The sequence below is a fragment of the Hordeum vulgare genome, chromosome 2H, assembly GCF_904849725.1.
Source record: "Hordeum vulgare subsp. vulgare chromosome 2H, MorexV3_pseudomolecules_assembly, whole genome shotgun sequence".
Classification (NCBI taxonomy): domain Eukaryota; kingdom Viridiplantae; phylum Streptophyta; class Magnoliopsida; order Poales; family Poaceae; genus Hordeum; species Hordeum vulgare.
Genome location: NC_058519.1, coordinates 33,370,637 through 33,442,124, shown reverse-complemented (window position 1 = coordinate 33,442,124; position 71,488 = coordinate 33,370,637). Strand labels below are relative to the sequence as shown.

Genomic DNA, 71,488 nt, shown 5'->3' with positions numbered 1-71,488 from the left:
AAGGAAAGAAGGGTAATTCAAAGAAGAGCGGCAAGCCTGTTGCCAATCCGACGAAGAAACCCAAAGCTGGACCTAAGCCTGAAAGGGAGTGCTATTATTGCAAGGGTATGGGTCACTGGAAGCACAACTACCCCAAGTATCTGGCTGATAAGAAGGCGGCCAAGGAAAAATCAGGTATATTCGATATACATGTTACTGATGTGTACTTAACCAACTCTCGTAGTAGTGCCTCGGTATTCGATACCGGTTTTGTTGCTCATATTTGCAACTCGAAACAGGAACTGTGGAATAAGCGAAGGCTGGCAAAGGATGAAGTGACGATGCGCGTGGGAAATGGTTCCAAGGTTGATGCAATCGCCGTCGGCACAGTTTCACTTCAGTTACCATCAGGATTAGTTATGAACTTAAATAAATGTTATTTAGTGCCTGCGTTAAGCATGAACATTATATCTGGATCTTGTTTATTGCGATACGGTTACTCGTTTAAGTCAGAGAATAATGGTTGTTCTATTTCTATGAGTAATATATTTTATGGTCATGCACCCAATGTGAGAGTATTTTTCATATTGAATCTTGATAGTGATAATACACATATACATAACATTGAGACCAAAAGAGTTAGAGTTAACAATGATAGCGCCATGTTTTTATGGCACTGTCGCTTAGGTCATATTGGTGTAAAGCGCATGAAGAAACTCCATACCGATGGACTTTTGGAGTCACTTGACTTTGATTCACTTGACACGTGCGAACCATGACTCATGGGCAAGATAACTAAAACTCCGTTCTCCGGAACAATGGAGCATGCAAGTGACTTGGTGGAAATCATACATACCGATGTGTGTGGTCCAATGAGTGTGGAGGCACGCGGCGGATATCGTTATTTTCTCACCTTCACTGACGATTTGAGTAGATATGGTTATGTCTACTTGATGAAGCACAAGTCTGAAACATTTGAAAAGTTCAAACAATTTCAGAGTGAAGTCAAAAATCATCGTAACAAGAAGATCAAGTTCCTATGGTCTGATCGTGGGGGTGAATATCTGAGTTTCGAGTTTGGTGCTCACTTAAGACAATGTGGAATTGTTTCACAGTTGACACCGCCTGGAACACCACAGTGTAATGGTGTGTCCGAACGTCGTAATCGTACTTTATTAGAGATGGCGCGATCTATGATGTCTCTTACCGATTTGCCATTATCGTTTTGGGGTTATGCATCAGAAATAGTTGCATTCACTTTAAATAGGGCACCATCAAAATCCGTTGAGACGACACCATACGAACTATGGTATGGCAAAAGACCAAAGTTGTCGTTTCTTAAAGTTTGGGGATGTGATGCTTATGTCAAAAAGCTTCAGCCTGAAAAGCTGGAACCCAAAGCGGAAAAGTGCGTATTCATAGGTTACCCAAAAGAGACAGTAGGGTATACCTTCTATCTCAAATCCGAGGGCAAAGTGTTTGTTGCTAAGAACGGAGCTTTTCTCGAGAAGGAGTTTCTCTCGAGAGAATTGAGTGGGAGGAAGATAGAACTTGATGAGGTTGTCGAACCTCTCATCCCTCTGGATGGTGGCGTAGGGCAAGGGGAAACCCCTGTCGTTGCGACGCCGGTTGAGGAGGAAGTTAATGATGATGATCATGAAACTCTGGATCAAGTTCCTGTCGAACCTCGCAGGTCGACGAGACCGCGTACTACTCCAAAGTGGTACGGTAATCCCATCTTATCAATTATGTTGTTGGACAACAATGAGCCTGCGAATTATGAAGAAGCAATGGTGGGCCCGGATTCCAACAAATGGCTGGAGGCCATGAAGTCCGAGATAGGATCTATGTATGAAAACAAAGTGTGGACTTTGGAAGTACTACCTGAAGGCTGACTGACACTCTCTGGTAATCGCTAGACGAATGTTGATTCTGTGACAACAAACCTTCCCCGGCAACGGCGCCAGAAAAATGTTGACTGGCACTCTCTGGCAATAGCTAGACGAATGATGATTATGTGACAACAAACCTTCCCCTGCAACGGCACCAGAAGAATGCTGCTAGCACTCCCCGACAATGAAACTAGAAGAATGTTGTTGATGGCCCACCAGCGCGTGGGTTCGCAACAGTTTTCGAGGGTAGAGTATTCGACCCAAATTTGTTGATCGCCAAACAGGAGGTGAGAGAATACTCTCGAGTATTAGCAGCTGAATGTGTCAGATTCAACCACACCTGAAAGATTAGTATCTGCAAGCAAAGTAATAACAGCAAAGTAGCGACTAACAGGAGTGGCAAGGAAGAGCAATAGTGACAGCAGTAGCAAGTAGCAACAAAGCAAGAGAAGTAACAGCAGCAGAGCAAGATAAGTAACAGCAGCAGTAGGACAAACTCGTAGGCAATGGGTCGGTGATTTGTTTGGATGATATTCATCATGCAACAGTTATAACAAGGAGAGATATGTGGCTAGCTCCCGTTCGTCAATGTGATGTAGGCATGCATTCCGTGTGTCGTCATACGTGCTTAGGGAAAAGAACTTGCATGACATCTATTGTCCATCCCTCCCGTGGCAGCGGGGTCCAAAAGGAAACTACGGGATATTAAGGTTCTCCTTTTAATAAAGAACCGGACCAACGCATTAGCACTTGGTGAACACATGAACTTCTCAAACTATGGTCATCACCGGGAGTGGTTCCGGTTATGCTCACTCCGGGGTTGCCGGATCATAACACATAGTAGGTAACTACAACTTGCAAGATCGGATCTAAAACACACATATATTGGTGACAACATAATAATTTCAGATCTGAAATCATGGCACTCGGGCCCTAGTGACAAGCATTAAGCATGGCAAAGTAGTAGCAACATCAATCTCAGAACATAGTGGATACTAGGGATCAATCCCCATCAAAACTAACTCGATTACAAGATAGATCTCATCCTACTCATCACCGCCCAGCGAGCCTACAAATAGATTACTCACGAACGATGAAGAGCTTCATGGAATTGGAGAGGGAAGAAGGTTGATGATGATGATGGCGACGATTTCCCCTCTCCGGAGCCCAAAACGGACTCCAAATCTGCCCTCCAAATGAAGAACACGATGTGGCGGCGCCTCCGTATCACAAACGCGACGAAATCTTATCTTTTTATTTTTTCTGGGACGAAAGTGAACTTATAGAGCTGAGATTGGGGGCGGCAGAGCCGTGTGGGCCCCACAAGCTTGCCCACCGCCACCACGGGGTGGCGGTGGCAGGGCTTGTGGCCCACTGGCCCACCCCCTCACGTGGATCTTTGTGCACGTATTTTTCATATTTTCCAAAAATGTTCCCCGTAAATTTTCAGGACGTTCTGAGAACTTTGATTTCTGCACAAAAATAACACCAAGGCAATTCTACTGAAAACAGCGTCAGTCCAGGTTAGTTCCATTCAAATCATGCAAATTAGAGTCCAAAACTAGGGCAAAAGAGTTTGGAAAAGTAGATACGATGGAGACGTATCAACTCCCCCAAGCTTAAAACCTTGCTTGTCCTCAAGCAACTCAGTTGACAAACTGAGAGAGAAAGAAAAACTTTGACAAACTCTGTTTGATCTTGTTGTTGCAACTATGTCTAACTCATAACCAGAATTTCAGCAAGATCACAAGTTAACCACATAAGCAAGTGACACAAAGGTCTCACGGTAAACTAATATCAATGGCATAATCAGCTAACGAGCAAATAATAATGAGTTTCAAATACCAACACTTCAATCAAAACAAGCATGAAGCAATATGAATAGGTGGTATCTCGCTAGCTCTTTTTGAGACCGCAAAACATAAATGCAGAGCACTTTCAAAGATCAAGGGTTGACTAAACATTGTAATTCATAGCAAAGAAGATCCAGTCATAGTCATACTCAATATCAATCAAAAGCAAAGCATAAAAATGACAGAAGTGCTCTCTAATTGGTGCTTATAGAAGAGGACGATGACTCAACAGGAAAATAAATAGACAGGCCCTACGCATAGGGAAGCATTGATTTGTAGAGGTGCCAGAGCTCAAGCTTTGAAAACAGAGATAAAAATTTTGGGTGGCATGCTTTCATTGTCAACGCAATGACCAAGAGTTCTCAATATCTTCCATGCTACTCTGCTATAGGCGGTTCCCAAACAGAAAAGTAAAGTTTTAACTCCCTCACCACCAATCAATCACACTCCACGGCTAGCCGAATCCTCGGGTACCGTCCATACTAACATCAATCCGGGGGGAGTCTTGTTTTACTGTTATGTTTTCGATTTAAGCGTGGAACTGGGCATTCCAATTACCGGCCCCTTTCTCGTGAATGTCAGTGAATAAACACATGTCGAGGATAACACTCCTAGCATGGAAGATACCAATAGCCCTCTGTTACCACATGAGCGGCTCGGGCATGCAAAACAGATTATTTATTGAAGGTTTAGAGAGTGGCACATGCAAACATACGTGGAACGGCAGGTAGATACCGCAAAATAGGTAGGTATGGTGGACTCTCATGGAAAAACTTTTGGGTTTATGGAAGTGGATGCCCAAGAAGTATTCCGCTTAGTACAAGTGAAGGCTAGCAAAAGACTGGGAAGCGACCAAGTGGAGAGCGACAATAGTCATCAAGATGCAATGAGTTTGACTAACATTAAATGCAAGCATGAATAGGATATAAATCACCATGAACATGAACATCATAGAGGCTATGTTGATTTTGTTTCAACTACATGCATGAACATGCGCCAAGTCAAGCCACTTGAAACATTCAAAGGAGAATACCATCCTATCATACTACATCATAGTCATCTCAAAATCTATGTTGGCATTCAAGACAAACCATTATAAACTCCTAGCTAAATAAGAATGGCATCAGAAACTATGATCTCTAAGTTGTCATTGCAAACATGGTTCTCTCACAACAAAGCTGAATCTGGGTCGATAAGCTAGTCATATTTACAAAAACAAAATAGATAGAGTTCATACCAGCTTTTCAGTCTCAGTCACTTCATCATATATCATCATTATTGCCTTTCATTTGCACGACCAAACGATGTGAACAATAATAAGAGTGCTCGTGCATTGGACTAAGCTGAATCTGCAGGCAAACACAAAGGAGAAGACAAAGTAATATGGCTTTTTCAAAGCTAAACAGGTATGCATGCAAGAGCCACTAAACATTGTAACCAATATCTCCTACCTTGACCCAAAGAAGAATAAAACTATTTACACGGGAAAGCTCCCAACAAGCAAAAGAAGAAAGAAAAATCTTTTGGGGTTTTCTCAAAAGGACACAAAACAAGAAAACAAGAAAACAAAAATAAACTAGCATGGATAATACAGAGGCAAAGTGTGAACACCGGCTAACAAAGTGAAAGCATAAGCATGAATATAAAGTCGGTGAGAACACGTACTCCCCCAAGCTTAGGATTTTGGCCTAGCTTGGTCTACTCCCATGGTGGGAAATCACCAGCTCCAGGATACTCTGGAGCAGACTGTGGATGCCACTACTGTGTGAGCTCCTCTGGCTCCCACTGATAAACTGGCGGCTGGTACTCGACTGGCGGCTCGGGCACGGGCATATGTGGTTGGGCCAAGCCCCAACATGCATAGATGTCCGAGGGCATAATAGTGTACCTGCCTGCATGAAGATCGAACAAAGAAGGAGCAGGCAAAGTAATAGTCTCTCGAGTACCCTGACTAAATACCAGGTTATAAATCATCCGTCTACTAGCATCTCTATCCAGAAAATAATGGCGAACCATGCTCTCATAATCCAGATATTTTTCAGGGAGAAGCATTTCTCCTTCTTCTTCCAGTCTAATGGGTATCTCAAAGTGTCTGGCAAGACGGGTAGCATAGATACCTCCATAGACAACACCCTTGGAATGGTTGGTGTTCAACCGCTGGGCCACTATAGCACCTAGGCTATAAGCCTTATCGTTATAAAGGCCTTCGCGCAAAACCGCAAGGTCTGGAGAACTAAGTGATCCAGCCTCCCCACGGCCAATCAAACATTTTCCCACAAATAGTGAGAAGTACCGGAGCACGGGAAAATGTATGCTAGCAATACTAGCGCGAGACACTCCTTTCTCCTCTCCAACAGCAATAGTACCAATGAAATCCTCCAAGTCCCGTGGAAGAGGGTCACAGATATCCCCAACATAAGGTAATTTGCATACACTGCAAAAATCATGTAGTGTCATGCACTGGGGAACATCGTATATCATGAACTCAACCATGGGAGGATTCTTCCTCGGATAAAAGTTGAAGCTTTGAACGAAAATATTGGTGAGGAGGAGGTATTGTGAGCACTTATCTGCAACGAATGCAGTAAGACCTGCGTTCTCCACCAAGTAATAAAAGTCTTCATAAAGCCGAGCCGCGCGCAAAAATTCATCACTTGGCCACTCGCACGCTCGAACTTCTGTGACTCGAGGGACTACGTACTTGGGGTGGTTCTTCTCATCCTCCTTGGGGTTATGGCTTGAAGAGCCTCTCAAGAACCTCCTCATCTTTTCCTTTTCTAGCTCTGAAAAATTCTGAAATTTTTAGAGACTTCGAAAGAAAAGTGAATAAAGATTAACCCAACTTGTAGCAACTACTCCTACTAGTGCCTAGAGACCGTATCACGCGCTAAAACTACTTGGGACCAGCTAAAATCAACCTTTCAAGCTATAGAACAGGGTCACCAAGGTAGCAAGAATATGCAAAGGATAAAGCACTAGAGCAAAAACTAATTGGACCAATGGAGGAGTCACTTACCAAGGAGTAATTTCCCCAAAACGGTTCGGAGAATGGTGTTTTGAGCAAGGAGATCGAAAATCACAGCCAAATGAGCAAGAACACGGGTTTGAGCTGCGAAACAATTTTTTTCTGGAGGTGGAAGAAGAGGCTAGGAGCTGGAATGAGTGGAGGGGGTCCCTGTAGGCCCCACAAGCTTGCCCTCCGCCACCAGGGGGCGGCGGTGGCAGGGCTTGTGGCCCACTGGTCTGGCCCCCAGGCCCGCTCTCAGGCCCACTAATTTTCAAAAATTCCAGAAAAAATCATACTAAATTTTCAAGACCATCGGAGAACTTTTATTTTCGAGGTATTTTTCTTCGGGACGCTAAAACAGAAAACATGAAAAGCTAAACTAATTCCATCATTTTTCTTCTAAGCAACAGAAAATGAAAGCTCAAAACAGAGGTATGTGACTCTTTGATTCATCCATTTCATGGTCATCGAAAGAAATCCGTCAGTGGGGTTGATCAAGTCCTCATGACAAAACCTTCTCGAATCGCAAGAGAGAACGGAGAATATTCAAATAGCCACTAAGTCACCTCAATGGGGATATGTATCTCCCCAACAAGCAAATCATACTTCATCTTGACACGAGGAATAGGGCATTCAAAGCTCCCAATAAGAATCGATGAAGTCTTTTCGATAGCATTGATGCAATGTACTTGATATCGTTTCTTCGGATGCATTGTGTCCTCATTACCGTTGACATGGAAAGTGACATTGCCTTTGTTGCAATCTATAACAGCCCCTGCAGTGTTTAAAAAGGGTCTTCCGAGGATGACAACCATGGCATCGTCCTCGGGAATATCCAAGATAACAAAGTCTGTTAAGATAGTGGTGTTAGCAACCACAACAGGCACATCCTCACAAATGCCGATAGGGAAAGCAGTTGATTTGTTGACCATTTGCAGAGAAATTTCAGTGGGTGTCAACTTATCCAACTCAAGTCTATGATAAAGAGAGAGCGGCATAACACTAACACCGGCTCCAAGGTCACATAAGGCAGTTCTTACATAGTTTCCTTTAATGGAACAAGGTATAGTGGGCACTCCGGGATCACCAAGTTTCTTAGGAGTTCCACCTTTGAAAGTGTAATTGGCAAGCATGGTGGAGATCTCAAGATCTGGTATTTTCCGTTTATTAGTCACGATATCTTTCATGTACTTGGCATACGGAGACATCTTGAGCATATCAGTTAACCGCATCTGCAGAAAGATGGGTCTTATCATCTCAACAAAGCGCTCAAAATCCTCATCATCCTTTTTCTTGGATGGCTTAGGAGGAAAGGGCATAGGTCTCTGAACCCATGGCTCTCTTTCTTTACCATGCTTCCTAGCAGTAAAGTCATTCTTATCGTATCTCTTAGGTTGTGGGTTATCAGGATTAACCGAAGGTTCAATCTCCACATCCTCATCATTGCTAGGTTGAGCATTATTATGAACATCACTGTCCATATTGTCACCAGGTTCATGTTCATCACCAGATTGTGTTTCTGCATCAGACGCAGAAATATCATTAGGTTCTTCAGGTGTGACAGTATTTGGTGAACTGGCATGTAGGTTTCTATCATCCTTCTTCTTCTCCTTAGGATGACTGGGTGTATCAGCATTGATTCCTTGAGAATCTTGATCAATTCTCTTAGGATGACCTTCAGGATACAAAGGTTCCTGAGTCATTTTGCCTCCTCTAGTAATGACTCTGACAGAGTTGTCTTTTAATTCATTGAGCAGGTCATTCTGAGCTTTAAGTACTTGTTCTGCCTGAGTAGTAATCATAGAGGCATGTTTACTCAGAAGCTTCAGATCATTGACATTTCTGTCTACAGAAGCACTTAAATGGCTAAGCATACGAGTACTTTGTTCCAAATGTCTGCTAACATAATCATTGAAACTCTGTTGTTTGGCAACAAAGTTGTCAAATTCATCAAAGCATAGGCTAGCAGGTTTGTCAAAAGGAATATCACTCCCATCAAACCTACGCAGAGAATTCACTTCTACTACGTGTATCGGGTTATCGAGACCATGGATCTCTTCGATAGGTGGTAGATTTTTGACATCTTCAGATCTAATGCCTTTCTCTTGCATAGATTTCTTGGCTTCTTGCATATCTTCGGGACTGAGGAATAGAATACCTCTTTTCTTAGGAGTTGGCTTAGGAGGTGGTTCGGGAATAGTCCAAGCATTATCGTTGATCAAGATGTTATTCAGTAGAGTCTCAGCTTGTTCTACAGTTTGTTCCCTAAAAACACAACCGGCACAACTATCTAGGTGGTCTCTAGAGGCATCGGTAATTCCGTTATAGAGGATATCAAGTATCTCATTCTTCTTAAGAGGGTGATCAGGCAAAGCATTATATAGCTGGACGAGCCTCCCCAAGCTTGTGGGAGACTCTCTTCTTGGAGTTGAGCAAAGTTGTATATTTCATGCAAGGCAGCTTGCTTCTTATGGGCAGGGAAATATTTCTCACAGAAGTAATAGACCATATCCTGGGGACTACTCACACATCCAGGAGCAAGAGAGGTGAACCAGGCTTTAGCATCATCCTTTAGAGAGAAAGGAAACAGCTTAAGGATATAGTAATGGCGGATCTTCTCCTCATTAGTGAAAAGGGTGGCTATATCGTGTAGTTTGGCAAGATGGGCTACGACCATCTCAGACTCGTAACCGTGGAAAGGATCATATTCGACTAGAGAGATTATGTCAGGATCGACAGAGAATTCATAATCCTTATCGGTGATAAAGATAGGTGAAGTGGCAAACTTTGGGTCGTATTTCATCCTAGCTTTGAGAGATTTTTTCCTTCCACTTGAGAAGTAATTTCTCAGCATCATAGGCATCCTTACACGCAATAAAATCCTCAGCTATCTCTCCCTCCATAACGTAACCCTCGGGTATATCAGGAAATTCATATCTAGGAGAGCTAGATCTAACAGGAGCAAAAGCAGGTTCTATCTCAATAGTATCGGCAGTTTCAGAAACATCACGAGCATTGGCAGTAACTCTAGCAATATGAGCATCAAGGAATACCCCTAGTGGAACATCAGGCAAAGCAGTATCTCTAGCAGTATCAAGCATAGCATCATCAGGCAAAATAACATCTCTAGCATCATCAGGCAAAGCAGTATCAAGCATAGCATCTCTAGCATCATCAAGCATAGCATCTCTAGTAGTATCAGGCATAGCATCTCTAGCAGTATCAGGCATAGTATCAAGCATAGCATCTCTAGCAGTAGCATCATAAGCATCATCAAGCACAGGCGACATATCAAGATTTCTAGCAGGAGGTGATGTCGCAAACTTACTCATAACTGAAGGTGAATCAAGTGCAGAGCTAGATGGCAGTTCCTTACCTCCCCTCGTAGTTGAGGGCAAGACTTTGGTTTTCGGATCCTTCAGATTCTTCATAGTGATCAGCAGATATAAATCCCAAGTGACTCAGAGAATATAGCAATACCTCCCCGGCAACAGCGCCAGAAAAATGCTGACTGGCACTCTCTCGCAATAGCTAGATGAATGCTGATTCTGTGACAACAAACCTTCCCCGGCAACGGCGGCAGAAAAATGCTGACTGGCACTCTCTAGCAATAGCTAGACGAATGTTGATTCTGTGACAACAAACCTTCCCCTGCAATGGCACCAGAAGAATGCTGCTAGCACTCCCCCGCAACGAAACTAGAAGAATGTTGTTGATGTCCCACCAGCGCGTGGGTTCGCAACAGTTTTCGAGGGTAGAGTATTCGACCCAAATTTGTTGATCGCCAAACAGGAGCTGAGAGAATACTCTCGAGTATTAGCAGCTGAATGTGTCAGATTCAACCACACCTGAAAGATTAGTATCTACAAGCAAAGTAGTAACAGCAAAGTAGCGAGTAACAGCAGTGGCAAGGAACAACAATAGTGACAGCAGTAGCAAGTAGCAACAGAGCAAGACAAGTAACAGCAGCAGAGCAAGACAAGTAACAGCAGCAGTAGGACAAACTCGTAGGCAATGGGTCGGTGAATTGTTTGGATGATATTCATCATGCAACAATTATAACAAGGAGAGATATGTGCCTAGCTCCCGTTCATTAATGTGATGTAGGCATGCATTCTGTGTGTCGTCATGCGTGCTTAGGGAAAAGAACTTGCATGACATCTTTTGTCCATCCCTCCCATGGCACCGGGGTCCAAAAGGAAACTACGGGATATTAAGGTTCTCCTTTTAATAAAGAACCGGACCAACTCATTAGCACTTGGTGAACACATGAACTCCTCAAACTATGGTCATCACCGGGAGTGGTCCGGGTTATTGTCACTCCGGGGTTGCCGGATCATAACACATAGTAGGTAACTACAACTTGCAAGATCGGATCTAAAATACACATATATTGGTGACAACATAATAATTTCAGATCTGAAATCATGGCACTCGGGCCCTAGTGACAAGCATTAACCATGGCAAAGTAGTAGCAACATCAATCTCAGAACATAGTGGATACTAGGGATCAATCCCCATCAAAACTAACTCGATTACATGATAGATCTCATCCTACTCATCACCGCCCAGCGAGCCTACGAATAGATTACTCAGGAACGATGAAGAGCTTCATCGAATTGGAGAGGAAAGAAGGTTGATGATGACGATGGCGACGATTTCCCCTCTCCGAAGCCCAAAACGGACTCCAGATCTGCCCTCCAGATGAAGAACAGGATGTGGCGGCGCCTCCATATCGCAAACGCGACGAAATCTTCTCTTTTTATTTTTTCTGGGACAAAAGTGAACTTATAGAGCTGAGATTGGGGGCGGCAGAGCCGTGTGGGCCCCACAAGCTTGCCACCGCCACCAGGGGGTGGTGGTGGCAGGGCTTGTGGCCCACTGGCCCTCAGGTGGATCTTTGCGCAGGTATTTTTCATATTTTCCAAAAATGTTCCCCGTAAATTTTTAGGACGTTCTGAGAACTTTGGTTTCTACACAAAAATAACACCAAGGCAATTCTGCTGAAAACAGCGTCAGTCCAGGTTAGTTCCATTCAAATCATGCAAATTAGAGTCCAAAACAAGGGCAAAAGAGTTTGGAAAAGTAGATACGATGGAGACGTATCAAAGGCCGCAAGGCTATTCAGAACAAATGGATCTTTAAGAAGAAGACGGACGCTGACGGTAATGTGACCGTTTATAAAGCTCGACTTGTGGCAAAGGGTTTTTCACAAGTTCAAGGAATTGACTACGATGAGACATTCTCACCGGTAGCGATGCTTATGTCCGTCCGAATCATGTTAGCAATAGCTGCATTTTTCGATTATGAAATCTGGCAGATGGATGTCAAAACAGCGTTCCTTAACGGTTTCCTTAAGAAGAGTTGTATATGATGCAACCCGAAGGTTTTGTCGATCCTAAAAATGCTAACAAAGTGTGCAAGCTCCAGCGATCCATTTATGTACTGGTGCAAGCATCTCGGAGTTGGAATAAACATTTTGATGAGGTGATCAAAGCATTTGGGTTTATACAGGTGGTTGGAGAATCCTCTATTTACAAGAAAGTGAGTGGTAGCTCTGTGGCGTTTCTAATATTATATGTGGATGACATATTGCTGATTGGAAACAACGTGGAGCTTTTGGAGAGCATAAAAGGTTACTTGAATACAAGTTTCTCTATGAAGGACCTAGGAGAAGCTGCTTACATTCTAGGCATTAAGATCTATAGGGATAGATCGAAACGCCTGATAGGACTTTCACAAAGCACATACCTTGATAAAGTTTTGAATAAGTTCAAAATGGATCAGTCCAAGAAAGGGTTCTTGCCAGTATAACAAGGTATAAGATTGAGTAAGACTCGGTGCCCAGCAACTGAGGAAGATAGAAAGACAATGAGTTTCGTCCCCTACGCTTCAGCCGTAGGTTCTATCATGTATGCAATGTTGTGCACTAGACCGGACATTAGCCTGGCCATAAGTATGGCAGGCATGTTCCAGAGTAATCCAGGAGTGGATCACTAGACGGCGGTCAAGAATATCCTGAAGTACCTGAAAAGGACTAAGGAGATGTTTCTCGTATATGGAGGTGACGAAAAGCTCGCCGTAAAAGGTTACGTCGATGCAAGCTTTGACACAGATTTGGATGACTCTAAGTCGCAGACTGGATGCGTATTTATTCCTAATGGGGTGCGGTAAGCTGGTGCAGTTCCAAGCAAAGCGTCGTAGCTGATTCTACATGTGAAGCAGAGTATATGGCTGCCTCGGAGGCAGCTAAGGAGGGTGTCTGGATGAAGCAGTTCATGACGGATCTTGGAGTGGTGCCGAGCGCACTGAATCCAATAACCCTGTTTTGTGACAACACGGGTGCCATTGCCTTAGCAAAGGAACCACGGTTTCACAAGAAGACCAAACACATCAAACGACGCTTCAACCTCATCTGCGACTACGTCAAGGAGGAGGACGTGAATATCTGCAAAGTGCACACGGATCTGAATGTGGCAGACCCGTTGACTAAACCTCTTCCACGGGCAAAGCATGATCAACACCAGAACTGTATGGGTGTTAGATTTATTACAATGTAATTCACATGACAATGTGAGGGCTAGATTAATGACTCTAGTGCAAGTGGGAGACTGTTGGAATTATGCCCTAGAGGCAATGATAAATAAGTTATTATTATAATTCTTGTATCAAGATAATCGTTTATTATCCATGCTATAATTGTGTTGAATGAAGACTTAGATACATGTGTGGATACATAGACAAAACACTGTCCCTAGCAAGCCTCTAGTTGGCTAGCCAGTTGATCAAGGATAGTCAAGGTCTTCTGACTATGTACAAGGTGTTGTTGCTTGATAACTGGATCACATCATTGGGTGAATCATGTAATGGACTAGACCCAAACTAATGAACGTAGCATGTAAACCGTGTCATTTTGTTGCTACTGTTTTCTGTGTGTCAAGTATTCATTCCTATGACCATGAGATCATATAACTCACTGGCACCGGAGGAATGCGTTGTGTGTATCAAACGTCACAACGTAACTGGGTGACTATAAAGATGCTCTACATGTATCTGTGAAGGTGTCCGTTGAGTTAGTATGGATCAAGACCGGGATTTGTCACTCTGTGTGACGGAGAGGTATCTCGGATCCCACTCGGTAATACAACATCACACACAAGCCTTGCAAGCAATGTGACTTAGTGTAAGTCACGGGATCTTGTATTATGGAACGAGCAAAGAGACTTGTCGGTAAACGAGATTGAAATAGGTATGCGGATACTGACGATCGAATCTCGGGCAAGTAACATACCGAAGGACAAAGGAAATGACATACGGGATTATATGAATCCTTGGCACTAAGGTTCAATCGATAAGATCTTCGTAGAATATGTAGGATCCAATATGGGCATCCAGGTCCCGCTGTTGGATATTGACTGAGGAGTCCCTCGGGTCATGTCTACATAGTTCTCGAACCCGCACGGTGTGCATGCTTAAGGTTCGGTGATGTTCTATGCGTATTTGAGTTATATGGTTGGTTACTGAATGTTGTCTGGAGTCCCGGATGAGATCACGGACGTCGCGAGGGTTTCCGGAATGGTCCGGAAACGAAGATTCATATATAGGATGACCTCATTTGATTACCGGAAAGTTTTCGAACATTACCGGGAATGTATCGGGAGTGACGAATGGGTTCCGGATGTTCACCCGGGGGGGGCCAGCCCACCCGGGGGAAGCCCATAAGCCTTAGGGGTGCCGCACCAGCCCTTAGTGGGCTGGTGGGATAGCCCAAGAGGCCCTATGCGTAGGAGAAGAAAAAATCAAAGAAAAAAAAAGGGGGAAGTGGGAAGGAAGGGAAGGACTCCAACTTCCAATCCTAGTTAGACTAGGATTGGAGGAGGATTCCTCCCCCTTGCTTCGGCCAACCCCTTGGGGCCCTCTTGAGCCTCAAGGCAAGGCCCTCCCCCTCCCTCCTATATATACTGAGGTATTAGGGCTGATTTGAGACAACTTTGCCACGGCAGCCCGACCACATACCTCCACGGTTTTTCCTCTAGATCGTATTTCTGCGGAGCTCGGGCGGAGCTCTGCTGAGATAGATCACCACCAACCTCCGGAGAATCGTCACGCTGTCGGAGTACTCATCTACCTCTCCGTATCTCTTGCTGGATCAAGAAGTCCGAGATCATCGTCGAGCTGCACGTGTGCTGAACGCAGAGGTGCCGTCCGTTCGGCACTAGATCGGAGCGGATCGTGGGACAGATCGCGGGACGGTTCGTGGGACGGTTCACGGGGCGGAATGAGGGACGTGAGGACATTACACTACATCAACCATGTTTATTAACGCTTCCTGCTGTGCGATCTACAAGGGTACGTAGATCGGTGATACGTCTCAAACGTATCTATATTTTTTTATGGATTCGCGTTGTTATCTTATCTTCTTTGGATGTTTTATGTACCTTTTATATCTTTTTTGGGACTAACTTATTAATTCAGTGCCAAGTGTCAGTTCCTGTTTTTTTCTGTTTTTTTGACTCTTTTCAGATCTGATTTTGGAATGGAGTCCAAACGGAATAAAAACCCCGAAATGATTTTTTCCCAAACGGAAGAAGATCAGGGGGCCTTTGGGCCAAGCCAGGTGGGCTCCAGGGAGCCCACAAGCCCCCACTCCGCCACCAGGGGGAGGCGGCGGTGTCAGGGCTTGTGGCCTCCCTGTGCCGCCCCCTGACCTAGATCCTTGGCCTATATATTCTCAAATATTCAGCAAAAAATCACGGGAGCCTCGAAAATACTTTTCCGCCGCCGCAAGCTTCCGTTTCCGCGAGATCTCATCTGGAGACCCTTCCCGGCGCCCTGTCGGAGGGGACTTTGGAGTTGGAGGGCTTCTTCATCATCATCATCACCCCTCCAATGACTCATGAGTAGTTCAATTCAGACCTACAGGTCCGTAGTTAGTAGCTAGATGGCTTATTCTCTCTATTGGATCTTCAATACAAAGTTCTCCATGATCTTCATGGAGATCTATCCGCTTGTGGGAGGCAACCCAACGAATCTATCCTTTTTATTTCTGTTTTGTGTTTTCCACACTTTCATAATTCTGTTATTATTGTGTTTTTTGTGTTTCTTTTTGCGTTTGTGCCAAGCAAAACCGTTATGATTAGTCTTGGGGATGATCGTTTGGTCATACTGGAAAAGACAGAAACTTTCTGCTCATGAAAAGAATTTTCATTTTTTTATGTAAGAGCTTTTGAGTTGATTCTTTTTGCTTCTGATTGCTACGCAAATTCTGCAGACTGTCTTAATTTTTCAGAAGTTTTTAAGTACCAAAGGTATACGAAATATACAGATTGCTACAGACTGGTCTGCTGTTAACAGATTCTGTTTTTGTTGTGTTGGTTGCTTATTTTGATGAAACTATGGATAGTATCGGGGGGTATTAGCCATGTAAGATTGAAAATACAGTAACCCAACATCAGTACAAGTAGAATTTAAGTTTGCTATAGTACCTAAGGAAGTGGTGGTTTACTTTCTCATACTAATGTTATCACGAGTTTCTGTTTAAGTTTCGTGTTGTGAAGTTTTCAAGTTTTGGGTGAAGTTCTTATGGACAAAGAGATAAAGAGTGGCAAGAGCTCAAGCTTGGGGATGCCCAAGGCACCCCAATAGTTTCAAGGATGCCGTAAAAGCCTAAGCTTGGGGATGCCCCGCGAAGGCATCCCCTCTCTCGTCTTCAATCCATCGGTAACATTACTTGGGGCTATATTTTTGTTCACCACATGTTATGTGTTTTTGCTTGGAGCGTCTTGTATCGTAGGAGTATTTTTTTTGTTGTGTCACAATCATCCTTGCTGCACACCTAGAGAGAGATACATGCACTCACCGTGATTTTGTCGAGCTTCACTTATATCTTTTGGTAGACAATTCAGCTCACATGTGCTTCACTTATATCTCTTGAGCTAGATACTTTTGCTCTATGTGCTTCACTTATATCTTTTAGAGCACAGCGGTGCGTGGCTTGGTAGTTGATATATGCTTTGAAAGTAGTCTCAAAAGGGGTAGTTATCCAAAGGGATACGAAAACTTCCACCTTCATGTGCATTGAATAGTTAGAGAAGTTTGATTCATCTCAGTTAGTTTTGAGTTGTTGTTATGGTAATTTTGAAGTCATGCTAGTAAGGTGTTGTGGATCTATAAATACTTGTGTTGAAGTTAGTGATTCCCGTAGCATGCACGTATGGTGAACCGCTATGTGATGAAATCTGAGCATGATTAGTATATTGATTGTCATCCTTTGCGTGGCGGCCGGGATCGCGCGATGGTTTATACCTACCAACCCTTCCCCTAGGAGTATGCGTTGAATGCTTTGTTTCGATTACTAATAAAACTTTTGCAACAAGTATATGAGTTCTTCATGACTAATGTTGAGTCCATGGTTTAGATGCACTTTCACCTTCCACCATCACTATCTTCTTAGTGTCGTGCAACTTTCGCCGGTGCACAAAACCCACCATTAGCCTCCCTCAAAACAGCCACCATACCTACCTACTATGGATTTTTCAAAGTCATTCCGAGATATATTGTCATGCAACTACCACCATGACATGTGCCACCACGTCTACATTGCCATTGCATGATCGTAAGATAGCTAGCATGATGTTTCCATTGATGTCTATGCCATGCTAGATCATTGCCACGGTACACTACCGAAGGCATTCCATATTGAGTCATATTTGCTCTAAGTTTTGAGTTGAAAGTGTGATGATCATCATTTATGGAGCATTGTCCCATGTGAGGAAATAAAAGAGGCCAAAGAAGCCCACCAAAAAAAGAGGCCAAAGAGCCCGCCAAAAATAATAATTAAAAAAAGAGAGAAAAAGAGAGAAGGGACAATGCTACCACTTTTTCCACACTTGTGCATATTAAGCACCATGATCTTCATGATTGAGAGTCTCTCGTTTTGTCACCATCATATAGCTAGTGGGAAATTTTCATTATATAACTTGGCTTGTATATTCCAATGATAGGCTTCCTCAAAATTGCCTTAGGTCTTCGTGAGCAAGCAAGTTGGATGCACACCCACTAGTTTTCTTTACGAGCTTTCACATACTCGTAGCTCTAGTGCATCATTTGTATGGCAATCCCTACTCATTCACATTGATATCTATTGATGAGCATCTCCACAACTCATTGATATGCCTAGTTAATGTGACTATCTTCTCCTTTTTGTCTTGCAACCTCTACCACGCTCCACACCATCTATAATGCTATAACCATGGCTCACGCTCATGTATTCCGTGAGAGTTGAAAAGGTTTGAGAAAGTAAAGGTGTGAAACAATTACTTGGCCAATACCGGGGTTGTGCATGATTTAAATTCGTTGTGCAATGATGATAGAGCATAGCGATACTATATGCTTTTGTAGGGATAACTTTCTTTTGGCCTTGTTATTTTGAAAGTTCATGATTACCTTGCTAGTTTGCTTGAATTATTATTGTTTCCACATCAATAGCAAACTATTGTTTTGAATCTAATGGATCCGAACATTCACATCACATAAGAGGAGTTACAAAGGACACCTATGCTAGATAGCATGAAAGCATCAAAAATTCATTCTTTATCACTTCCCTACTCGAGGACGAGCAGGAGTTAAGCTTGGGGATGCTTGATACGTCTCAAACGTATCTATAATTTTTGATGGTTTCACGTTGTTATCTTGTCTTCTTTGGATGTTTTATGTACCTTTTATATCTTTTTTGGGACTAACTTATTAATTCAGTGCCAAGTGTCAGTTCCTATTTTTTCTATGTTTTTTTACTCTTTTCAGATCTGATTTTGGAACGGAGTCCAAACAGAATAAAAACCCCGAAATGATTTTTTCCCGAACGGAAGAAGACCAGGGGGCCTTTGGGCTAAGCCAGGTGGGCTCCAGGGAGCCCACAAGCCCCCACTCCGCCACCAGGGGGAGGCGGCGGTGTCAGGGCTTGTGGCCTCCCTGGCCGCCCCCTGACCTAGATCCTTGGCCTATATATTCCCAAATATTCAGCAAAAAATCACGGGAGCCTCGAAAATACTTTTCCGCCACCGCAAGCTTCCGTTTCCGCGAGATCTCATCTAGAGACACTTCCCGACGCCCTGCCGGAGGGGACTTTGGAGTTGGAGGGCTTCTTCATCATCATCATCACCCCTCCAATGACTCGTGAGTAGTTCACTTCAGACCTACAGGTCTGTAGTTAGTAGCTAGATGGCTTCTTCTCTCTCTTGGATCTTCAATACAAAGTTCTCCATGATCTTCATGGAGATCTATCCAATGTAATCATGTTTGGCGGTGTGTTTGTCGAGATCCGATGAATTGTGGATTTGTGATCAGATTATCTATGATATATATTTGAATCATTGCATAGATATCGTCATGACTTTGCGCGGTTCTATCAATTGCTCGACAGTAATTTGTTCACCCACCGTCTACTTGCTTTCATGAGAGAAGCCACTAGTAAACACTACGGCCCCCGGGTCTATTCACATCCATCGTTTACATCTCCGCTTTTACTTTTCTTTGTTACTTTGTTGCTTTCAGTTCTCACTTGTCAAACAATCTATAAGGGATTGACAACCCCTTCATAGCGTTGGGAGCAAGCTTTTGTGTTTGTGCAGGATCTTGTGATACTCCTCCACCGGATTGATACCTTGGTTCTCAAACTGAGGGAAATACTTACCACAGTTGTGCTACGTCACCCTTTCCGCTTCCAGGGAACACCAACGCAAGGCTCCAAGGCTACGGGGGAAATCCTTTGCATACTTGCCTAGGAAGTCCCTTAAGGCGTAGCCGCAGCTGAAGGATTCCTGGTGCCGTCGACACGACTATTTTTGGCATCGTTGCAAGGGGAAGCACGGCTGGCATCAATCGGAAACCCCCTATCGTAGATGGACATCACCATGATAGGTCTTCGTGCGCGTAGGAAAATTTTTGTTTCCCATGCGACATTCCCCAACAGCCCCTAGTGAACACTATGGCCCCCGGGTCTACTTCACACCATATTTTCAGCCTTACTCTTTTACTTCGTTGCACTTTCCGCCTTCAGATCTCGCTTTGCAATCAATCTTCAAGGGATTGACAACCCCTTTATAGCGTTGGGTGCAAGCTTGTTTGTGTTTGCGCAGGTACTCTGGACTTGACGAGATTCTCCTACTGGATTGATACCTTGGTTCTCAAACTGAGGGAAATACTTACTGCTCTGTGCTGCATCACCCTTTCCTCTTCAAGGGAAAAACCAACGCAAGCCCAGTCTCCGTCAACGTGTCAATCTCTGGCGCTGTTGTCTGTTGCCGTAGCACGTATCAAGCATCCCCAAGCTTAACTCCTGCTCGTCCTCGAGTAGGGAATTGATAAAGACTAAAATTTTGATGTGGAATGCTACCTAGCATAGTTGTCCTTTGTAACTTCTTTCATGTGACATGAATGTTCAGATCAGTAAGATTCAAAACAATAGTTTGCTATTGACATGAAAACAATAATACTTCAAGCAAACTAGCAAGGTAATCATGAACTTTCGAAGTAACAAGGCCAAATAAAGTTATCCCTACAAAATCATATAGTATGGCTATGCTCCATCATCCCCACATAACTAATTTAAATCCTGCACAACCCCGGTATTGGCCAAGTAATTGTTTTCACACTCTTACTTTCTCAAACCTTTTTCAACTCTCACGCAATACATGAGCGTGAGCCATGGATATAGAACTATGGTGGAATAGAGTGTGGTGGAGGTTGTGAGACAAAAAGGAGGAGATGGTCACATTGACTCGGCATATCAAAGGACTATGGAGATGCCCATTAATAGATATCAATGTGAATGAGTAGGGATTGCCATACAAAGGATGCACTAGAGCTATAAGTATGTGAAAGCTCAAAAGGAGAACTAGTGGGTGTGCATCCAACTTGCTTGCTCACGAAGACCTAGGGCAATTTTGAGGAAGCCCGTCATTGGAATATACAAGCCAAGTTATATAATGAAGATTCCCACTAGCATATGGTGGTGACAAAACGAGAGGCTCTCAATCATGAAGAACCTGGTGCTAATGTGAAGCACAAGTGTGGAAAGAGATAGTAGCATTGTCCCTTCTCTCTTTTTCTCTTTTTTTGTTTGGGCTCTTTGGCCTCTTTCCATATCTCTCTTTTTTTGTGTGGGCAACTTTGGCCTCTTTTTTTCCTCACATGGGACAATGCTCTAATAATGATGATCATCACACTTTTATTTACTCACATCTCAAAGCTTAGAACGATGATGACTCTATAGGAAATGCCTCTAGTAGTGTACCGGGATGTGCAACGATCTAGCTTGGCGTATGACGTTGAAACATCTCGCTAGCTATCTTACGATCATGTAATGGCAATATGAGAGTGACGGCACAAGTCATGAGACGGAACGGTGGGAGTTGCATGGCAATATATCTCGGAATGGCTATGAAAATGCCATAGTAGGTAGGTATGGTGGCTGTTTTGAAGAAGGCATATGGTGGGTTTGTGCACCGGCGAGAATTGCGCGGCACTATAGAGGCTAGCAATGGTGGAAGGTGAAAGTGCATCTATACCAAGAAGCTTGCGTTGGTTTTTCCCTTGAAGAGGAAAGGGTGATGCAACACAGGAGTAGTAAGTATTTCCCTCAGTTTTGAGAACCAAGGTATCAATCCAGTAGGAGAATCTCGTCAAGTCCAGAGTACCTGCGCAAACACAAAAGAGCTTGCACCCAACGCTTTAAAGGGGTTGTCAATCCCTTCAAGATTGATTGCAAAGTGAGATCTGAAGGCGGAAAGTGCAACGAAGAAAAAGTGTAAGGCTGAAAATATGGTGTGGAGTAGACCCGGGGACCATAGTGTTCACTAGAGGCTTCTCTCAAAATAGCAAATATCACGGTGGGTGAACAAATTACTGTCGAGCAATTGATAGAACCGCGCAAAGTCATGACGATATCTAAGGCAATGATCATACATATAGGCATCACGTCCAAGACAAGTAGACTGATACTTTCTGCATCTACTACTATTACTCCACACATCGACCGCTATCCAGCATGCATCTAGTGTATTGAGTTCATGACGAACAGAGTAACGCCTTAAGCAAGATGACATGATGTAGAGGGATAATATCAAACCAATGATGAAAACCCCATATTTTTACCCTTGATGGCAACAACATGATGCGTGCCTCGCTACCCCTTCTGTCACTGGGTGAGGTCACCGCATGGTATGAACCCAAAACCAAGCACTTCTCCCATTGCAAGAATCATAGATCTAGTTGGCCAAACAAAACACACAACTCGAAGAGAATTACAAGGATATGAAATCATGCATAAGAGAGATCAGAAGAAACTCGAATAAGATTCATAGATAATCTGATCATAAATCCACAATTCATCGGATCTCGACAAACACACCGAAAAAGAAGATTACATCGGATAGATCTCCATGAAGATCATGGAGAACTTTGTATTGAGGATCCAAGAGAGAGAAGAAGCCATCTAACTACTAGTTATGGACCCGTAGGTCTATGGTGAACTACTCACGCATCATCGGAGAGGTCATGGTGTTGATGAAGAAGCCCTTCGTATCCGAATCCCCCTCCGGCAGGGCACCAGAACGTGCCCCAGATGGGATCTTGCGGATACAGAAGCTTGCTGCGGCGGAAAAGTACTTTCGATGATCTCCTGATTTTTTATGGGATTTTAGGGAATTTATAGGCAAAAAACCTAGGGCACAGGAGGCTCAGGGATCCCACAAGCCAGGGAGGCGCGGCCCCCCTGGCTGCGCCATGAGGGCTTGTGGGGTCCCTGCAAGCCCCCTACCCTGATTCTCCGGCTTCCCGATCTTTTTCTGTTTCGAAAAAAAAACTTTTTGGTAGTTTCATTCCGTTTGGACTTCGTTCAAAATCCTCCTCTGAAAGGGGTCAAAAACATGGAAAAAACAGGATCTGGCACTTGGCACTGAGTTAATAAGTTAGTCCCAAAAAAATATACAAAAGGCATACAAAACATCCAAAGTTTGACAAGATAATAGCATGAAACCATCAAAAATTATAGATACGTTGGAGACATATCACTTTTGTTGGGTTCAACACTCTTATCGAAAAAAGCTACAAACGATCCCCTACACTTGTGGGTTATCGGACGGCGACCATCGACCTCATCACCTTCCGGCAGGCACTTCATAACCGCAAGGCGCCGAACACTAATGCCAACCTCGACGGCTGCTTGCGAGGGGCACGCCAACTTCAACCGCCCACGGACGCAAGCCGTGCCCACTCCTACGATTGCAAGGTGTTTGACACTTTGCTCGCAAGGTATCATGGACACTGGATATGAGTACTTTTTTAAGAATATCATTTGTTCATCGGATGTTTCGTTCTTGGCTGACAAAGACATTGTGGTGCCTACATTGGTCGTCAATGACCACATTGCCACACAACATCCTCGGTTTAGGGGTTCGATCCTGGGTCATGCTCCGACCTTGAACCATAATAGGGAGAGTAGACAGACCTTGATATATGCAGACTACTTTGAGAATGGCCCGCTCGACAAACCACATCAATTCCGCTCTCAATTACGTATGACGAGGCTTGTGTTCAACCGTATTAGGAAGGGACTGGTAGCATATGACCCATACTTTGAGTGCAAATGTGATGCCCTTGGCAAGCTTGGGTTCTCCTCTTACCAGAAATGCACCGCGGCTATCCGCATGATTGCGTATAGAATTTTAGGCGATCTCATGGATGAGTACGTGCATATGAGCGAGTCCACATGCCTTATATGAGTGTACAATTTATGTAAGGTTGTGGTGGTAGTGTTTGGCCCCGAGTACTTGAGACAACCAAATGCCACCGATACAAAGAGGTTGTTGGCGATCAATGCCAAGAGAGGTTGGCTAGGCATGCTTGGTAGTATAGACTATATGCACTGGAAGTGAAAGAACTGTCCATTTGTTTGGCAAGGGTTGTACAAGGGGCATGTGAAAGGTACCACTGTCATACTAGAAGGTCACTCTCCAAATGTCAACTTTGAGACCAACGACCACCACTACAATAAAGGGTAGTACCTAACTGATGGTATCTACCCTCGACGATCAACTATGGTGAAGACAATACCCAAACCAAAAGGAGGGAAGAGACAAAGATTTTCCCAAATGCAAGGGAGAGACAGGAAGGATGTGGAGCGTGCTTTTGATGTGCTCCAATCACGACGGGGTATCGTTCGAAACCCTGCACTAATATGGAGCATCGAAAACTTTGAAAGATGATGACTCTTGTGTGATCATGTATAACATGATCGTGGAGGATGAGCGTGATAACATCATCTACTACCATGGATTTGATTTTGAGGGTGAAAATGTTGAGACTCTGCACCAAGAACCCAAAACCTTTGAATAGTTTACCCAATTTCATCGTGAAAGGCGTGATTGGCATACTCATATGCAACTCGAAGATGACTTGGTTGAGCATGCGTGTACTCACATTGACAACGACTAAATGTATTAGTTCATTTGATTTCTACATATTCAAGACAACTTTGATTGGTTTGTAATAAAGTATGTGATTTTGCCTTTTTATTTGAACATGAAACTAGAGTTATTTCGATTTGGTTATAAGAATATTTGAAAACTATTTGTAAGTTTGATTTATTACCTAGTTATAGGGAGATTTCCAAGCCGTGGCGGGCCACATGCGTCTGCGCGTTGGGAAAATGATCAACGCACCCACAAAACAGACCGGACGCCGCCCCATTACCATACCTAAACATACGAAATCCGAACAAAACATTCATTCATTTGGAGTCGTGCGTTGGAGTTGGCCAGAGATGTTGAAAGACGCTTTTGCTTGCAACATACACACGAGTGCAAAGAATTGGGGGAATGTCCTCACAAAATTTGCAAATGTATCTGGGCGAAGCACCATCAGTAAACACATTTTATGGATCATGATACCGCCCTACAAGATGGGACATGCACCACTCGCCAAAGCTAAAATCATCCATCACATAACATAGAAGTCCATGTTGGGGAACGTCGCATGGGAAACAAAAATTTTCCTACGCGCACGAAGACCTATCATGGTGATGTCCATCTACGAGAGGGGATGAGTGATCTACGTACCCTTGTAGATCGTACAGCAGAAGCGTTAGAGAACGCGGTTGATGTAGTGGAACATCCTCACGTCCCTCGATCCGCCCCGCGAACAATCCCGCGATCAGTCCCACGATCTAGTACCGAACGGATGGCACCTCCGCGTTCAGCACACGTACAGCTCGACGATGATCTCGGCCTTCTTGATCCAGCAAGAGAGACGGAGAGGTAGAAGAGTTCTCCGGCAGCGTGACGGCGCTCCGGAGGTTGGTGATGACCTTGTCTCCGCAGGGCTCCGCCCGAGCTCCGCGGAAACGCGATCTAGAGGAAAAACTATGGAGGTATGTGGTCGGGCAGCCGTGAGAAAGTCATTCCAAATCTGCCCTAAAAGCTCCATATATATAGGAGGAGGGAGGGGGACCTTGACTTGGGGTCCAAGGGACCCTCAAGGGGTCGGCCGAGCCAAGGGGGGAGGACTCCCCCCCCCCCCCAAACCGAGTTGGACTTGGTTTGGTGGGAGGAGTTCCCCTCCCTTCCCACTTCCTCCCTCTTTTTTTTTCTTTTCCTTTGATTTCTTTTTCTTGGCGCATAGGCCCCCTTGGGGCTGTCCCACCAACCCACTAAGGGCTGGTGTGTCTCCCCAAAGCCTATGGGCTTCCCCGGGGTGGGTTGCCCCCCCCCGGTGAACTCCCGGAACCCATTCGTCATTCCCGGTACATTCCCGGTAACTACGAAAACCTTCCGGTAATCAAATGAGGTCATCCTATATATCAATCTTCGTTTCTGGACCATTCCGGAAACCCTCGTGACGTCCGTGATCTCATCCGGGACTCCGAACAACATTTGGTAACCAACCATATAACTCAAATACGCATAAAACAACGTCGAACCTTAAGTGTGCAGACCCTGCGGGTTCGAGAACTATGTAGACATGACCCGAGAGACTCCTCGGTCAATATCCAATAGCGGGACCTGGATGCCCATATTGGATCCTACATATTCTACGAAGATCTTATCGTTTGAACCTCAGTGCCAAGGATTCGTATAATCCCGTATGTCATTCCCTTTGTCCTTCGGTATGTTACTTGCCCGAGATTCGATCGTCAGTATCCGCATACCTATTTCAATCTCGTTTACCGGCAAGTCTCTTTACTCGTTCTGTAATACAAGATCCCGCAACTTACACTAAGTTACATTGCTTGCAAGGCTTATGTGTGATGTTGTATTACCGAGTGGGCCCCGAGATACCTCTCCGTCACACGGAGTGACAAATCCCAGTCTTGATCCATACTAACTCAACTAACACCTTCGGAGATACCTGTAGAGCATCTTTATAGTCACCCAGTTACGTTGCGACGTTTGATACACACAAAGCATTCCTCCGGTGTCAGTGAGTTATATGATCTCATGGTCATAGGAATAAATACTTGACACGCAGAAAACAGTAGCAACAAAATGACACGATCAACATGCTACGTCTATTAGTTTGGGTCTAGTCCATCACGTGATTCTCCCAATGACGTGATCCAGTTATCAAGCAACAACACCTTGTTCATAATCAGAAGACACTGACTATCATCGATCAACTGGCTAGCCAACTAGAGGCATGCTAGGGACAGTGTTTTGTCTATGTATCCACACATGTAAATGAGTCTTCATTCAATAAAATTATAGCATGGATAATAAACTATTATCTTCATACAGGAATTATAATAATAACTATACATTTATTATTGCCTCTAGGGCATAATTCCAACAGTCTCCCACTTGCACTAGAGTCAATAATCTAGCCCTCACATCACCATGTGAATTACATTGTAATAAATCTAACACCCATACAGTTCTGGTGTCGATCATGTTTTGGCCGTGGAAGAGGTTTAGTCAGCGGGTCTGCTACATTCAGATCCGTGTGCACCTTGCATATATTTACGTCCTCCTCCTCGACGTAGTCGCGGATGAGGTTGAAGCGTCGTTTGATGTGTCTGGTCTTCTTGTGAAACCTTGGTTCCTTTGCTAAGGAAATGGCACCAGTGTTGTCACAGAATAAGGTTATTGGATCCAGTGCACTTGGCACCACTCCAAGATCCGTCATGAACTGCTTCATCCAGACACCCTCCTTAGCCGCCTCCGAGGCAGCCATGTACTCTGCTTCACATGTAGAATCTGCTACGACGCTTTGCTTGGAACTGCACCAGCTTACTGCACCCCCGTTAAGAACAAATACGTATCCGGTTTGCGACTTAGAGTCGTCCGGATCTGTGTCAAAGCTTGCATTGACGTAACCTTTTACGGCGAGCTCTTCGTCACCTCCATACACGAGAAACATCTCCTTAGTCCTTTTCAGGTACTTCAGGATATTCTTGACCGCTGTCTAGTGATCCACTCCTGGATTACTCTGGAACCTACCTGCCATACTTATGGCCAGGCTAACATCCGGTCTAGTGCACAACATCGCATACATGATAGAACCTATGGCTGAAGCATAGGGGACGGAGCGCATATGCTCTCTATCTTCATCAATTGCTGGGCACTGAGTCTTACTCAATCTCGTACCTTGTAACACTCGCAAGAACCCTTTCTTGGACTGTTCCATTTTGAACCTCTTCAAAACTTTATCAAGGTATGTGCTTTGTGAAAGTCCTATCAGGCGTTTTGATCTATCCCTATAGATCTTAATGCCTAGAATGTAAGCAGCTTCTCCTAGGTCCTTCATAGAGAAACTTTTATTCAAGTAACCTTTTATGCTCTCCAAAAGCTCTACGTTGTTTCCAATCAGTAATATGTCATCCACATATAATATTAGAAACGCCACAGAGCTCCCACTCACTTTCTTGTAAATACAAGATTCTCCAACCACTTGTATAAATCCAAATGCTTTGATCACCTCATCAAAGCGTTTGTTCCAACTCCGAGATGCTTGCACCAGTCCATAAATATATCGCCGGAGCTTGCACACCTTGTCAGCATTTTTAGGATTGACAAAACCTTCGGGTTGCATCATATACAACTCTTCCTTAAGGAAACCGTTAAGGAACGCCGTTTTGACATCCATCTGCCAGATTTCATAATCGAAAAATGCAGCTATTGCCAACATGATTCTGACGGACTTAAGCATCGCTACGGGTGAGAAGGTCTCATCGTAGTCAACTCCTGGAACTTGTGAAAAACCCTTTGCCACAAGTCGAGCTTTATAAACGGTCACATTACCGTCAGCGTCCGTCTTCTTCTTAAAGATCCATTTGTTCTGAATAGCCTTGCGGCCCTCAGGTAGTATCTCCAAAGTCCACACTTTGTTCTCATACATGGATCCTATCTCGGATTTCATGGCTTCTAGCCATTTGTTGGAATCTGGGCCCACCATTGCTTCTTCATAATTTGCAGGTTCATTGTTGTCTAACAACATGATTGATAAGACGGGATTACCGTACCACTCTGGAGCAGTGCGTGATCTCGTCGACCTGCGTGGTTCAACAGAAACTTGAACTGGAGTTTCATGATCATCATCATTAACTTCCTCCTCAACCGGCGTCGCAATGACAGAGGTTTCCCCTTGCCCTGCGCCACCATCCAGAGGGATGAGAGGTTCGACAACCTCGTCAAGTTCTATCTTCCTCCCACTCAATTCTCTCGAGAGAAACTCCTTCTCGAGAAAAGTTCCGTTCTTAGCAACAAACACTTTGCCCTCGGATTTGAGATAGAAGGTGTACCCAACTGTCTCTTTTGGGTAGCCTATGAAGACTCATTTTTCCGCTTTGGGTTCCAGCTTTTCAGGCTGAAGCTTTTTGACATAAGCATCACATCCCCAAACTTTAAGAAACGACAACTTTGGCCTTTTGCCATACCACAGTTCGTATGGTATCGTCTCAACGGATTTTGATGGTGCCCTATTTAAAGTGAATGCAGTTGTTTCTAATGCATAACCCCAAAATGATAACGACAAATCAGTAAGAGACATCATAGATCGCACCATCTCTAACAAAGTACGATTACGACGTTCGGACACACCATTACGCTGTGGTGTTCCAGGCGGTGTTAACTGTGAAACAATTCCACATTGTCTTAAGTGAGCACCAAACTCGAAACTCAGATATTCACCCCCACGATCAGACCGTAGGAACTTGATCTTCTTGTTACGATGATTTTCCACTTCACTCTGAAATTGCTTGAACTTTTCAAATGTTTCAGACTTGTGTTTCATCAAGTAGACATAACCATATCTACTTAAATCGTCAGTGAAGGTGAGGAAATAACGATATCCGCCACGTGCCTCTACGCTCATTGGACCACACACATCGGTATGTATGATTTCCAACAAGTCACTTGCACGCTCCATTGTTCCGGAAAACGGAGTCTTAGTCATCTTGCCCATGAGGCATGGTTCGCACGTGTCAAGTGAATCAAAGTCAAGTGACTCCAAAAGTCCATCAGCATGGAGTTTCTTCATGCGTTTTACACCAATATGACCTAAACGGCAGTGCCATAAAAATATGGCGCTATCATTGTTTACTCTAACTCTTTTGGTCTCAATGTTATGTATATGCGTATCGCTATCAAGATTCAATATGAACAATCCTCTCACATTCGGTGCATGACCATAAAAGATGTTACTCATAGAAATAGAACAACCATTATTCTCAGACTTAAAAGAGTAACCGTCTCGCAATAAACAAGATCCAGACATAATGTTCATGCTCAACGCAGGCACTAAATAACAATGATTTAAGTTCATCACTAATCCCGATGGTAGCTGAAGTGACACTGTACCGACGGCGATTGCATCAACCTTGGAACCGTTTCCTACGCGCATCGTCACTTCGTCTTTCGCCAGCCTTCGTCTATTCCGCAGTTCCTGCTTCGAGTTGCAAATGTGAGCAACAGAACCGGTACCGAATACCCAGGCACTACTACGAGAGCCGGTTAAGTACACATCAATAACATGTATATCAAATATACCTGATTTTTCTTTGCCCGCCTTCTTATCTGCCAGATACATGGGGCAATTGCGCTTCCAGTGACCCATACCCTTGCAATAGAAACACTCTGTTTCAGGCTTAGGTCCAGCCTTGGGTTTCTTCGGCGGATTGGCAACAGGCTTGCCGCTCTTCTTCGAATTGCCCTTCTTGCCTTTGTCGTTTCTCTTGAAACTAGTGGTCTTGCTCACCATCAACACTTGATGCTCTTTACGGAGTTCAGACTCTGCGACTTTCAGCATCGCAAACAACTCGCCGGGAGACTTGTTCATCCCTTGCATGTTGTAGTTCAACACAAAGCCTTTATAGCTTGGCGGCAGTGATTGAAGGATTCTGTCAGTGATAGCCTCTTGCGGGAGTTCAATCCCCAGTTCAGCTAGACGGTTTGAGTACCCAGACATTTTGAGCACATGTTCACTGACAGACGAGTTTTCCTCCATCTTGCAAGCATAGAATTTATCGGAGGTCTCATACCTCTCGATCCGGGCGTTCTTCTGAAAGATAAACTCCAACTCCTGGAACATCTCAAATGCTCCATGACGCTCAAAGCGACGTTGAAGTCCCGGTTCTAAGCCATACAAGACTGCACATTGAACTATTGAGTAGTCCTCCTTACGTGCTAACCAAGCGTTCTTAACATCCTGATCAGCCGTAGCGGGTGGTTCATCTCCTAGCGCAGCATTAAGGACACAATCCTTCTTCACAGCTTGTAAGATTAGCTTAAGATTACGAGCCCAGTCTACAAAGTTGCTTCCATCATCTTTCAACTTAGCTTTCTCTAGGAACGTATTAAAATTCAGGATAACTGTCGCGTGAGCCATGATCTACAACACAAATATATTCAAAGTGGACTTAGACTATGTTCAAGATAATTAGAGTTCAACTTAATCATATTATATGCTAAACTCCCACTCAAAAAGTACATCTCTCTAGTCATTTGAGTGGTTCATGATCCACTTACACTATCCCAAGTCCGATCATCACGTGAGTCGAGAGTAGTTTCAGTGGTAAGCATCCCTATGCTAATCATATCAACTATATGATTCATGATCGACCTTTCGGTCTCATGTGTTCTGAGGCCATGTCTGCACATGCTAGGCTCGTCAAGCTTAACCCGAGTGTTCCGCGTGCGCAACTGTTTTGCACCCGTTGTATGTGAACGTTGAGTCTATCACACCCGATCATCACGTGGTGTCTCGAAACGACGAACTGTAGCAACGGTGCACAGTCGGGGAGAACACAATTTCGTCTTGAAATTTTAGTGAGAGATCACCTCATAATGCTACCGTCGTTCTAAGCAAAATAAGGTGCATAAAAGGATTAACATCACATGCAATTCATAAGTGACATGATATGGCCATCATCACGCGCCTCTTGATCTCCATCACCAAAGCACCGGCATGATCTTCTTGTCACCGGCGCCACACCATGATCATCCATCAACGTGTCGCCATTGGGGTTGTCGTGCTACTTATGCTATTACTACTAAAGCTACATCCTAGCAAAATAGTAAACGCATCTGCAAGCACAAACGTTAGTATAAAGACAACCCTATGGCTCCTGCCGGTTGCCGTACCATCGACGTGCAAGTCGATATTTCTATTACAACATGATCATCTCATACATCCAATATATCACATCACATCGTTGGCCATATCACATCACTGTCATACCCTGCAAAAACAAGTTAGACGTCCTCTAATTTTGTTGTTGCATGTTTTACGTGGTGACCAAGGGTATCTAGTAGGATCGCATCTTACTTACGCAAACACCACAACGGAGATCTATGAGTTGCTATTTAACCTCATCCAAGGACCTCCTCGGTCAAATCCGATTCAACTAAAGTTGGAGAAACCGTCACTTGCCAGTCATCTTTGAGCAAAGGGGGTTACTCGTAACGATGAAACCAGTCTCTCGTAAGCGTACTAGTAATGTCGGTCCAAGCCGGTTCAATCCAACAATACCGCGGAATCAAGAAAAGACTAAGGAGGGCAGCAAAACGCACATCACCACCCAGAAAAACTTTTGTGTTCTACTCGAGAAGACATCTACGCATGAACCTAGCTCATGATGCCACTGTTGGGGAACGTCGCATGGGAAACAAAAATTTTCCTACGCGCACGAAGACCTATCATGGTGATGCCCATCTACGAGAGGGGATGAGTGATCTACGTACCCTTGTAGATCGTACAGCATAAGGGTTAGAGAATGCGGTTGATGTAGTGGAACGTCCTCACGTCCCTCGATCCGCCCCACGAACAATCCCGCGATCAGTCCCACGATCTAGTATCGAACGGACGGCTCCTCCGCGTTCAGCACACGTACAGCTCGACGATGATCTCGGCCTTCTTGATCCAGCAAGAGAGACGGAGAGGTAGAAGAGTTCTCCGGCAGCGTGACGGCGCTCCGGAGGTTGGTGATGACCTTGTCTCAGCAGGGCTCCGCCCGAGCTCCGCGGAAACGCGATCTAGAGGAAAAACTATGGAGGTATGTGGTCGGGCAGCCGTGAGAAAGTCGTTCCAAATCTGCCCTAAAAGCTCCATATATATATGAGGAGGGAGGGGGACCTTACCTTGGGATCCAAGGGACCCTCAAGGAGTCGGCCGAGCCAAGGGGGGGAGGACTCCCCCCCCCAAACCGAGTTGGACTTGGTTTGGTGGGAGGAGTCCCCCTCCCTTCCCACTTCCTCCCTCTTTTTTTTTCTTTTCCTTTGATTTCTTTTTCTTGGCGCATAGGCCCCCTTGGGGCTGTCCCACCAACCCACTAAGGGCTGGTGTGTCTCCCCAAAGCCTATGGGCTTCCCCGGGGTGGGTTGCCCCCCCCGGTGAACTCCCGGAACCCATTCGTCATTCCCGGTACATTCCCGGTAACTCCGAAAACCTTCCGGTAATCAAATGAGGTCATCCTATATATCAATCTTCGTTTCCGGACCATTTCGGAAACCCTCGTGACGTCCGTGATCTCATCCGGGACTCCGAACAACATTCGGTAGCCAACCATATAACTCAAATACGCATAAAACAACGTCGAACCTTAAGTGTGCAGACCCTGCGGGTTCGAGAACTATGTAGACATGACCCGAGAGACTCCTCGGTCAATATCCAATAGCGGGACCTGGATGCCCATATTGGATCCTACATATTCTACGAAGATCTTATCGTTTGAACCTCAGTGCCAAGGAATCGTATAATCTCGTATGTCATTCCCTTTGTCCTTCGGTATGTTACTTGCCCGAGATTCGATCGTCAGTATCCGCATACCTATTTCAATCTCGTTTACCGGCAAGTCTCTTTACTCGTTCCGTAATACAAGATCCCGCAACTTACACTAAGTTACATTGCTTGCAAGGCTTATGTGTGATGTTGTATTACCGAGTGGGCCCCGAGATACCTCTCCGTCACACGGAGTGACAAATCCCAGTCTTGATCCATACTAACTCAACTAACACCTTCGGAGATACCTGTAGAGCATCTTTATGGTCACCCAGTTACGTTGCGACGTTTGATACACACAAAGCATTCCTCCGGTGTCAGTGAGTTATATGATCTCATGGTCATAGGAATAAATACTTGACACGCAGAAAACAGTAGCAACAAAATGACACGATCAACATGCTACGTCTATTAGTTTGGGTCTAGTCCATCACGTGATTCTCCCAATGACGTGATCCAGTTATCAAGCAACAACACCTTGTTCATAATCAGAAGACACTGACTATCATCGATCAACTGGCTAGCCAACTAGAGGCATGCTAGGGACGGTGTTTTGTCTATGTATCCACACATGTAAATGAGTCTTCATTAAATACAATTATAGCATGGATAATAAACTATTATCTTGATACATGAATTATAATAATAACTATACATTTATTATTGCCTCTAGGGCATAATTCCAACAGTCCAAGCTATGTCGAAGGAGAGCATGTCACGTGCGATATGGTGCGCTAACGAGCTAGAATCGAGGGGCGAGAGGAGGGGTATTAGGTAGTGGTTTAGTGGGGCGGGGCATATGGATGTTGCGGTCGGGGTGGTAATGGCTGCGGGCGACGGGCGAAAGGTAACCGTCTATGATTCTTACACGCAGATGTTTCGCAGTCGGGGAAGGGAGGGGTAGTGAGTTGAAGGAGGACACTAGTTGCAACTAGACATGACCATGGGCAGCCCAACGGCCCCGCCCAAAAATCACGGGCTTGGCTCACGCCTGAAAATTGAGTCCAACGGCCGGGCCACGCGAGGCTCGGGCTTATAAATAATGTGATTTTAGGCATAGTCGGGCGAGCCGATGGAGTCCTGTCGGGCTTTTTGGGATTGAGCCGAATTTATTAGGCCCAAGGGTCGGACCGGGCTGGGCTCGGGCCTGGGTTTTCAGCATCGGGCTTTTTTCGGCCCGGCCCGGGCCCGACATATGCCCATGTATAGTTGCAACCGTAATGTGGGTTCTAGCTTGAGCTCATCGAACGGCTATGCAACCCGCTGATCCAACGGCCCGCGAGGCGGTTGATCTTTGGACTCGCGTCGGCCGGACGACGCCTAGCGCCCGCCAAAACCTCCTCCATTTTCACCGCTCCCACGGAGGCGAAAGGAGCGGCGGCGGCTGCGGTTCCTGATCGGAGCGGCGGCGCGGCTGAGCAAAAGAGGCAGCGCTGCAGCCTGCAGGTGCATTCCCTCCTCCTCTCTCGCTCTCTCTAGCCCTCTCTCTCCCTCTCCCCCCACTCTGGTTCCGATGGCTGCTGTGGACGTGAGCGCCGGCGGCGGGGCGCTGCGGAGTCGGGGAATGGAGGGGCCGACGGAGGGGTACGGAGGCTCTGCTACGGCCCCTCCCCCCCTCCCCCCCTCTTGTTTCTCTGCTAGATCCGACATATGTATATGTTCCGTGTTCGTTGCTGCTCATCCTTGTGCCAGATCTGACGCACCCCTCCCTTTCTCTGCAGTTAGCAAAGAAGAGCACCGAGCCGACGAATAGAGGAAGCGAGGCAGCCCATTTCTCCCTCAAAAATCAAAAGGTATTAACCCTGCTGCACATAGCAACCGATTTTTGTTGTGCATTTGTATGGTTTGATTGTGCATACGAGATCATATATTTGATTGCCTATGGACAGTGGGCATGTATATCTCTTTGTATGGACATTGATAATTTTTTGTGTGTGCGTGGAACAATGAGCATATATTTGAGTGACTATTTCAAGTTATCTGTACTGTATAGACCCTGATCATGGCGTCTTGTTTTTTTTTGTGTTCAGTTTTGCATTGTAGATGGACAGCAAGCAAAAGAAGTTACTTCTCCTTTTGTTTGGCCCAGAAGGAAAATAAAAAAGTGAGCGGTGGTTGGCCTCAACCGCCGCCCGAGAAGCCCTTTCGCGCTAACGGAAAATCAATTTCCTGCTCACAAGCATTTCTACTTTTCTACCCCAGAACCACAAACCTTAGTTACCAAGGGGATCAACAATATTGTCACACGGAATTTGAATCGACTCGAACGAAATGGGATCTTCGAAGGACGATGTGGATCGCCTCTTCGCCTGCTTCAAATGCGGCATCTCCCCTCCTCGTAAGCTCCTTTTTCTAAAAAATAATGCCCCCCCCCCCCCCAACCAATGTATCTTGATTTATTTGGTTGACTCGGCTCGATTGGGATTCAGAGTCGGCATTCAGGGTGAGACCGCGTCGGCAGGGCAAGAAGTTGCGGGTCACGCCTTCGGCAGAAGGTGATGGCGGCGGAAGCAGTTCCTCTTCTGCTTTGACACGGAAAGTTGGCGAAAATGCGAGCGAGGTGACCTTTTTTTAAGTTCGATTTTGTGGTTTAAGTACAAGAAACATGAAAGAGAAAGTGAATTCATGCGGTTCCTGGTTCATTCTAGCATAGGGAGCCATCATCAGCGGCGATCAAATTCAGAAATCGAAAGCAGATGTCTCCAGTTGTGTTCTACGGTTCTCCGCAAGGTGTTCCAGTGAAAAAGCCGATGAGCCTCTTGAGGCTGCTTCGTGAAATCCACATTGACCTCAAGAAGCAAACTGATTTGATCTCCAGGTGTCTAATTCAGTCGATGTTTCATTCGCGTGTGCCAAATGAACTCCTTTTGTTCTGAATGTTGTTCTTTTTGTGGGTATCTAGGGATGTTGTTTGGGCTACATTCCCTAGACAAGATGAGGCAATAAGGTTCTCAAAGGAACATGCATGCACCAAAGTCTTCAGCTATCAAGATCACTTGAGCGGGCAAAGAAGATTCCTTGTGTCTACATATAACGAGTTCTGGAGAAGGTTGAGACCTTGTTACATTGTTGACATTTCCATTTCGTACATACCTTATAGTTTATATCTATCCATCTCATTCTGCTTGGTTGTTTCATTGTAACCTCCTGTTACTAGAGGGTGAAACAAGTTGGGCCCTCTGAATAAGTGCCATATTTGAATTTTCGTCTTGTTTTCCTTAAATGGTCTAATCTTATCGATAATACCAATCCATTCTGCTCCGTTGTACCGTCTTCTTCCAGGTACAATAATATGGACCCACAGATCCGCCATCACTATGAAGTTATCCAGGAGGCAAGTCTCCATATCCTTGTCCTAAAAATGGTCATAAATTATATGTTACATGGTAGCTTACACAGAAAATTCTGTATATCACCTTATTTTCATGTTCTAGTTCCCTGTTATGATGGGGACGATGTGAGGGAAGAGTCCGCAAGGACGTAATTATCTCTGGCTTTTATAATTCCTAACTCATAAACTTGGTAAATAAAAGCAGGTTATGCTTGCCTTAACTTTACTCAATCTGAGTGTTTTTGTGCATTATTTGCAAGCTGTCTTGCCAGGGGATTAATACTCCCCATAGAGAAAAATAATACTATTATGGTTTAGATTTGATGAATCTGTTTACATACATTAATGCTCGAATTTTACCACAAATGGTCACAACCTAGATATCGACTATAACATCTCTACTGATGCTACAGGGTTCACCTTGCCACATTTACTTTGACCTTGAGTTTAATGCAAAACTGAACCAGAAGAGAGATGCAGATGAAATGGTTGATACATTGGTTTCTGTCACATTCAGTGCCCTGCAGGACAAATATTCTATTGAAGGACAAGAAGAATGGATCATAGAATTAGACTCATCTAATGAAGGTGGCCCAGTTTGTTCCCCTTTGCATCTGTTTTAACCCTGGAAAATTGCTTTCTATAAGAACAGTGGGATCACCCTACGATGAATACGATTAGCTTGTGCATGTTCTGGTTGACTGGTGGCTATGTGATTCTGTAACATTTAACTTAATGTGAGGATTATTCTTGCACAATTATTTGAGTACATGTGTACACTAGGCATGTCCCGAAATCATATAACTAAATTGTATGCTACCACTTCTTAGTAATGCTGAACTGAGGCATCATGGCTCTCACCCTAATCATGTTGTGATGCACCTGGATTCTTCTCTCAAGGTGCAGGGCTTCTCCACAGAGAAATTTGAAAATCTAGCATCGGTAGTACAAGAAAGAAGAAGACAGTACTATTACTAAGTAATTTGTCTAGGACAGGGCGAGCACAAGTTATAATCACGGTTCTAGAACCGTTGTAGTAAAATCAGCGTGGATATGGTTAAAGCATTAGTTTGTTTTCATGCACTTAATGCCTTTTCGACCACAAACAAGTTATACTACAAGCAAGGAGTTGCGAGAAGTAGAACAATGTGAAAGAAGATTGAAGTTGCCTCTTATTAATTATTATTCAAATGTGTTAACACCAAAGATGTCCATATATTTTTCAGTTTTCTTTGTTATAGACTAAACTCTTGTCATGGTGAACTTCTATTCTGCTTAATGGTACTCACATGACAACTATTGTTGTTTGCTTAGAAAAGTTTTCGCGCCATTTGATCATTCGTATACCAAAGATTGCATTCAAGGATAACTCCCATGTTGGTGCATTTATCTCTGAGGTATTATTCAATCTCAATCTTTAGTTTTGCTGCTTTCTGTAAGTTTATAAATTTCAGTTGCTGAATACCTTGTTATACTGGTTATATTTATCTTTATCAATTGCTACACAGCTTGCTGTACTGGTTATATTCAAGCAAACAACAATTCTAAATCTATACATTTTAGCAATGTTCTAAGCAGTACATGGTGGAAGTACATATGTGAAACATCTGCTTAATGTGTATTGTATTAGCAGCGAGCCACCAATAGAGCAAGCACAAATAGAACATAGTACTCAAGCTATATTTGGTAACTTATTTAATCAAAACCTCTTCTGTATCGAGGAAAAATTGCAATCCTTTCATTCTTCCAGTAAGGGATTGAAAGCTCCTTGATAAACGGGTTCCATGTTATCTTCTAGAAAACATGGCTGTCACTGTTCGACAAGATAATTAAATAGTTGGATAGCGTGGTTTCTGTTTCCTTTTTTTGGGGTGGGGTGGAGGTGGGGGTATTCTAGAACATTTTTGTTGTGGGAAAATAAAATGCTTATGCTAGGGTCCAACCTAGTCATACATGGCATCTGCATAGGCGGTCAACACAAGTCAAGACAGGCAACAAAAGTCCTAGCAAGCTATCATGGGCATAAGCAGGCCATCATGGTCAAAAGTCAAAGGAAGAGGGACAAATAAAAGAACAAGTCAAAGATTAAGACATAGAACAAAGAGCTCATTTGCCACATTTCAGAGACTTACCACATTTCAGGACTGACAGCTAGTCAATTCATTTTCTGTTTCCTTTTGTAATGAAAATATAGCATTGATGTTAGAAAAACGAAAAGAAAACTTGAATTTAAATGGAGACTATATGTTTCCCAGTATATGCTTAAGATGTTTTTTTGGCAATGGGGTTTATGTTCAGAGAAATAGATTTCTTCGCATCCTTTGGGGTTCAAGGGTAGAGTTTGATTGTGTTGCATGTTCTAACCTTGATAAACTGTATTGCTTCCTGTGGCTTCCAGAATGAAATATTATTCTTCTCCACAGATATGCTCTCGGATTGCCGCTCAACGTGCAGCCAATCCCAACCTTGATAAATTGTATATTACAAAAGATAGCAGTGGCGCACAACCTGTTGATCAGCTCTTTGTGGATACTGCTGTATACTCTCGTAATCGTTGCTTCCGTTTAGCCTTCTCATCAAAGTCTGGGAAAAAGTCATTTCTTGTGGCTACTGGACGTTTCAAATGTAAGAACATGGTAAGCAGCTCTTGACCACAGGCTCGTTTTTATGCTAGATAAAAGATATGGCTTTAATGGATGACTTAATTGCAAAAAATCACCACAATTGTGTCCACCGAGTAAAAAAAACAACACCTTTTTTTGTTGCAAAAATCAACCAGCATCCAATAGTCCTTTTGCAGAAAACATGAATCACACAATTAAGCACTGAGTGACGCTGAATCTAACCGGTGGGTGGGTCCTGCTATAAGTGATGACGTGGCAACCAAAACTCACACCGTTTGGCTTACCGTTGAGGGAGACGCATGCTGCGGTGCGGCTTGGGGCGTGCTGGTGTGCACAATGTTGCTCCCTGTCGGTCTCCTGCTGCCCAATGTAGTGTAGAAATAGCATGCTGCGGGGAAACAGGACGGTCTCCTGCTGGCCAGAGAGCACGACTCTGCCGTCGGAGATGTCGCAGCAGAAGTTTGTCACGCTGGAAGCAAAGGGGAAGGTGGTGTGCGGGGTGCAGGGTCCTCCATCCCGATCGTCTCCCCCCTCCTGGACCGGCGTGATTGGGATATAAACGATAATATTTTCAAAGAAGCTCTGAACTATGTGTTTACATGTACTAATTATGTGTAAAAGACTAGGTTTACAGGTACTGGGCCTTGTGACTTTTCTTTTAATAAAAAAGATGCATTCTGTACATGTAGACCTACATGGGCTAGTACCCTGCAGATTTCTTATTTAAAATGGGAGAAAACTGTGAGATGCCTGCGGAGTCCAGGACCCGAAGGCGGGTGGGTAGGAGTGGACATGCACCTAGCCAAAATGAGTGACACTCGGTTCTCTTGTGTACATGTAACAAATCTTGAAATTCCATGAAAAACTATTATCGCATTGTCAATTAAAACTATAAAATGGCAATGCATTGCAGAAGGTAAAATAAAGAATTTAATATTATATCTGAAAGTATTTTGTAGCACTGTTTCCAAATATATAATGCAACTTAATGAGGTTCCAAACCAGCTTTTTAAAAACAGTCTGGTGGAGGCAGTTTTTTTTTCAAATCAAAATCAAGTATCGACTCATGCAACCTTCGAAATGTGGGTTCGTCAACAGTTTTTAATATCTTTTGGCATGTGGAATTTAAATAAATACTGAAATGCAGTCGGCGATTAGATTTTGGTCTGCACTGCAGTCCCTATGTGCTTGCAGTCTTACAGACAAATCAACTTGACAGGTGCAGGTTTTCATGTGATGGTGATGCTATATAGTATCTGGTTCCCTTTTCCTGTCCGTCATTATCTTTCACCCCTAATGTTACCCACTGTTGACCACATGCAAACTTGCGAGGTTTATCTCAATAGTGCATCTGATAGGCTGATATGATGTTCTAATTGTTTACAGAATGACAAGGAACTATTTATGGAGTCACTTATTTGCAGACTAGATGATGACTGCGATAAGCTTTTGATCTGCAAACTTGATTTGGAATGCAAGAAAGTATTGCATTTTGACACTGAAGCCAGCATTACACGAGTGAGTATTTGTGGTTTCATTGCTGATGTATTTTTACTATGTTGAGTTTATGTATGATTTTTTTCTCTAATGTGCCATTCTTAGATTCAAGGAAAAAACTACCGGGTTGCCATTGATACTTACCGAAATGATTTTCCTCAAGCATACACTTACGGGAGATCTCCTTTTCCAGCTCTGGACGGCTTTATTGAATCTATAGCTTCCTTTGGAAGTGTCTCAGGTTTTTGGTTCTTCCTCACAGATATCCTTCGACTCCCTTCATCCAGAAATATGAGGCACACTATTTTGACCAGCAATTAGTCCAACTATATGTGGATTATTTGATACAAAATCGATATCGGTGAGAAGTGCTTTTATACTACGAACCAATGATGTTGATCTTGTATCACGCAATCCACATACTGTTGAACAAATTCTCGGCCAGAGATAAATCTTGAGAAGCGTTGCACCTTCTATTTCTGGATGGAATATTTTTGTTTGAGACAGTGGTCATTTTTCTAGCATACATTTATGTGTTATACAAGACTCAGTTTCAACAGGTTTGTCTGCCTCCGGCAGTCTATTTGAAATTCTGAAATGTGTGTTTGTGGGCAGTCCTGTCAAAGAACGTGATTCCACAATATGTCTATAGTAGTTATGTTATCATTGAATGATTTTAATTTTGAAGATTCAAAATGGTAGTCTTGACAAACCCCTTAATTTTTTTATGCAATCATGAATGATGAAACATAACAAATAATAGGAAGGATTGCTCATCTCCCAAAAGACAGTGTCACCATGTTAGTAACTGTATAGATTTGTTATCTACGGTTTGACAATTGTGCATGTCCTGTACTGACGGTTTGACATTCCCTATTCATACGACAGGCGGAGCACCAACCCACGACTCAATACTCAACAGTATTAGCACATGTCTAACTTGGATGTAGCCCACCCATTTATTTAGCTATTCTGTTGTGTACTCCCAGCCAATGTATGCTATTTGAACAATAATCAATGGAATACGTGTGCATTTCAACTATCCATTCTAGCATTGTAGCTGACTGGTGTTAGGTATATCACATCTTCTTTCTACTTCACCATGAGCCAAGATGGTTCACCAAGCAGCGGTACTACCTCTAGCGGCACTGTTTGGTCACATCTGTTATTGCATTTTCTACTCTAGAACGGATGGACGCAGGCTCGTTCGTGTTCAGATTCTGCAGGATTGCCTGAAATTACTTCTTCTCATCGGCATCGGTGCTTAGCCCACCTTCTTTGTTGTCCGCTGACGACGAGGAGCCGCACGGCATCATCGCTTGCGGGTTGAGGACAACGCCGCGCGTGGGAAGGGCGGCCGTGGAGGAGCGCAAACCTGGTGTGGGCAGCCCTTGGATGCCGCCGGTAGGCTCCTCCGGCGGAAGGCCGCCGCGCGTTCTGTCTCCACCTCGGAGGGGCCCCTGTGGAGGAGCGCAGGCCTGGTGTGGGCAACCCTTGGATGCCGTCGGTAGGCTCCTCCAGCGGAAGGCCGCCGCGCGTCCCGTGCCCACCTCGGAGGACCAGCACTTTGGTGCGGCTGGTAGCATCCTCCTGACGGCCCAGCGCAACGGCCTGTCCTCGCGGCACCTCCTCCTCCTCCTCGTGGCCTAGCGCAAGGCTTCCGCGCACGCCCTCTCGTCGCAGCGCCGCCGTGGAGGAGGAGGCCTGACTGGTGTCGACGGCGGCGTCCTCCTCCTCCACAGGGGCCAGCGGAAGGCCGCCGCGCACGCCCTTTCGTCGCAGCGCCGCCGTGGAGGAGGCCTGACTGCTGTCGACGACGGTGGCGTCCTCCTCCACAGGGGCCAGCGGAATGCCGTCGGGTGCCTCGAGAACAGCCCGTCGACAGCGAGCGGCAGGCGCGTGGAGGACCGATCGCTCGACATGGTTGGGGAGTGGTGGGTGCGGCGGTGGTGGCCGGGGAGGAGCGCGGCGGTGGAGAGGTTTTGGGCGGGTTCAACACGCGGTGGAATTGGGGGTTTGGTGGATTAATTGGAAGAGAGGATGGAAGGCGTGGGCGTGGGTGATTACAGTGACCTTAACTCAACTCCTCTAGTCTAGTGTGTGTGACTTGGTTTTGGACCAATCACCGATTGATCGGCGACCTGACCTGCAGTGTCCAGCTCATTTACCGTACCGTGATTGACAAGATAACAACATTATTACACGCCTAGCTCCTTCACATCGAGCAACCTTTTTCTTTTCGAAAACCATAACAAAGTACACTCCTATAAACAAATCTTGTGTTATGTTATCCAACAAGAAGAAATAAATCCTACACTAGTTTTTTTTTTGAACTGAAATCCTACACTAGTCTAAAAGATGGATCACACGCACGCGCGGCGCGAAGGTGAAGAGGGAGGGAGGGACGCGACGGGCCGTGAGGAACCTTCTTTCCTCTCAAAATAAAACTCACACTTTCCATTCCTTTACTATCCTACAGAACAGACACCATCATTCGCAGTGTCAGACCCTCACGCCGCATCACCCTTGTTCCCGTTCCTATGGTGGCGGTGCCAGCGCCTTGACAGACAGCGAACGGTACACGGGGGAGAAGATCTCGTGTGGGCTCAGCTCGGTGGGAGGACAAGGCATACACTGATGCATAACCCCGGAGGCAAAACTAACTGCTCTGTGCCGCCGGGGGAGTGAGAGGGGTGGACTTTTCTTTGGTTCGGTTGGCGTGTTTTGCATAAATGAAAAAAGACAAAAAGGCGACGGTATGGCATGCCCAGTCAACATCAAACTCAAGGAAAACACTAAATGGCATAACATGTAGTTTAATTAAATGAGGAATAAATGTGATAATATTTGTCACAAACCTGATATTTGTAGGTAAAAGTGAAATTAACTCGAAATAATTTTTTAAGGGCATCTCCAATGGCAACCCGTAAATGTCCTCTCGCATCCGTTGCACACACGAAAACGGGAGAACGACATCCAACGCCAACGCTAAATGCATACATTTTGACAATAATTTGAACCAACCTAACGAAATTCGTGCAAATACGACCGGATTTCATATAAACATGACGGATTTCATAGTAACTAGACGAGAACGTTTACATTTTACACATATTTTTTACTCATCGGCTCCTCATGCGGCTGCTCTGGTGCGGGACAGGGCGGCCATGCTGGGATGCGGCGCTGGCTTCGGGCGTCGCGGCGTGGCGGCTCTCCGTCGCTGTTTCGGCGACGGCTGAGTTCAGGCCATGTGCTGGGCGGAGCTGTGGTGGCCGGGCTGGCCGGTGGTGTTGGATCCCCTCGTCCCCGATCTGGATCGGGCTGGAGATGAGGAGCTGCCAGAGGAGCGATGCGGGGCGCCGACGGATGGCAGCGGCGGCGTTCAGCCCGGATCCAGTCTTGGCGGTGGCGACGGCTAACCCGGATCTGACCATGGTGGTGGCGGCGTCCCCTCCGCCGAGGTACTGGCTGCGAGTCGGACGGACATAGTTGCTGGTGAAAACCGAGCCGACGGCGGACTATGGCGGCGTTCTGCACCGTTACCTTGATGAAGGCTTCGTCCTGTAACTATTGTCGATCCACTCGTGCTGCTCCGGGGGAAACCCTATGATCTGGTTTTCCAGATCAGACGATGGCGGCATTGCGATGTCGTTCCTCTCGAGGGAGCATCGTTTGTGGAGCAGAGCTGGAAGACAGAGGCAGGAGGTGGAGCGTCTTCGTCCTGCATGGAGCTTCAGTGGTGATGTCAGGTCATGCTTGGTCGACAGGTGCTACGCTTTGTCATGCCAGTTCGGCAGGTACTACGCACGAGAGATCTTACAGAGTCTTCGCGTTTGGATGGAGGAGCGCAGGGAGGTCGATCCACTCGTGCTGCTCCAGGGGAAACCCTATGATCTGGTTTTCCAGATCGGACGATGGCGGCATTGCGGTGTCGTTCCTCTCTAGGGAGCATCGTTTGTGGAGCAGAGATGGAAGACAGAGGCAGGAGGTGGAGCGTCTTTGTCCTGCACGGAGCTTCGGTGGTGATGTCAGGTCATGCCTCGCCGACAGGTGCTACGCTTTGTCATGCCTGTTCGGCAGGTGCTACGCACGAGAGATCTTACAGAGTCTTCGCGTCTGGATGAAGGAGCGCAGGGAGGTCGATCCACTCGTGTTGCTCCAGAGGAAACCCTATGATTTGGTTTTCCAGATCGGACAATGGCGGCATTGCGGTGTCGTTCCTCTCTAGGGAGCATCGTTTGTGGAGCAGAGCTGGAAGACAGAGGCATGAGGTGGAGCGTCTTCGTCCTGCACGGAGCTTCGGTGGTGATGTCAGGTCATGCCTGGCCGACAGGTGCTACGCTTTGTCATGCCTGGCCGACAGGTGCTACGCAGGAGGTGGATCCGGGCTGAACGCCGCCGCTGCCATCCGTCGGCGCCCCGCATCGCCCCTCTGGCAGCTCCCCATCTCCATCCCGATCCAGATCGGGGACGAGGGGATCCACCACCACCGGCCAGCCCCGCCACCACAGCTCCGCCCAGCACATGGCTTGAGCTCAGCCGTCGTCGAAACAACGCCGGAGAGCCGCCACGCCACGACGCCTGAAGCCAGCGCCGCATCCCACCATGGCCGCCCTGTCCCGCACCAGAGCAGCCGCGTGAGGAGCCGATGAGTAAAAAATATGTGTAAATGTAAACGTTCTCGTCTAGTTAGTATGAAATCCGTCATGTTTATATGAAATCCGGTCGTATTTGCATGAATTTCGTTAGCTTGGTTCAAATTATTGTTAAAATGTATGCATTTAGCGTTGGTGTTGGATATCGTTCTCCCGTTTTCGTGTGTGCAACGGATGCGAGAGGACATTTACGGGTTGCCGTTGGAGATGCCCTTAAAAAATTATTTTGAGTTAATTTCACTTTTACCTACAAATATCAGGTTTGTGACAAATATTATCACATTTATTCCTCATTTATGTTATGCCATTTAGTGTTTTCCTTGAGTTTGATGCTGACTGGGCATGCCATACCGTCGCCTTTTTTGTCTTTTTTTCATTTATGCAAAACAAGCCAACCGAACCAAATAAAAGTCCACCCCTCTCGCTCCCCCGGCGCCACAGAGCAGTTAGTTTTGCCTTCGGGATTATGCATCAGTGTATGCCTTGTCCTCCCATCGAGCTGGGCCCACACGAGATCCTCTCCCCCGTGTACCGTTCGCTGTCTGTCAAGGCGCTGGCACCGCCACCATAGGAACGGGAACAAGGGTGATGCGGCGTGAGGGTCTGACAATGCGAATGATGGTGTCTGTTCTGTAGGATAGTAAAGGAATGGAAAGTGTGAGTTTTATTTGGAGAGGAAAGAAGGTTCCTCACGGCCCGTCGCGTCCCTCCCTCCCTCTTCACCTCCGCGCCAGCGTGCGTGCGTGTGATCCATCTTTTAGACTAGTGTAGGATTTCAGTTCAAAAAAAAAACTAGTGTAGGATTTATTTCTTCTTGTTGGATAACATAACACAAGATTTGTTTATAGGAGTGTACTTTGTTATGGTTTTCGAAAAGAAAAAAGTTGCTCGATGTGAAGGAGCTAGGCGTCTAATAATGTTGTTATCTTGTCAATCATGGTACGGTAAATGAGCTGGACGCTGGAGGTCAGGTCGCCGATCAATCGGTGATTGGTCCAAAACCAAGTCACACACACTAGACTAGAGGAGTTGAGTTAAGGTCATTGTGATCACCCACGCCCACGCCTTCCATCCTCTCTTCCAATTAACAAACCCCCAATTCCACCGCATGTTGAACCCGCCCAAAACCTCTCCACCGCCGCGCTCCTCCCCGGCCACCACTGCCGCACCCACCACTCCCCAACCATGTCGAGCGATCGGTCCTCCACGCGCCTGCCGCTCGCCGTCGACGGGCTGTTCTCGAGGCACCCGGCGGCATTCCGCTGGCCCCTGTGGAGGAGGACGCCACCGTCGTCGACAGCAGTCAGGTCTCCTCCACGGCGGCGCTGCGACGAGAGGGCGTGCGCGGCGGCCTTCCGCTGGCCCCTGTGGAGGAGGAGGACACCGCCGTCGACACCAGTCAGGCCTCCTCCTCCACGGCGGCGCTGCGACGAGAGGGCGTGCGCGGCGGCCTTTCGCTAGGCCACGAGGAGGAGGTGCTGCGAGGATAAGCCGTTGCGCTGGGCCGTCAGGAGGGCGCTACCGGTCGCACCAAAGCGCTGGTCCTCCGAGGTGGGCACGGGACGCGCAGCGGCCTTCCGCTGGAGGAGCCTACCGGCGGCATCCAAGGGCTGCCCACACCAGGCCTGCGCTCCTCCACAGGGGCCCTCCGAGGTGGAGACAGAACGCGCGGTGGCCTTCCGCTGGAGGAGCCTACCGGCGGCATCCAAGGGCTGCCCACACCAGGCCTGCGCTCCTCCACGGCCGCCCTTCCCACGCGCGGCGCTGCCCTCAACCCGCAAGCGATGATGCCGTGCGGCTCCTCGTCGTCAGTGGACAACAAAGGAGGTGGGCTAAGCACCGACGACGATGAGAAGAAGCAATTTCAGGCAATCCTGCAGAATCTGAACACGAACGAGCCTGCGTCCATCCGTTCTATTTGCCGCACACTGTTTCCTGGTGCTCCCAGCGAGATGCTATTTTTTGACTTCATGTCGACGTCCTAGGACTTCAATGTGCTAGAGTAGAACAGTATTATCTTGTTGTCAGTTAAAACCGTCAAATCCAAATGTAATGGATTAAAAAAATGAATATTTGTATATATGAAAGAACTTAGAAGCATGTAATGTCAAAACATAACCTAAGCGTATGCTGTCTAGTTGCCTGCTGCTGCGGCCTTGGTGCTGTATGAATACGGCACATTGCTAAACTAGCATACTGGCCATGCATGTGACACTACCTTCAGTTGGAAATGTGTCTTCCTAAGCCCTTCCACAGTAAAATAAAAATAATGGTTTCTGGCCTTTAATCCTGAACTTTTGTTGCGCTGTTTCATTTGCTGAAGGCTTCACACTATTGGTGTTTCCACAGATAATATTGTAATACTCCCTCCGTCCGGAAATACTTGTCCTAAAGATAAATGTATCTAGACTTATTTTAATTATAGATACATCCATTATATTCATTTCTAGGACAAGTATTTTTGGACGGAGGGAGTATATTTTTAGGAGATTATTTCTTAGTACTCTTATTTGATTAAAAGCAAATAAATGCTGCATTTTGGGAGATGCAAGTCTTACTCTTTCATCACTATTTTAAACATTTGTTTATTATTGCAGGGAAAATTCGATGCTGGTACTGGTTTTCCCAAGATGGTTTAATGATTTATAGCATGTCAAGGAGTAGATACTGTGAGCATATTGGAAGAGAGCATAAAAGCAATCATGGTAACATTTTACCATTCTCTCTATATGACTTTCTGGCACAGCAGTGCATTAATTTGTTGATGCTGCTGGCAAATGTACCATAATCAGTTAGTTGAGAAAATACCATAAGTTTATACTGTACTTTGTGTATGCTACTGTAGTGTTGTTCGGATGTATACCATCATGTGTTTGCTCTTAATTTACTGTAAGCATCTTTGGAAGAACAAATGTATAATGGCCATATGCTGCTGCAACAAATCCTTTGTGTTATGTTCTTTGCCTTTAGTATACAATATTTGACCAAATAAAACTTCACATGTTTGTTAAGCATTACAATCATCTCATGCCATGTTCATCTGCTATTTCACTCCACTCCAAAATCATCGTAAATGTGTATTATCTTAATTTTATATTGATTAGGATGCTGGAAGTAGTTAGCCTGTAATAGCTTCAATATTATTATTTTGCAAAAATGCTTTTTAACAAACCCTACAAAGATGATCAAAGTAGGAAACATTAACTGTGTGTCCGTGACGTGGCCCTCAGCCCCCCCTTTCAGCCTTCACCAGATGTTTTCAGTTTAGATGAATACTTTGCTGGCAAATTTGCCTGCACATGTGGTTGTGTTTTCTGAAGTTTGTCATTTTTTCATGTTAGCGTATTAACTAATCATCACTAATCCTGACGGTGCACCAGTTATGTACATTGTGGATTTCCAAAGAGCCGCGTATTACCAGAAGTGTTACGACCCTGATTGTCACGGTAAGCAAGGAGCACTGACTGTTCCAGCAACTATCATGCATTCACTACAATCATTTCCTGTTAACATGAGTGCTTTGGAATGAACAGGGTACCGTTCTCCATTGCGTGCCGTACCCTTGGATGTGATTCCTGAGCTCACTGCCTCCATAGCCGGTTTGGCCCAGAGAGATTATCAGGGCAATGTTGTGGAAATCAATATGGAAGGCAGCAGAATGGATGGTAACTCTGTTATGGCGAGCGGGGACGAAGAGGAGGATCCTGGTTGGTGGGAAGAAGCGGTGAAGTTTGCTGACAGTGTCGAGAACGTCGATCACGCTCCTGCCTCTTGTAACTTGGTTAGTGGTTTTTGTCGCTGCTTGCTTTTGCTGCTGCCCTAAGTTGGTCGGTCGAAAGCCATCCCTGATATGTGTGTGTATGTGCAGGAGGATGGCGATTGTGATGATGCTGACTGGTGGATGGATGTGGAAAGGTTTGTGGTGCAGATGGAATCACAGGGCGATGCATAGGGATAGTTCTTACCACCACGGTTACCGAACATGTTACATGTAGATGTAGTTGCATATGGTTATGCACACAAGATAGCCATTTGGTTCGCATAATCTGTTCGAGGGAAGCGATGTACTCCCTCCGTTCCTAAATATAAGTCTTTTTAGAGGTTTCATAAGAAAACTACATACGGATGTATATAGACATACTTTTGAATGTAGATTTAATTATTTTGCTTCGTATGTAGTCCCTTGTAAAATCTTGAAAAAGACTTATATTTAAGAACGGAGGGAGTATTTAGTTGTTTGATAAAGTAAACTGTAACGGTGATCCTCGTATGAGCCCATGCTCGTCTGTTTTTGATGAGCAGTAAATTCAAAAAAATAGCATGAAATTTCCAGGCATCTGAGATGCTCGGATGTGCTAAGGAGCTTGCAAATTTCTATTATTACCAAGAAACAGTGTGATGGTAAGGTTTGAGGAGGGAATAATGGTATTGACATAAATTTCCCGTTATTAGAAGACAGAAACCTAATTTGTATGTACAATGAGAGCCAGAACGTATGGGGTTGCTCTAGTTTTTTTGTTGTTGTTAATTTGACAGATGCCATTGCAATTCTACTCCCTCCGTTTCTAAATATAAGTCTTCTAGGAGGTTTCACTAGGGGGACTACATATGGATGTATATAGACATACTTTAGAGTATAGATTTACTCATTTTGCTTCGTATGTAGCCCTTTAATGAAATCTTTAAAAAAGACTTGTATTTAGGAACGGAGGGAGTAGCAAATTTGAGAAAACTGTCAAAGTTTGAAAAGTGCCACTCCAGTTCTCATGTACATAGTGTCAATTGAGCCCGAGGAGAGGGAGTCAGGGAGCAGGAGAGGTTTTCTTCATTTTTTTCCCTTTTCTCCAGTATACACGTCTATGGTTTGATACACCTTGAACATTTACAAATACTCCATTTGTTCCTAAATATTCCCTCTGTCCTAAAATTATTCTCTTAGATTTGTCTAGATATAATTGTATCTAGTCACGTTTTAGTATTTAGATACATTCATTTTAGACAAACCTAAAACAAGAATTTTAGGACAGAGGGAGTATAAGTCTTTGTAGAGGTTTAAGTATATGTTGAACATTTTTTTCGTGAATGTCACATAACATTTTTGAAAAAAATATGAGAACTTTTTTTATTGTATAAACATTTTAAAAAAGATATGAACATCTTTTTTGAAACGCGCAAACATTTTTAAAATATCACATTGTTTCTAATGGTACAAACTTTTTTAATGCACGTAAATATTTCTTTACATTGTACGGAAACTTAAAAAAAAGTCACAAGCAGTATTTTTGAAACATGTGGATATATTTTTAGTGTCATGAACATTTTTTTGTAATGCTATATCAACAATGCCGAAGGGGAAAACGCGTTGCTGATTGGGCCAAGAGAGGGGTGGTACAGGGCTTACTATGGGCTTTATGGCCCAGATGGGAGGTGCCTCATGCGGGCCGCACACGCAGCGTACATCAAGGCCCATCCGCAGACTTGCTAAACCCTAGCACCTCTCCCCTGCTTCAGCCACCAGCCGCCAGAGCCATCCATACCTTCCCGACCGGCTCTCCTCTCCCTCCCTCCCTCCCTCCACCGGCGGCTCTCTCCTCCTCCTCGCCACCGTCACCTCACCACCCGCGTCGGAGTAGGCGGCGTCGGCGACAAGATGCCGAAGAAGAGCAAGAAGAGCAAGAGCAAGCGCATCACGCTCAAGGCGAAGCACAAGGTGTTGCGCAAGGTCAAGGAGCACCACCGCAAGAAGCGCAAGGAGGCCAGGAAGGACGGCAAGACCGGCCGGAGCAAGGTCGAGAAGGACCCCGGGATCCCCAACGAGTGGCCCTTCAAGGAGCAGGAGCTCAAGGCCCTCGAGGTCCGCCGCTCCATGGCCATCAAGGAGCTCGAGGACAAGAAGGAGGCCCGCAAGGAGAGGGTAAGCAACCGTCCGCCTCTTGCGCTCGCTCCCTCCCTCCCTGGCCTGCCGCTGCTACCAATTTCTCGGTGTTCGGTCGGTCTCACGAGACCGAGTTAGTAGTCGTCTTCTCGTCTTTGATGATCTTATTATTTCACAGTGTCAAACGATTACTCTTCCGTAGTTCCATAGGTAGCCATTAGGTGCTTGCTTTGATAGGTTGGTTGGCTAGATGTTGAGAGTTAGCAATTTTCCTTTGCGAACTCTGCCTTCAGAAGTCTGTTATTGATGCCGTCTGATTGCAGAAGTTCAACAATGATCTTAAATATTGTGGCCTCCTCTTTCAGGCTAGGAAGAGAAAGCTCGGGATACCCGATGACGAAGACATTGGTAATGATAATGACGCAACAGAGGAGACTGCTGCTTTAGCGGTGCCTAAGACCAATGGTTAGTTTCTTTTCCCCCACCGTCGGCATTTTACGCCCTGCTGCTTGCATGAGCGTTATTCGCTAAAGCTGCTGAATGTGGTTCCAGACCATTCGGAGAGAGCCTTCTACAAGGAGCTGGTTAAAGTCATTGAAGCTTCAGACGTGATTCTCGAGGTTCTTGATGCAAGGGACCCGCTGGGCACTCGTTGCGTTGACATGGAGAAGATGGTCAGGAAGGCCGATCCGACTAAACGGATTGTGCTACTTCTGAACAAGATAGGTATAGTGTAACTGATGGCTTTATCACCGGTGTGATCTTTCCTATCTTTCTGTGTCTTATGGTCGTCTTTATTGTGGATTGCAGATCTTGTCCCCAAGGAGTCGGTGGAGAAGTGGCTTTCATATCTAAGGGAGGAATTACCAACCGTTGCATTCAAGTGCAACACTCAAGAGCAGAGGACCAAGCTGGGATGGAAATCATCAAAGCTTGATAAAACAAGCAATATCCCACAAAGCAGTGATTGTCTTGGTGCTGAGAATCTGATTAAACTGCTAAAAAACTATTCCAGGAGTCATGAGGTATCCTATCTCAATGTTTTTAGAGATGATCGGAGACTGTCTTTGTTTGCGTGTATATGTCTAGCTTAAGTCAGTAGTTTCACCGGTGTTCTTAGGATTTATAGTTTTCTTTTTTACATTGAAAATTCCATCCTTTATTAACACCAAATATGATTTGCCTGACTTCATGCTATTGGGTTTTGTCATTTTGCCTTGTTGTCCTGTTCCATGGAGATGGAAGCCATATTAACATTGGCATACCGTTTTTTTAATGCACGCACCTAATTTTTCTGCGTGGACGTTGTTTGATCTCATCATGACATTTTGATAACCATTAGTGATTTTACAGTGGTTCTCTGCCTAAATTTAACTATTGGGGTTTGCTTGCAGCTCAAGTTGGCAATTACTGTGGGTATTGTTGGCCTTCCTAATGTTGGCAAGAGCAGTCTAATCAACAGCTTGAAGAGGTCCCGTGTGGTTAATGTCGGTTCTACTCCAGGAGTTACTAGATCAATGCAGGAGGTTCAGTTAGACAAGAAGGTGAAGTTGTTGGATTGTCCTGGTGTTGTGATGCTCAGATCTGCCAGCAGTGGTGTGTCTGTAGCCCTTCGCAACTGCAAAAGAGTTGAGAAGATGGAAGATGTAATCACTCCTGGTAGGTGCTGTCTTTTATTGTTTTTATTATTATTGTTCCAACCAGCTTTTTACTAATCTATATTCATTCTTGTTACTGTACTCCTAGTTTTCTTTGCTGATACCAATCTGACAATAACGTAATACGATAGTGTACCTGGAAATGCACCATGCAATTACTTACTTACCCTGCTACTCCATATTTATTGTATTCTTGCAGTTAAAGAAATCCTCGGTCTCTGCCCACATGAAAAATTGCTGTCTCTGTACAAGGTGCCGAGCTTTACTTCAGTTGATGATTTCCTTCAAAAACTTGCCACACTCCGGGGGAAATTGAAAAAGGGTGGTATAGTGGATGTGGAAGCTGCTGCAAAAATAGTGATTCATGACTGGAATGAAGGTACAATTGACAACTTATCCTGTGATTGTAAATTTATTGTTTCGTTTCTTTTCTTGCGGGAAATTTTGTTGTTTTGTTTCCAAGCCATCTAATCATCTTGTTATTAGGCAAGGTACCCTATTTTACACTGCCACCTAAAAGGGAAGTCGTGGAGGACGCCAATGCAGTAATTATCACAGAAGACGGAAGTGAATTTAATGTTGATGAAATTTACAAAGCCGAGTCTTCATATATTAGTGGTCTAAAATCTATGGAGGATTTCAGTCATATTGAAATTCCATCTAATGCCCCACCAGAGATTGATGAAGCGATGCTTGAGGTATTTTTTACAACTGCAGTGATCTTCGTTAATTTTTAACACAGCAATGTTATTATTGTAAACTTTTGCAACCAATTACCCATTTTCTTCTAAGTAAGAGCAACTCTAAGTCTCAAACCCATTCCCAAATTGGCTGGGAGCAGTTTCTCGGAGCTATATGTTTTGTAGGCATGGATTAGAGTTGCCCTAATTGTGATTGTTTAGATGCATCCTTCTCTCTTGTGTGTTTGTGGTACTGTGGTTTTTTTAGACCTTTTTTTGTTGGTTACTGGTAACAGTCAATCGCTTTGATCTACTTAACTTGGGAGCTCTTATTCTACCTATTTTCTTGACTGTATGAGTAATCTGTGTAAGAAGTTATAAACTGTAGAGCTGTCGAAGGCATGTCCTTTTGGGGAGATAGGGAACGCTTAGGTAGACAGAAAAGAAACATCACACTCATTATCTTTTGTCTGTTGGAGTTGGCAAGTTAACTTTCAAGTTGTATATTCCAGTAGTACAGCTAAGATGATATCTGTCTTGCATTGAACAGGATCCCCCAGCGCAGAGTGCACCTGTGAAGGACGAATCGATGTCCGACGTGAACGACCGTGAAGGAAGCAAGGCAGCGGCCGGTGGTGGCACACAGCACGACAAGCTGTACACTGCCGAGGGCATCCTCGACCCCCGTAAGAAGAAAGCGGAGAAGAAGCGGCGCAAAGGGAACAAGTTCAGCGTGCTGAATGACATGGACGCGGACTATGACTTCAAGGTGGATTACCAGATGAAGGATGCCTCCCCTGCGGACGATGAAGATGGCGATGGCGATGTCAGCAAAGGCGAAGGTGAAGGCGAAGAACCCAAGGGTGAAGACGACAAGAAAGATGCCCCTGCTGCGGAGTGCGAGCCCATGACGAGTTGATGATGCGTGAGGTAAAAACTGCAGGTTGGGAGTGCGAATTAGTAGGTTGTTACAACTGTGATGTGGGGTGCCAACAATTGGCAGGAGATTTTGTACGCCGTTAGGTTTAATGAGGACAGACGCAACAAATGGTATGATGCTTGTTTTTTCTCTGTTTTTCTCCTCTTGATAAATTACACGTGCACGGTTTGGACTGTGAAAGGAAGTAGTACAAGAAAAAGAAAGAGAAACTACCATCGCCGTGACGATGGCGTAAGTTTCCCGTGTTAATTTTGTGGCAACCTATATTAGTTTTCGCTTCGCCTGAGCATGTTGTAAGTGCAACAAGAGACCCAATTTAAGTTCAAAATGACAGCTGGTAGATGCGTTTTATCCACAGATATGAAGGATATGTAAGTGACCCTGTTTTGTTTTTTTAAACTGAGGCAAAGCTTTTGCCTCCTTCATTAAATAAGAGGGAATAGAGTTTATTAGTTAGAAAACACCAAAATACACCGTATGCGGATAACTCCCATGAAATAAAAGACCCTAGTATTTTTGTACCGGTGATGACCCAAAGGTTGGCCTCGATAAGGATAGAGGTGAGCAAGATATAGGCGGTGGAACGCTTTTATGCATGAAAACCATCATGTTTCACACGTAAGTCCAAGAGACGAGCATGGTTAGGGAGGCCTTTGCTTGTCGGTTTGGTGTATCATCACCATAAGTATTTCCCCACCATGCCTCCACCGAGTCGAACAAGGGCCAAGCGGAAGTGTCGAGCCCGAACAATTGTAACTTCTCGATGACCAAAGACCATAGCCGGCGAGTGAAGCGACACTTGTAAAAGAGGTGAGATTCACATTCTTGCCCCCCCTTGCATAGAGGGCAAAGATAACAATTTGGCCACCCACACTTTGCCAATCTATTCACCGTTCAAATTCTATCTTGAATAACCAACCAAGGAAAGAATCTTACTTTTGGAGGCGTCCAGGCCTTCCAAACCATCTTATCCATGGGAGAAAGGATTATCCCAAGAAGTTGTGCCTTACACGCGGACTTGCATATGTCAAGGCCATGCATGGTCTTCCTACGGTTTGGTAGTGCCTTGACCGGAGCTGGAGCAAGGGGGAGGGGGGCAGGATGGCGTTCTGGCGCGTAGCAAAGAGCGGGGCGAGGTACAACAAGCTAACCACGCCTTCATCTGCGACAACCCCCCGACACAGCCGCATAGCAGAAGGCATACATCGCAGCAGACCACTGGAGATCAAGGGGGGCGTTGGAGAGGCCTCAAAGCCCGATGGCCCCGTTGGAGAGAGCAAAGGCGACTGGAGGAAGACGGTCGCGCACAGCTAGAGCAGCGCCTCGCTTGAGCGTGCCAGCGAGAGCGGGGAGGGCGGTCATCGCTTCTCCTAGAGCACGACAGGGGCGGGAGCACCGTTGTGGGCGACAACGGTGCGGAAGCCGGCGGTGTGTGGTCTTCCTGGGAACGACGACGAGCTCCCCGTGGCGAGGACTTCTTGGGAACGACGACGAGCTCCCCGCGGCGAGGTCTTCGTGGGAATTGCTGGCGGTGTGACCTTGTTGTAGAGGAACGTTTATTTTGCTCTTTGCTCACCACCACGATCCACTCTCCCCATATATTTGCAGAAGGTTTCTGAGCCAAGCTTCACAAGGCCAAACTAAATGGTTCACTTACAGGGATCAAAATCTGTAGGGGAGCCCCTAGTGTTAGCCACCTGCTTTTCGGAGTTTTCTTTGTTGGTAATGGAGGCTAACTCAAGTAATGTTTTGAATGCATTTGAAGCATGTTCTGGTCAAATGATTAATAAGGACAAGTCATCGATCTTGTTTAGTAAGAACACAAAGGTACGTTAAAAACAAGAAATGAGGGGCATCTTGCATATCTCTTTGGAGGGGCTATCATCAATTTCTTTTAAAAGGAGGTTAAACCCCGGGCCTGTGCATCAATCGATGCGTACATCCATCTTTATTAGTTATTTCATGAAGGTCTAACAAGAACATATATCAAGTCACCCAAAGCCACCACTCACACCTACGAATATATAGGCCTTCCGATATATGTAGGACAAAAAAGGGCGAAAGCTTTTGAATATGTGAAGGAAATAATTTGGAAAAGGGCTTAAAGCTGGAAAGTGAAGTAGCTCTTAGAGCCATGGAAGGAAACCTTGATAAAATCTATGCCACAAGCAATTTCTATCTACATTATGGCTTGTTTTGACATCACTAAGGGCATGTGTGAAGAACCAAACACCATGATCAATGGGTAACGGTCGAGTCAAGTTGAAAAGGAAAATAAAGTGCACTGGATAAGCTGTAAGAAAATTGATGAGAGTGAATAAAAAAAGGTGACTAGGCTTACACAAAACTCCAACACTCCATGCTTTCAACCTAGCCATGTTTGCAAGGAAAGCATGGAGGCTGCTTTGATACCTTTCCTCTTTAGAGTGAGTGAGTTGACCATGGGTCCCAAGGAACATCACAAGAAAGGTCATCTCGCACAAAGGAAATAATTTGATCACTAGAGTGAGTTGGTTGATTAATCCTACGGTAATGGTTGGTTGAGGATTTGGCGAAGCAGACCTTCGTTTCAGAAGATGCAAGAATCATACTTCAATTTCCAATTCAAGAACACATCAATGACTTTATAGCGTGGCACTTAGATAAAGAGGCACCTTTTCAGTTAAATTTACCTATAGAGTAGCAATAGATAGCGCTTCCTAAGAATCTAGGACATGCCTAACTTCCTCCGTGAGTGCAAATGAGGAACACCACAGTTTTGATTGGCAAAAACTATGGTGGCTTCCCCTCCAAATAAAGTGCTTCACTTCTCATGGCATCTATCTACAAAACAGTGTACCAATACGAGCGAAGCTACAAAGCAAACGCATGGATGTAAATACTCGGTCTCATGTATGTTTTAGATTAGATGGAGTCGTACGACATTGCTTTTTTATGTGTAAGAAAGTCAACGAGGTATGGATGAGATTAAACAATAACGACAACAAAACCTTTATCTCAAATAAGTTGGGGTAGGCTAGAAGTAAAACCCATTAGATCTCGCGACCAACTCATGGTTTTGACACATGGATAGCAAGCTTTCATGCATCCCTGTCCATGTTTAGTTTTTTGGCGATACTCCAGTGTTTCAGATCTCTTTTTATAGACTCCTCTCATGTCAAGTTCAGTCTACTCCAACCTCTTTTGATATTATCAACACACTTTAGCCATCCGCTATGCACTGGAGCTTCTCGAGGCCTGCATTCAATATGCCCAAACCATCTCAGATGATGTTGGATCTTGAATTAGAAGATTAAAATCAAAGCATATTAGGTTGCTTTTAGCTGGCTATGCTAGTGTTTTAAAAACACTAAAACAGACCATTAATCTAGCAGAGGAGGATAAAATAAAAAAATTCTTGCTCCTTTGGTGCTCGTGGCATGTACCAATAAAGAAAACTCGGGTGAATCCTCTATCTCGCCTGATGATGTCCGCTCTTCCATTAGTTATCATCTATTGAATGTAATGAAGAGCAAAAACACTATTGAAGGAAAAAACAGTAGCTCAACCACAAATGGTCTAGGCTATCAACAGGATTCCTCAATCAAGAACAGTAGTGATGCGGCTTTCCACGAGGACTCCAACTCTGACGGTTGGGGATTTATCATCCGAGATGACCAAGGCAGGGTGATGGCTGCATGTGTGGGCAATCTGGTACACATATCTGAAGTTCTGCATGTCTATGCATTGGCTTTGTTGTATGATATAAAAATGGCTATTCATATGGGGTGCGACAAAGGTATTGTTTGAAATGGATTCAATAGATCTAATGAGGGTAGCAAATTCTAAAGATTATGATCTAGCGAATCTAGGAGCTATTGTGAGGAGTATCAAATCCCAGTTGTGTGTGGGTTTTCTGTTGCAAGTGTTGTGTCTTGCCTCAGACTTGTAATATGGTGGCACATGCTTTAGCTATGTATGGAGCTAATTTTTGAGCTGATGTGTGTGATACCTAGTTGGAGCAACTCCCAAAATTTATACTGAACTATGTAGCGAGCGATTTTCACAACATTGTTATGTAATGGAATGCATAATGTGTTCCTTCCAAGAAAAAGTGTGAGACGGGAACACATGGAATTCTCAAATAAAGTATAAAAAGGTCCCTTACAATTAAAACTTTTTTGTGAAATCAAGTGTGCCCAAAAATCCAGACTGTATTCACCCCTGCCTATTTATCCAAAAGATAACTAACAATATCCCATCACATATGTTCTTGATCCAAACCGGGGTCACAGGGACATGGATGTCAAACTGACATGGACAAACAAACTAAAGGTGGGATACAGAATGAAACACAAGCAAACTTGGAGAGAACCTTGATGTTTCATGATTTCCTCTAGGAGAGCAAGGGAACTAGTGACACAAACTCTAAGGTCGCATGACCCTTACATTTTGTGTTGATGAAGAAGTGCTTCAGGTATATTGATGATAAAGCGCATGGGTTGGAGAAAGTAGGGAAGAAACACACGAGTGGGGAATTTTGGGGATAAAACGTGCTTCGTTATGACGACAAGAGTCACACTGTAAAAAAAGATAGGATATCTTATTTATGTGGTAGCTTTTTGGAACAAAAGGGAGTTCTCCCCTGATTTCATTTAAATAAACCATGTGTGTTTACCATCAGAATAAACCACCACCCAAAAGGTCACTCAAACATCGCCCCCGGGGTGTGTTCCTTACAAATAATATGCATCAACCACCTTAGTTAATAAGTCTAAGCAAATTGGAAATAAGCAACATGACTAAAAATTGCGTAGACTAGCAAATCTACTAGTTGCAAACCAAACACTTTCAGCAAAGCAACACACGTGTTTGATTAACAACAACAAAAACAATAACATTTTTTTGAACAACAACAAGAACCTCTAGGATCTTCCTTTTCCAACATTTTGTCTCGTTTCCTTGAGCCAAGCAGTCTTGGTATTCATGATGTGCAACTCCTTCTGGATTAGAAGATCTCATCCGCGACTTGTTGCCGAAGCTTTGTGTTGCATCATAGCCCTAGTCTTGCGTCCTCCTTCCCCTGCAAATCACTATAGATAGTATTCTAGTGTGTTACTTTGCATAATACATCAATAGGATCAACATGCCATTTCTGCCGGAAGCAAGCAAGGTTACAAGCTTTCCAAATGCTCCAAAGCACTACTACAATACCCAGAAAACCCTCCCTTTTTTCATACATGCTTTTTGACCACACATTAAAATATGCATCATCACCAGGACAACTAAAACCAAGGGAGCAAGTGATCACATTTCAAATATATCTTGCAAGAGGGCAATAAAAGAAAGATGGTCTATAGTTTCTCTTTTTACGACAAAATAAGCAACCAGGTTCACTAAGATGCTTTTTGAAGAACCAATTAGAGAAATGTTTTCACCCTAAAGAGAATTTTCAACTTTCCAAAGGAACTTATATGGTGTTGTCCCACAACTCCGCATTGCAAATCCAATTTCCAAACCCAACAAGTAACTAACTTACTCTATCATCACCATAAGAGGAAACTACATTCTCACATAAATCTTGTAAGACCTCCATTGCATGACTTTCTCACCCACTAGAGCTCTTCTAAATTTCAAGATGTTGGCATTGCTACTAATAACTTCTCTAACTGTCGCATTTTTTATCAAGGAAATTTCCAAGGTAGGGAATCATTGCCCAATCATTCACCCTTCAAAAACTTACTTCTAACCCCCCCCCCCGGTTCCAACACATAATTGGCATCATGACATGAAGATGGTTTTCATTTTCAGCAGCCCCTGCCAAAAATGCGAGTTCCCTTCTTTTATGTTGAACTTGACCCAATCTCCCGAAGTATCTTTACCTTGGTATTTATTCATAAGGAAATCCTGACATAAACCCAAACAAAACGCAAACCAAGACACGAGCTGATATTTCCTCTTGCCCTTATCACCACTCCAAAGAAACCTAACCCTAGGCATGCCATACTTCTTGGTCCTTTTGGATAGATCATAGAAGTACACCATGGAGAGGGGTATGCTTGAAAAGGACAAGTCGATTAATATTGTCCTGCCTTCCTATATCCAAAGTTTTACCTAACCAACATCACATGTTGTTTCTCAAATTTTTCGACAGAGGCATCCCAAACACTACTTTTCAATCTCTTTTGTTTCGCGGAACACTATTTTTCAATCTATTTTCATCTACCGGCATCCCAAGGTATTTCATGGTCAAATCACCCCTACCAAACACTATTTTTCAATCTATTTTCATCTACCGGCATCCCAAGGTATTTCATGGTCGAATCACCCCTACCACAAGCCAAGATTTTCTCAAACAAACTGGTCTTTTCTTTGGCTTGTCCCATGCGAAAACCCCCACCTCTTAGAGCATCTCTAGTAGAACCCTCAAACCCTCAAACCCTTAAAAATAAACGCTTTTTTACAGTTTTCATCGGAAAAACGGCGTAGACTAGAACCCTTAAACCCGTAAAAAAATTTAGAGGTCGAACCCTCAAACCCCTTCCCAGCCTGTAGAAGTGAGGGTTGGGGGGGGGGGAACTGCCCCCAACCCGCACTCATTTTCCCTCCTCGCGCGGGAGGCAGTTGGTTCCCCCGCGCGAGAGGAAATAGCTCGGCCGCATCTCGCCCCGTCGCCGGCCCGCGCTTCGGCCGCGGCCCCCCCGCCCCTCCGCGCTCCGGCCGCCGCCCCGCCGCCCCTCCGCGCTCCGGCCGCCGCCCCGCCGCATCTCGCCCCGCCGCCGCCCCGTGCTCCGGCCGCCGCCTCGCGCTCTAGCAGCCGCCCCTCCGCCCCTCCGCGACTCCGCGCCCCGGCCACCGCCCCGCCGCGCCCCGGCCGCCGCCCCTCCGCACCCGCCGCCGTCCGCATCTCGCCTCGCCGCTGCCCCTCCGCCCCGGCCGCCGCCCCTCCGCTCCGGCCGACGCCCCGCCGTCCCCACGCTCCGGCCGCCGTCCTGCCGCCCCTCCGCGCCCCGGCCGCGCCCCGCCGCCCCATCGCGCCTCGGCCGCCGCCCCTCCGCTCACCGGTGAGATTTTTTTTTACTTTTTTAGTTTTAAATTTTTGCTTCATTGGCACTAATTGTAGCCACTTCGTATGTAGATGGACTCGTTGTCGGATTCGTCGGATTGGTCGTCATCCGACGATTCGGACATTGACGAGTTGTTGCAAGACGACGACGTCGAGATGATGAGCCTCCTCGTCGACGTGCAAGCGTTTGAAGACCGCGTGAAGCTTTTGGATCAGAGGAGAGGGTCGAAGATGGGGCGACTCACCATCTACCGGAACCACGCTCTCGGACACGAGCATTTGATGCGAGACTACTTCGCGGAGGTACCTACATACCCTCCTCGTCTCTTTTGCAGAAGGTACCGGATGAGACGTAGTTTGTTTGTGAAGATTGTCACCGATTGTGAGGCCGCCTCGTATTATTTTACACGTCGTAGATCCGCCGCCGGTATCATGGGGTTTAGTGCATATCAAAAGATATCGGCGGCAATGCGGGTACTCGCTTATGGCATACCCGCGGATTATACCGACGAGTATCTACGCATTGGGGAAGATACAACCACGGAGTCCGTCCGTGGGTTTGCCAAGTTGGTCATCCGGTTGTATGGTGAGCAGTATCTTCGGGCACCAAACGAGGAAGATACAAAGAGACTAATGGAAATGAATGAAAAAAGGGGATGGCCGGGGATGCTTGGTAGTCTTGATTGCATTCATTGGAGATGGAAAAATTGCCCAAAGGCATGGCAGGGAATGTATTGCGGTAAAAGCCGTGATGCTACTATTGTTCTTGAGGCCGTAGCATCGGAGGACACATGGATTTGGCATGCATTCTTTGGGTTGCCGGGAACACTCAATGATATCAATGTCCTCAATAGATCTCCCCTGTTCAAAAGATTAATTTCTGGGGATGCTCCAGCTTGCAACTACAAAATCATGAACAATGAGTACTCAATGGGATATTATCTCACCGATGGCATCTATCCCGAATGGGAAACTCTTGTGAAGTCCATCAAGGAGAAAAATGGGGTGCCCTTAACAAGAAAACAGGCTCATTTCACCAAGGCACAAGAGGCAGCCCGCAAAGATATTGAGAGAGCTTTCGGTGTTTTGCAAGCAAGGTTTGCCATAGTTCGGGGTCCAACAAGGTTTTGGGACAAAAAAACCTTGATGAACATCATGAAATGTTGTGTGATTCTACACAACATGATCCTAGAGGATGAGAGAGGGTTAAATCTCCCTTGTTTCTATGACAATGTTGGTACCCGTGTGCAACCGGAAAGAAACCCTTCTCGCATACAAGCTTTTCTTGAAGCACATCGTGAGATTGAGGATGGAACCACTCATGGTCGGCTCCGGGATGATTAGTAGAGCACCACTGTCATTTGGATGGGCGGCGCATTGGCCCATGATGTATCTTTGTTTTACTTTTCTATGTCCTATTTGATTCGAACAATTGTTGTTATTTGCTCAAACATTGTTGTAATGATTTGAATGATTATTGTTTTATTCGGTGTTGTAATAATAACTAGAATGATTATTGTTTTATGTCAAATGTGATTGAATTTGTGATATGTCATATGATGAAATGTGTGATATATGAATGACAGTTTTAAGGTTTGGGGTTGGGGCAAAGACTAGAACCCTCAAACCCAACCCTTATAACGGAATATTCCGTTATAAGGGTTGGGTTTGAGGGTTCTAGTCTTTGCCCCTGTTTTTTAACCCTTAAAAGTGTTAAAAATGTGCAATTCTCAACCCTTAAAACTGGTTTCTGTTTTAAGGGTTCGAGGGTCCTACTAGAGATGCTCTTATGGTAGTTTACTTTCAATCATTGTCTCATTAATACTCTTTGATAGTTTTAGATAAGATACACCTTGAAGCAGTGCCATTACCTTCATTACAATGGAAGGTGGATACTCCACAACAACCTTATCACCCATAAATTCCACCAACCAAATATACCTCACGAAATGAATTTTCTGGTTCGCAAAAGTAATAAAAAAAAACCAATACACTTTCTTTGAACCATAACTGCAGATGCCTTTGGATCAGTACATGTGGGCCCAACGGAAGCAGCGTCGGCTTTTCCTCCCCCCCCCCCCCCCCGAACTCCCCGAAGCCAAGCAGTAAAAGACAAAGCAGTGCTTTGATGGAAACGGGGGCGAAGAATGGCTGACTGACACGCACCGTCCCTCTCTCTCTCTCTCTAAACCCCAACCAACGCCTCCGCCCTCCGGCAGGCAAGAAAACCCCAGCCCCTTCCCGGAATCCCCATTCCTTTCCGGCCGCGCTTCCGATGGCGTCGGAGCTGGAGGCCGCCATCGCCGCCCTCCCCGCCAAGAAGCAGCGCCTCCGGGACTCGTTCGACCGCCTCGCCGCCGCCTCCCCCGTCCCCATCCCCTTCACCTGGGCCGACGTAGACGCCCACATCTCCTCCCTCCAGTCCTCCATCGCCGCCCGCTTCCGCCTGCTCCAGTCGCGCCAGGCCGCCGCGCTCCCGGCCACCGCCGACACCGTCCGGCGCCACGTCAGGGGCAAGGGCCAGGACAGCAGCGAGGAGGAGGAGGATGGGGGGCGGGCCAAGCGCGCGCCTTTGGACCGTAATGCCGGGGAGGTGGGGGGGCAGGCGAGTGCGGAGATGCCAGTCGAGTCGTCTCGCGGCCTGTACGGCGCCGTTGAGGAGGGGGAGGCGTCCCCTGGCCTTGAACCAGAGGAGGAGGAGGATGGGGCGCGGGACAATCGGCCGCCTTCGGACCTCAATGCCGGGGAGGAGGGGGAGCAGGGGAGGGCGGAGACGGCACCCGAGTGGTCTCCCGACCAAGACGACGCCGTCGAGGAGGGGGAGCAGGGGAGGGCGGATATGGCACCCGAGTGGTCTCCCGACCAAGACGACGCCGTCGAGGAGGGCGAGGTGTCTCCTGGCCTTGAACCAGAGGAGGAGGAGGAGGAGGACGAGGAGGATGCCGAGGAGACCACCACAGGGGCGTACCCAGGCCATCGCCATGGGGAGACGACGCCGGAACCGGCAGGCGGCGCGGGGGAGGCCAGGAGGTGGGATCTCGCGGCGGCGCGCGCGGTCAGGGATGCGTCGGTGCTGGCGGACATGCTCTACTGGGGCAACAAGAGGAGCCTGCGCGCCCGGAGCCAATTCCTCCCGGCGCTGCGGTGCGTCGCCGAGCCGCACGCGCTCGTCGTCGGCGCCGTCAGGGACTTCCTGGACAGAACCGAGCCCAAGAGCGACAAGAACTGGGAGAACTGCGCCGCGCTGCTCTGTCTGGTCCCCAACCTCGCGGCCGAGCCGTCGGCGGCCACGCTGGACCGGGCCGGCCGGCTGGCGGCGGACTGGAGGGAGATGATCGTCGGAAAGCCTGAAGGGCGCAGGGACCTCGGCCGGCTCGCCGTATGGGGCCTTCTGCAGTTCCTCGTCTCGTACAAGATCACCTTGGAGCTGGACGCTCGTGGGACAATGCACCTCCTTGCCGACGTCCCGCGCAACAAGAAGCAGAGCTGCGTCGAGCTCTGCAACAGCCTTGGGATGGTTCAAACCGTCGCTGGTATGCTGTGATGCCTCTCGCTGCTGAATCATAGTTCTATGAAATGCTGTGGTCAAATGCAGATTGTGAGTGTGTTCTACAATCCACTTAGCATGCTTTTCGTGTTCGCCTACATGGATTGTTACTCGTTCATCGGTGTCGTCGGTCATCGCTTCACATTGTCGATGTTCAGCTTGTTTTGCATACCCCTGTGGAAGTTGCCTAAGGACACATTTAGCTAAGCATTTAACTGCTGTGAAGTAGATGAGTTTTGTTGTGGACTTCTGTTTGACGACGATCCTCTCTGCGTAGAAATTTTGTTTTTTGCAGTGACACAGTCTCCAAAACAACTTGATAAGTATCATTTTCATGTGGCCTACTGAGATACTTTCAGTGGTATGCCCCTGAAGGGGTGGTCGATGTTGCTTGCTCTTTGGATATGAATAGAGAGCAGCTCAACATGCTTGCAGTTCACGAGTCATGGTCTTATAATGTTGCACTTTAGTGTTCCATGTACTCTCTCTGGACCTCTACCATGTTCTTCTCAATTGCTAGCATGTGAAAGAATCTGATCGCTAGCATTTGTGTGCTAATTATACTGGTGTTTAGATGTTGCAAACCTGTAGCTGTACAAGTTAAAATCTTACCGCATGCATGTTTGGCCCTTTCTGAAACACAATAATTCGACAGGAAGTAGTTCAAATCCCACAAGAATTGAAAAAAAAAATCCTGCATTGCAAACAAGTCCATTACATATTTCCCAACCATTCCCTTGTATAATAATGTTTTTTGTTATTTGGTTGATGCAATGGCGAAACTGACAGTCATGCACATACATTTGTTTGCTATTAGTTCCAAGTCATCATATTATTATTCAATATCATCACCTGTTGATGAATAATTTATGTCAAGTGGACAAGCTGCTACTTTGCTAATTTCAAGCTGCTACGAGTATATGTTATGTTGTCATCATGCATGATGCATGCATGCAAAATTTAGCAGTGGGCAAATGATATGGTCTTTTACTGGCTGACCTTATGCCAATATCTCATTTGCACTTAGTAATTGTAAACGGAGTATCTTTTGCAGTTAATACCTGTATCTAGAAAACGCCACTTATTACTTTTTTCCAAAAGGGGTAACCCCGGCCTCTGCATCGCGTGATGCACACAGCCGTAGAAAACATTATTACTTGTAGCAGAGCATGTTTTGAACTCTTGATACTCTTAAACCGCTGATTTAAATAGACTCTGTAATTAGAGCGTTAGCTCTCTGTCGCACTAGCTTTGCCAGTTCGTGTGTTGTGTTGAGCTGTGGACTCTGTTCTTGTGCAGACTCGGTGAACTATCTGGTTGAGAGTGGGCAGCAACGTGCTGCTATCAACTATCTGATTGAGAATGGGCAGCAACTTGATGCTATCAAACTGGCGTGTGATTTGAATCTGACCGACAGATATCCTCCACTTACCCTCATGAATGAGTATGTTGAGAAGGCTAAGAAGACAGCTCTGGAGATATTAAGCAGGGAAGGCGATTCACCGGAGTCTCTGGTTCGTCCTATACCTTCTTCAATAAGAATATCTTATTATGTCGCATTAGAATGTTTTGCAAAAATTGAACATGAGATATCCTGTTAATAGTAGTATCTTTATACTAGTCAAGCTCATATGAATGCGAGTAGGTTAGAGCGATGCGATCGTCTGTTGTAACACTCGTAGTAGTTCCTCTCCTTCAAAACTCTTGAGTTTTGAATCAAAATCTATACTCAAATGACATCATTGATACCAAGGTGAACAAGCAAGCAGCCTTTAGCTCTTTTCATCATCAGGAACTAAATGGCACAAACCTGGAACAATTAGTATGTCGTCGAGTAATGGGTATGTCAAATCACAATGACGGATTACCCTCGTCGCGATTTAGAAGAAAATAGTCCTGTTCACTCCATGGAAGAGGTGTCCAGCTATTTCACAGGATTATTATTATTACTACTATTGCTTTCTTTATACTGACCGATGTGCTGCAAAGTGCAAACGCATGACACATCATTTCGTTCCAGCTGATGTAATCCATTGGAGTTTTGCCTTGGACAGAACGAGGCCATGACGGAGCAGGTGAACGCTCTGATACTGTCGTGGAAGGCGGTCGACGAGCACGTCGACATGGCGGACCGCACCGGCGTCAAGGCGGAGATCACCCAGCTGCTGCATGGGTACGCGCACAAGCGGCTGAGCCTGCCGGGCGCCTCTTCTTCTTCCTCCTCGCCTGCTTGGAGCCCACAGCAGCAGCAGCCGCCGCCGACGCCGGAATGGCGGCGGCAGCAGAAGGAGCGGCATGGCGGGCAGAGGCCGGGGGAGAAGCAGAGCAGGAAGCGGACGCGAGAGCACGACTACCACCGGAACAGGAAATGCATTACGCGCGCGGAGAGGTGGCGGAGTCGGTTCGCCGAGCTGTCCCCTGGCGGCGGCGCCGGCGGCTCATTCGCGTGCGACGCGGGCGGGATAGGTGATCGTCGCGGCCAGCACTTCCCAGAGGATCAAGGAGGGCCTTCTCCATGCTCTGGTCCGTGTTAGTAGTACTGTATTGAGTAGAACTGAGGAACAAGTCCTGCAACTCCGGTTCGTGTGGATTGGCCTTTGTCACTGGGCGGTCTTAGCCTAAAACTTTAGGATTAACATAAACTTCCTTCTTAACCTTGTGATTAGTATGCGCGTGAGCGTCTGAGTCTGTACTGTGTTAGAGAAAACCTTGTAGGGATGTAATTTTTTATGATCCTTGGGATACCCTCTCACCCTCCATGGTACTCTCCAACCAAGTGAACTAAAATTTCAGAAGCCTAAGGAAAAGGAAACTCAGCAGTTATATTTGAATTTTTGAACAGTTAGTTCATTTAATTGAACTAAAGGGCACCCATTTACACTTGTAGTGATCAGAACACCTCATTAGATGATAAACTGAAACTATGCGCAAAAAGAAAAGATGATAAACTGAAACGTTGATAGGAACATGTGAATGAATTTTTTGAAATTTTGCATATTTCAGTGGGATCTGAAATATCTTTTAACTCCGAAATTTCAAAGAATTTTCAAATAGATTTCAAAACAAATTTCAATTATGTCAGAATTCATTAAATTTTTAAATGTCAAAGTCCGAAATAATTTCTGAAATATGCGGAATTTCTCCACTAGTAGAAATAAGGGCTTTCGTCCCAGCTCGAAAAACACATTAGTCTCGAGTGGCAAAGGCGCCGGTCGGGCATTAGTCCCGGTTCAAATGAGACCTTTAGTCCCGGTTCGTGTCTCGAACCGGGACTAAAGGGTTTGGAGGATTTAGTCCCGGTTGGTGTCTTGAACCGGGACTAAAGGGTAGACCTTCAGTCCCGGTTCGTGACACGAATCGGGACTAAAGGTGTTCAGATTTTTTTTTTCTGTTTTTAAATTCTTGTTTGTATTTTCTGTTTTAAATTGCTTATATCTTTTAGGATATTTGATGTTTTTGATTGATTTTTTTTGCATTAGATTCAAATTTTTGTGTAGTTTCTGTTTGTGCCATTAGTTTCCAAATTTGAATGGTTTAAATTTGAGTTTGTTTTAAATTTGCTTCAAACCCAGTTTTTGAATAACTTGAGTTTACAAATAGTTTTTAATTTAATTCTTTTTGCTCCCACTCATGTGTTAGATTGTTGTCACAGTAAGATTTATTTGGTTATTTTTAGAATAATTTAAATTAGGATTTTAATTAAAGAAACATTGTTTTGCTTATATAGTTGCTTTAGTCATTTAATTGTTGTTTATTATTATTTTTAGTTAGTTCTTTCTGTAGATTTTAACATGTTGTAGTATGGTGCATATTTAATGCACAAAAAATATACAGTTCAATTAATTTTAAAAAAATGCCTTCGTAGCAGATGGATTTTCGTCTGAAACCTTGATACTTTGAGTTCTGTAGAAAATAAACAAAAATGATAAAATCTTCAAAAAATAAACAAAAATGATAAAATCTTCAAAAAATAAAATCCTTTGAGATGTTGTTAGGTTTTAGTGTCTAGTCGGTATAGAATTTTTGAGATATGAATTTTGACCGTTTTTGCAAAAGAAGAAAAAAAATAAACGGCCATAACTTTTACATACGACGTCAAAAAAAATTAATATATAAAAAAAACTAGAAAAAATTGGTACTCGATTTCACCCGGGCTTGCCCGGTGAAGTTTTCTCACATGCTCAAAATTCCAAATGAAAAAAAAGTTATTTCAAAAAGAAGTTTTTTCCAAAAAAAAGAAAAATAATTTTATTTAAAAATATTAGGTTGTTTTCATTGAAATCCAGTATTATTGTTACTTATTAAGTTTATTTTAATAATTGTTTGTAATTCAAAAAATTAAATCATATGACATGACATCAAGACCCAAGTTGTTTAGGATTGATAGATTACTATTGTCAGGAAAATAACAAGTGCACACTTGGCAACTAGGGGCGATAGAACCAGAAAGTTAAGCGTGCTCGGGCTGAAGCAGTGAAAGGATGGGTGATCGGCCGGGAAGTTAGACGATTTGAAATGAGTGACGCTAGAGCAGTGATGATGGGTGATTAGAGATTAAATTGTCAAATAATTCAAAGATTAGAAAATTGGAATAAAACATAAAAATATTTGAAAAAAGTTAAAAAAATCTACCTTTTTGGGTCAAACAAACAAAAAAACAGACGGATCCTTTAGTCCCGGTTCGTAAGTAGAACCGGGACTAAAGGTAGGCGACCACGTGGAGCATCTTTGGTCCCGGCTTGGAACAGAGCCGGGACTAAAGGTTAGGCCTTTAGTCCCGGTGCCCCTTACGGGCCGGGACTAAAGGCCCTGTCCCCACTAGTGCTGAAGTTTTGCATATGTCAGCGTGGTCCGAAATTATTTTGTTTCCAAAATTAAAAACCTATTATGATATCGTCGAATCTGCAAATATAATAAAGCTTCATGTACGAGAAGCTGCAAATATAAAAAGCAAACAAGCCGAGGAAAGGCGTGGACGGAGGAGCCATGAAAAATACTGGTTGGTCAACTTTTGTCAAAACAACAGAGATTGAAACAAAGTCTGATATGCGTCTTCGGCTTCGACGCTACCGATGGCAAACCGTCGATAAGCTTTGAAAATGTTAATTCTGTTGTACATGGAAAAATCATATATTTCAGCTGACTAAATATTTTACTCACAACGGTTTCATATGATGTCATGTGAAGAACGAGACGATCAAGTGAGACTATCTAAAAGTATGCTTATGTGGAACTATAGAAGTTCCTTATCTCGCACTGCCGCTATGGCCTGCTGCCATTTTGTAATAAGTATGATGTTTGTATCTAACTTGATGTGCATTAATCGTCTTTGCTCGCTTTTGTAAAAAAATGTACATTTGCATTTTCCATGAACTTACAAATAAGCAGTTTTATTAACAAAAACGTGTTCTGCTTGCCTTGCATTTGGTTTTTGTTGAACCTTTTTGTCATTGGATGATGCACTTTTAAAGAATCAATAAAAGGATGTGTGCATCACTTGATGCAAAGGCGGATGATGCACTTTTAAAAAATCAATAAAAGGATGTGTACATCACTTGATGCAAAGGCAGAAGGATATCGCATCTTTCCGCAAAAAAAAGAAAAAAAATGTAGGACGATCTTACCCAACCATACGTCACAAGGATAAATACATACATATCCAACTTGTAAGATAGAAAATATTATTGTCCAAATTGCATGCATGATTGATGGTTTAGGTATTAGGAGATTAAAAGTATGAGCACTGCACATCCACAACTACAAACATGCCTACAAAGAGTTTAATGTCCAACATAGAAACAAGAGCAATGTAGCAAAAAGAAAAAAAAAACAGGGCGCAACCAGGTATGACTATTTCTCATCTAGCTCTAGGTGATTCTCCACCACCTAGGCCCTAAGCGATGCACAAAGTAGCGATGAAGATGAAGATCCATGGAGGTCCTCATACGTGCATGACACTCGGCCACCTCGCAGCGGATGCACTCCGGTTTCTCTTTTTTCATGTAATGTGCGTTCGATGATAATGCGCAACCTCTTGAAATGAAAATCTAAGGTCAACTTGCATTTTAAATTCTTTTATGAACATTAACAAAATTGAGATTGTAAGATACTTAAATCTCTCTTGCGAATTATTATCACGTGATGTCACATCCTCTCTCGAAGCAACAGAAGTGACATGCAATTTGACCTTTTTCACATTTTGAACTTGCAATGCAGAACTTCCTATATAGGCTCCACTAGCCTACCCCTTACAAATTATCCATTCAAATTTTTTGGAACAAGGCAAAATAAAAGTGACAGTTTTATACCAAACATTTATACTTATTTATTTTTATTTGATCTTACTAAAATATTAAGGAGTATAATTTTAATTTTAGTTGGTATATTTAATCACATAATTTACTTGGTATACTTAATAAGTGTTTTTCGTTGTGAGTTGTAATGTTTATGATCGGTCACTTTTTTATGCTAGATTTGAATTTAAATGACGTGACATAAATTATCTTTGAATTATTTCTTTGACTATTGAAATTTTTTGCATAATGCACACTTATATATTTGTATGTATGTGCAATTGTTCATGTATAGTTTATTTTTTACTAAATATCACGTGAGAGATTTCTGAAGAATAGTGTCC

General features: G+C 44.9%; 3 protein-coding genes across 5 annotated transcripts; all 3 read left to right on the top strand.

Annotated features, from left to right (window-relative positions):
- The first annotated feature begins 34,301 nt into the window (after positions 1-34,301).
- On the top strand, positions 34,302-49,544 carry LOC123424667 (DNA-directed primase/polymerase protein). Of its 3 annotated transcripts, none has more exons than XM_045108325.1 (16): positions 34,302-34,445; positions 34,721-34,792; positions 35,043-35,337; positions 35,429-35,559; positions 35,648-35,817; positions 35,902-36,048; positions 36,282-36,333; positions 36,744-36,918; positions 37,645-37,727; positions 38,754-38,966; positions 40,341-40,472; positions 40,557-40,692; positions 47,704-47,811; positions 48,487-48,552; positions 48,640-48,887; positions 48,975-49,544. In XM_045108325.1, exons 3-16 carry the CDS (start codon positions 35,271-35,273, stop codon positions 49,056-49,058), a joined length of 1,812 nt encoding a protein of 603 aa, XP_044964260.1. In that variant the 5' UTR covers positions 34,302-34,445; positions 34,721-34,792; positions 35,043-35,270; the 3' UTR covers positions 49,059-49,544. The 3 variants fall into 3 exon arrangements, with proteins under 3 accessions (XP_044964260.1, XP_044964259.1, XP_044964261.1); XM_045108324.1 differs by having other exon boundaries at positions 35,030-35,337; XM_045108326.1 differs by lacking the exons at positions 34,302-34,445; positions 34,721-34,792; positions 35,043-35,337 and having other exon boundaries at positions 35,466-35,559; positions 35,653-35,817.
- A 1,080-nt stretch (positions 49,545-50,624) lies between these two features.
- LOC123424666 (guanine nucleotide-binding protein-like NSN1) lies at positions 50,625-54,439 on the top strand. Its single transcript, XM_045108323.1, has 8 exons — positions 50,625-51,020; positions 51,347-51,446; positions 51,534-51,707; positions 51,792-52,006; positions 52,376-52,640; positions 52,839-53,018; positions 53,126-53,337; positions 53,870-54,439. Exons 1-8 carry the CDS (start codon positions 50,757-50,759, stop codon positions 54,236-54,238), a joined length of 1,779 nt encoding a protein of 592 aa, XP_044964258.1. The 5' UTR covers positions 50,625-50,756; the 3' UTR covers positions 54,239-54,439.
- A 9,047-nt stretch (positions 54,440-63,486) lies between these two features.
- Positions 63,487-67,682, top strand: LOC123424665. Its single transcript, XM_045108322.1, has 3 exons — positions 63,487-64,837; positions 66,151-66,365; positions 66,906-67,682. Exons 1-3 carry the CDS (start codon positions 63,580-63,582, stop codon positions 67,383-67,385), a joined length of 1,953 nt encoding a protein of 650 aa, XP_044964257.1. The 5' UTR covers positions 63,487-63,579; the 3' UTR covers positions 67,386-67,682.
- The last annotated feature ends 3,806 nt before the right edge of the window (positions 67,683-71,488 follow it).

Bases quoted from the DNA above. Each gene is read 5' to 3' on its own strand.
- LOC123424667 (XM_045108325.1), top strand. From the start codon at position 35,271: ATGGGATCTTCGAAGGACGATGTGGATCGCCTCTTCGCCTGCTTCAAA. The intron at 35,818-35,901 runs GTGTCTAATTCA...GTGGGTATCTAG, and splicing joins CAAACTGATTTGATCTCCAG to GGATGTTGTTTGGGCTACAT. The intron at 40,473-40,556 runs GTGAGTATTTGT...TGCCATTCTTAG, and splicing joins CTGAAGCCAGCATTACACGA to ATTCAAGGAAAAAACTACCG.
- LOC123424666 (XM_045108323.1), top strand. From the start codon at position 50,757: ATGCCGAAGAAGAGCAAGAAGAGCAAGAGCAAGCGCATCACGCTCAAG. The intron at 52,641-52,838 runs GTAGGTGCTGTC...GTATTCTTGCAG, and splicing joins GGAAGATGTAATCACTCCTG to TTAAAGAAATCCTCGGTCTC. The intron at 53,338-53,869 runs GTATTTTTTACA...TGCATTGAACAG, and splicing joins TTGATGAAGCGATGCTTGAG to GATCCCCCAGCGCAGAGTGC.
- LOC123424665 (XM_045108322.1), top strand. From the start codon at position 63,580: ATGGCGTCGGAGCTGGAGGCCGCCATCGCCGCCCTCCCCGCCAAGAAG. The intron at 64,838-66,150 runs GTATGCTGTGAT...GTTCTTGTGCAG, and splicing joins GATGGTTCAAACCGTCGCTG to ACTCGGTGAACTATCTGGTT. The intron at 66,366-66,905 runs GTTCGTCCTATA...TGCCTTGGACAG, and splicing joins GCGATTCACCGGAGTCTCTG to AACGAGGCCATGACGGAGCA.